The sequence below is a fragment of the Alosa alosa genome, chromosome 2 (assembly GCF_017589495.1).
Source record: "Alosa alosa isolate M-15738 ecotype Scorff River chromosome 2, AALO_Geno_1.1, whole genome shotgun sequence".
NCBI classification, from domain to species: Eukaryota; Metazoa; Chordata; class Actinopteri; order Clupeiformes; family Clupeidae; genus Alosa; species Alosa alosa.
This window is the reverse complement of record NC_063190.1, coordinates 13181472-13253560: the sequence shown is the minus strand read 5'-3', so window position 1 is coordinate 13253560 and position 72089 is coordinate 13181472. Positions and strand designations below refer to the sequence as shown.

At 42.6% G+C, this 72089-nt stretch overlaps 2 long non-coding RNA genes across 2 annotated transcripts; one reads left to right on the top strand and one right to left on the bottom strand.

The window, feature by feature from the left end:
- The first annotated feature begins 36858 nt into the window (after positions 1-36858).
- Positions 36859-55088, top strand: LOC125291414. Its single transcript, XR_007192981.1, has 4 exons — positions 36859-36946; positions 37335-37469; positions 54782-54908; positions 55013-55088. It is a non-coding gene; the product is annotated as an uncharacterized LOC125291414 (long non-coding RNA).
- Positions 55089-58299: 3211 nt separating this feature from the next.
- Positions 58300-58940, bottom strand: LOC125291125. The gene is made up of 2 exons (XR_007192932.1): positions 58764-58940; positions 58300-58658 (listed from the first exon to the last, which is right to left on the bottom strand). It is a non-coding gene; the product is annotated as an uncharacterized LOC125291125 (long non-coding RNA).
- Between the last annotated feature and the right edge of the window lie 13149 nt (positions 58941-72089).

Here is a 72089-nt window from a genome sequence, read left to right as displayed (position 1 = left end):
CACTCTGAACCAAAGACAGATACACTCTGAACCAAACACATAGACACACTCTGAAACAAACACAGAACCGTACGCTATTCTGAATCACATCTTACACACAGAGAGAGAGAGAGAAAGAGAGAGAGAGAGTGAAAGAGATACAATGTAAAAATGGAAATGTAAATCAGGTTTATCAGCCAAGTATACTTGCGTATACAAGGAATTTGGTCTCTGCATTAATCCCATCCGTGAATTAGTGAACACACAGACCACACAGTGAACACACAGTGAGGTGAAGCACACACTAACCCGGAGCAGTGAGCTGCCTTGCTACAGCGGCAGTGAGAGGTTGGGTGCAGGAGCAGTGAGAGGTTAGGTGCCTTGCTCAAGGGCACTTCAACACTTCAAGGCCATTTCTACTGGTCAGGGATCGAACCGGCAACCCTCCGGTTACAAGCCTGAAGCCCTAACCAGTAGGCCACGACTGCCCCTATAGAGATAATTATTACGTTTTCATGCAGTCAATAAACGGTTTTGAATCAGTTTATTGGAAATAAACCGAATATGCGTGTGTCTTTTAAACACCTTATTCTGATTGAAATAAACCGAAAAAGGCCATATTAGGTTTACTAATAAACTTTTTGCACACCCTAGCATATGCCTGTTTTAAATGGAATATTGGGTCATGAAAACACCTTAAAAATGGAATAATGTCGATTGCTATGTAAACAGGAATATGCTCAAAAACATGACATTCTACTTGCTTGTAAACAACAGGTGAAACGGAATATTGACATAAACGGAATTTGTCAATAAACTGAGACAACGTAGTAATAGATAGATAGATAAACAGAGAGACGTAGTAAGAGGGACAGACAGAAAGAAGAAGAAATATCAGGAGAAACAGAAGGATAGAGAGATAAAAAGAAAGAGAGAAAGAGGGATGAAACTATGGTGTTGTTTCTTCCAAAGGAGGTGTGTGTGTGTGTACTGTATGTGTGTGTGACAGAGAGAATGCATGCTGTGTGCATGAGAAGACACGATGTGTGTATACCCTTTAGAGTTCAATCTCTTGATTGCATTTCAAATTTGAAAGGGCCCTGAAATATTTAGCAGCAGTTTAATTTCCAAGGGAAATATACTTGGTGTGAGAAGTGACTGCACACATCAACAGATTCTGAGCATAATGTTCTCCGCGTGTTGCTTTATTAATATCTGCCATGTTTTAATAATATCATGTTTACCAACTGTGTCTAGTGAGAACTCATTTTGGCACCATATTGCTTTCTCCACTAAGTAATACAGGTATTGTTAAGACTTGTTTTCCCTGCCCTCCAAATGCACAGGGTGAGATAGAGTATTATCATTTAAATAACATCACTGGGAAGAAAAAGGTCACGGAATGTAATATTTATCCCAGAAGCGCAACTTATTGATCACTTGCATCCGTTGAAGAAATGCTCTCCTGGGTCAATTGGATATTACATCAAAGATTATAACTAATTAGTTCGGTACATCACCTGTGAGACAGCAGGTGTGCTGTTAAATTGCCACTGAATTCTTAATCAGCCACCGCTGTGTGTGAAGTCCTTCATTATCCGGCATGCTCAGGAAATGCAGAAGGAGGAAGTTGCTAGCCTTGAGAGCTATCAAGTAGGTCAGCCGCGCCCTGTGCTGGTGTAATCAAACGTGCTTCACCAGGGGTTGGAGGGGGAGCACATTAGTGGAATGCGAATTTGTATGAAAAGATGACTTCCTCCAGGATCTCAATGTAGTGCCGGTAGAGAGTGACTAGATTGGGCAGGAAATTGGACAGTTTGGCTGAGGAAGACAGCCCTGGATCATCCCTGTGGTTCACACAAGGGGTCTGATTATGACAAAATCAGAGCTTCATACTGGATTAAAGTACTGTAGACACATCAATGGTCTCACTTTATTGTGTCTACTGTGTACTTAACACTAAAGTAAATTCAGTGTTTAGTGCATGTTACATTATTTACTTGGGATTAAGGTTAGGGTCAGTTTTAGGGTCACATCGTTTGTTATCAGTGACAATTTGTGCTCGATGGTGTTTTAAGCCCCCACCGTCGACTTCAAGGCAGCGCTGCGACCGTCGACTTCAACGCACCTAACCCTTAACACTAACCCTTGCTTAATCCTAGTGCCTTCCATGCAGTGCTGTCTGGAAGATGACGTTGTGGGCTTAAAACACCAAACACCACAATTTGTATTGTATGGGCAGTCGTGGCCTACTGGTTAGGGCTTCACGCTTGAAACCGTGGGTTGCTGGTTCGATCCCCGACCAGTGGGAATGGCTGAAGTGCCCTTGAGCAAGGCACCTAACCCCTCACTGCTCCCCGAGCGCCCGTGTAGCAAGGCAGCTCACTGCTCTGGGTTAGTGTGTGCTTCACCTCACTGTGTGTTCACTGTGTGCTCTAATTCACGGATGGGATAAATGCAGAGACCAAATTCCTTGTATACGCAAGTATACTTGGCCTAGAAACCTGATTTACATTTACATTTTTTACATGAAGAAGATGCACATTAGAGGTATTCATTGAAAGGTATCATTGTAGTACATTGATTATCAGATAGCAGAGAAACAAAGCACAACTGAATCCTTTAGAACAGCCAAGCAGGTGAAACCAGAGTCCTCTTGTGCTTCTCAGCTCAGAGATCAAATGTTAGATCTAAACCACCAGTCTGTGCCGCTGAGCACCACGGCATCGGTGGGTTGGTGTGTGTTTCATTTGCCCACAGCGGGTCCATATGCCCTCTCCCTTGGCAGTCCGGTGCCAGGCCAGAGCAGGTCTGTCCAGGGCCGACACCAAACAGCTCGGCCATATGGGCCTCTGGGCCTCGGCTGGGTCAGTTAGCCTACAGGACAGAGCACCAGGCCTGAGGTTGTGCCATGGTAACCTGTACTGGCAGTGCCACATTACCATACTGCTTCCAAATCACTGTTCCAATCTGTGCTGTTTGTTTCTATGCAGCTATGTCCATGATTACTGCATGCACATGCAACTGAAATGTCAAAAGCACTGCCTCTACAGTCAAATCTTAATTGAAGGCACCAATCTTGACTGGTGAAGTCGGTACAGCCACACAGGATTATTTGCGATTTTGTTTCTTATAGATTATTAGTATTTCACCTGACAGAAAAACTCTATAGCCCAATAACAGAAATATGACTTTGAAATGAGTAGGCTATAGATCGTTCATACAAGACTCATTGAGCTCCTGTTGATATCTGGTGCATGATGGAAAATGATTCAAAAGGAATCTAGTTGCAGTCTTGTAAATAGTGAAATAATCTTGTTAATCGTCTGGTCTATGGGCAGCATAAGATAAGATGAATGAAATGAAATGATCAAATACATCATTGTGGTACTGTCTGGATTTGTATCCATCAATGCACAACTGTACACAACAAGGTCCAATCCAGTATAACATACAACAATTCATGAGATGGTTGTTTTTATTTGTGCATTGTGTCCCCCTCTCTTGCCGGTTAAAGTATCTTAAAATACAAAATATCTAAGTTTTAAATACAAAGTATCTAAGGGGAATTCATTATTACCTGCTAACTTAAAGGAAATACTGAATGTTGTATGCCCCATTTGTAATCAAATAAAGAGTTTGTATTGTTATAAATCATGCTGTTTATTTAATGTAATGGCTAACAGTGCGTAAACAGAGAGCTAACTGTAATTTGTAATTTCCACTGAATTAGCAGTAGTAGCCCTTAAGTAGCCCTTAAGGCCCTTTTCCTCCCAGTCTGTGGTGGTGTTCTCTTTGTGTTCTCGTAGTGGTGTGCTGATAGAGTGAGGAGAGGCAATCATCCCAATGCGGTATAAGATCTTTTAGAACCGTCCGTCTCTGGCGGTACTATATGCTTAAAATCACTCAGCTCCCTCTCTCTGGCAGCAGCAGACGTCTATGTGATGCCGGTCAGTCAAGGTCATTTGCTTTTGGTCTGGTCATCATTTGTCATTCAATGCAGACTTTAGAGGAACATCAGTGCATCTGTAAACCTTGACCAGCCACTGTCTGCTACCCTAAAGGTGAACCCTTTGTATTATTGAACCCACACTCACTATGTGGCCCTCCACATAATTCCAGCTGTAAATCCCTCTCAGTGCTCCACTCCAGTAAGCTCTCAGAGCTGAGTGTGTGCTGCAGCAGACTGGGCTGGAGAGTTGGTGGCAGCCAGGGAGTGACGGTTTAATAGGCACCTCAGGGGGGATCGGGGGACATGCGAGTCTCCTCCATGTGAACTCAGCAGTTCTGCACCGGTCCTCATAATACGAGAGAGAAAGCACAATATGTGGATACAGACACAGAAACACATGACACACACACACACACACACACACACACACACACACACACACACACACACACACATACTTGTTTTTGTCATCTAGTGAGGACACATGACCAGCAAGTGGTTGCTGGGGACAGACCTTTCTGAGTTGATGTCTCAACAGCTTTGATTAATCTAAATACCCATTGCAATAAAAATCACTTGAAGCTTCCAGTAGAATTTAAATCAAGTTTACCCCACATGTTAACTACTCGAAGAGAACCTGTGTAGTGGACTTTATGTGGCCACTACATCATCAGCATGGGGTTTACTTTGTCATACATATGTGCATGTATACACATCCTAATGAGGATGAAAATACATATGAAGGGCACATCTGTTTTCAGTAACTGGAAAACTGACTTGTACAATGACAAATACTGCATTTCCACCATTTGCCACTAGGGGCAGATGTTCTTCTTATACATAGCACACCCACTTTTTTCCTTAAAGTCCAACCCTGTGGGATCATCTGAGATTCTTCACTCAGGCATTCTAGAATTCAATTTCCTACCTATTCCACAGATTGTACGCATGGGGACTTAGCTATAGGTCCCCATCAGGTCACAAATCCCTGTGAGATTGGTGTGCAGTCATGCTGAAGTCCTCAGTGGTTCGGTGAGACAAATGCTCACACTCGCACACACACACACACACACACACACAAACACTTACATGCACACAGAGAATTCTGTTTGTGACCTCTGTTTTCAGTGTTTCTCTGTCTGTTTGTCCGTCTGTCTGTGTCCAGGATTACGCAAACTCTACCGGCCCGATTTCCTTGAAACTTGGTGGAAAGTTGAAGCATGGCCCAAGGACGAACCCATAATATCTTAGATCATATCTGACTCATGAGCCAACTGTAGCGATACAGTTTCACTTTCACTGCTCTCGCTGCCATGGTTTGCCCTCTACTGCCGAGGAAATGCATTTCTTTACAGTCTCACCCAAAACCGTGTATATGAAGTTCATGACATGGCGTGTAGGTGTTCTCATGACATGCATGTTCAGATCAATCTGATTGCCTAGGTAATGCACATCTTATGATTATTATTGGACAATATTTATGTCAACATATGAGAACAGGAAGAGTGTATCTGTGAGAACAGGAAGAGTGTGTCTATGAAGGCTGCGGAAATGGAAACTCAAAACAAATCCCATCTGTGCTTTCAGGGACATGCAGCATGATTGTCCATATTAAAGAATACAGCCCTTGTCATGTATAAGTATATAGTATATATACTTTTTTGATCCCGTGAGGGAAATTTGGTCTCTGCATTTAACCCAATCAGTGAATTAGTGAAACACAAACAGCACACAGTGAACACACAGTGAGGTGAAGCACACACTAATCCCGGCGCAGTGAGCTGCCTGCTACAACGGCGGCGCTCGGGGAGCAGTGAGGGGTTAGGTGCCTTGCTCAAGGGCACTTCAGCCACGGCCCACTGGTCGGGGTTCGAACCGGCAACCCTCCGGTTACAAGTCCAGAGTGCTAACCAGTGGGCCACAGCTGCCCATATGATTATCTTGTTCATATGTAAATGCTTTTAAAACAAAAAAAGCCAATTACACACTGATATCTTGAGTTTGACTTGCATAGACCAGAGCTATATGGTGGAGCTTGGTGGAGGTCTCTAGTTTCACTATGCACCCATGCATTCATGCACACACACACACACACACACACCATACAAATTTCGTTGAATCTGGCCCCCAGAGTTAATGTTATTCCAGAGGTGCTGCTTAATGGCAAGAACAGAGAGCGGGGAAAATGGATATCGTGAATTTTTATTTCCATTGCATGTGTGAGCTCGACCCAGTGAAATAATGGTTAATGCAAGAAGTTCACCACATATGATTATCTTGTTCATTAAACAGAGCATACCGCCCAGCATGAAGACAGCTGCGGGTCATAACTAACTGAGGTAATTGCACTGTGTGTACGATCACACTGGGAATCGTCTGGCTCTTTTGGAAATGGGGAAATTATTTTTAGCTTAAGTATTTGAACTGAACTGGTGGATGAGACTGGATGAGATTTTTTTTTTTTTTTTTTTTGAGGTATTACAAGAAGATTGATCTGAGATGAAGAACAACATTTGGGAAGGGACTCTCTGCCACTCAAATGTCCGTAAGAATATGAAGGCTGCAGAAATGGAAAATCAAAACAAATCCCATCTGTGCTTTCTGGGACATGCAGCATGATTGTCCATATTAAAATATACAGCCCTTGTCATTTAAATGCTTATAAAACAAAATGATAACATGATAATAGACATGATCCTTGACCAAACTGTATCAAGCCTGACATCCTATGAAGATTTTTTTTTTTTTTAAAGGGTATTCAAGCAGGTAAAATATAAACAAATTAAATGATTGTGACTTTATGGAGGTCAGATGAGACAACACACAGTAGTTAAGTAAACAGTAAAGGCATCACACATTGACATAAAAGACATATAATGACTAATTGAGTGCAGCCAACATGATACACCAGTACATATTTCAGGCAGATATTTAAATTTCTTTGGCAATGTGAAATGTCAGTGGATGTGACAAAAGCTCTAACTGATGGAAAGTCAAGTTACCTTCAATTAGTGTCGATGACAAGTGTTAATGAGGAGTTAGCCTTTTTTCTCCATGGCCTCTTTGGGGTCTCTGTGCCTTTGGTGTCAAGTCATCCAAAGTTCAGCAACAATCGCAATTTCTGTCAAATGTCAGTTCATGGTGAGCTGAACCCGGTTTAATTTACTTTTCATGCCCATGTTTCCACACAGGTCTCAGATGTCAAACACACACACACACACACACACACACACACACACACACACACACACACACAAACACACATACACAAACACATACACTCACATTCACACACAGACACACTCTTCCTGTTCTCACATGCCCAGTGGCTCCCCATGGGACTTGTCCTTTTCCCTCTGGCTCGAAGTCACTTTAAGGTCAGCATGTCTGCTGCCGTCTGTGGGCGGGCGAGCAGCCGAGGTGAGGCGAGGCACCTCAGTCGCCTTTAGGAGATGCGTGATGTTGTCGCCCTAGGAGATGCGTGATGTCATCGCCCTAGAAGATGCGTGACGTGGTCGCCTTAGGAGATGCGTGACCCAGATGATGGGGTCATGGTGGCACAGTACAGGTCCGTGACACCAAAGCGTCACTTCACAGAGGTGTGACATCCTGTAGGCCACAGCAGGCAGAGCGCCGCACGACAGGACTTCTCCTCCTACTACTCTCATTAAATTCAACATGAAGTCTCTACGCAATAACTACATGCCAGAGCTTCAGTTCTTTTCAATCCAGGCTTACCTTACCATGTCTTTGTCAACATATGCTATAAGTAATGGAAAATGTATTGTCTGCCAGTAATTATCAGAAAATAAGTCCCGACAGGGAGAACAGAACCCCGACGCGCAGCGGAGGGTTTTTGCTTCGACCTGAAGGAACTTATTTTCTGATAATTACCGGCGGACAATACATTATCCCGCTTATTACACGGCTACTTGCCAAAACGAGAAAAGAAACCTAACACAATGAATCTTTTAAAATGATTTTGCTACCGTTTCGTGTCTTCTGCTGACAAAATAAATAGTTCGCCACACAGATAGAACTTGACAGTTTCAGGTGTTGCGTGGCAACGTCTTACTAGCTTACTTTCCCTTTCAATGAAATTCCATTGCAATAAGCGAACAGAATTCTTGCGGAGTGTTGGATTCTCTGGTTGTTGCGTTGTGTTTTAGTTCTAATGTCTGTATTGAAGATGGTCAATAAAGCTTGACGGCGGGATCAGGATCGGCGATTAGATGATGATTTATTGTAGATGGTACAATAATGAATAACAGAACACAGGCTAAGTCTCAAACAGTAAAACTGTGCAGAGTCTAACAGTTGTGGTGGTTATTAGAAGCGGCTGCTGAGCCTTCTGACAGAAGATGCTCCTCGGGTTGCTTCCTCGATCCGTCTCGGTGTCAAAACCTAAGACAAAGCCTGTTATACTAAAACATACAAACGTCAATCATGCCAACGTGGCAGGTGCCAACCAGTGTACAAAACCCGGCCCTGGCCAGATGGAGATACTAGCCTGAATAGGCAGACATGCTGTCTCCCTCGGCCCATGTTATCACTGATGTTCCTAAACATCGGCCTGTATGACCTTCCTGCTGGTACACAGGCCTAAGGCACAGTTATGTACAATAATATGGACTTCTCCCTGTTGTATACTACACACAGATGTAACATATGAACACATCAGAATACAGTAAGAATACCCCAGAATTCTACAGGAGGGATATGAAAGACGTTAATCAACCCGTTGCCATTGACAGTGGTGATTTATATACCGCATATAAAGCATTTTGCATTGCTTTGCTTTAGATATCTATTTCAATTAGGTCATTACTGAATGGATTAAATTCTGCTGGCTTCATTTCTTAGTTTACCTTAAAACTGGTTACGACACAGAGAGCAAAATTCAATCTGCTGGATCAAAAAAGAATACAGCTGCTCGGCATTTCATTATACATTAGTAATGGTACACAGACAGACAGTTCACCATGTTCGGCGCAGAAGGATGGGAGGGAAAAAAAAGTCATGATTGTCAGTTCAGCAATCTGCTAGAGTGCATTTGAGAGCCGTGCCCTGCTATAGTAAAGCAGAGGGATGAATCAGACGTGGCCGCTTCAGCCCGGCCTGTTTCCTCGGGTTGGAGAGGCAATGCTGTCACAGCTGTACAAGGTCTGTGCACAGTTGGCCATTTGTCTGTGACTGTTTTCTCTCTCTCTCCCCCCCTCTCTCTCTCTCTCTCTTTCTCTCTCTCTCTCTCTCTCTCGCTCTCTGTGCCTGTCTGCTCCTGCTTGCAGTGATGTGCGGTGTAAGAGCCGGGGTCTGATGTGCTGCGTCATAACAAAAGACGCCACTCCTTGTCACTTGCAGGCCTTCAACTCACATTTGTCAGCTGTACGCGGATAGGTTGCACTGAACGCCACACACGTGCACACATACGTGCACACATACATGCCTGTTCCTTCTGCTTTCTAATGCTCACTGTCACTTTCTGCCTGCCACACCCACTCACATACTGGATAAAGACACACAGGAGAGACAGGCAACTCTTAGAAATAATACTAATACTAATATTGCTACTACTACTAAACTTTAATTAAAAGAACAACAAAAATTATATTCATCCCCTACGTCTACCTATCCACTACTATTAATGAGGATAAAATAAAAATGTGTTATTTATGTTAAAGGAAATAAAGCAAAAGTCAAATAATCTTAACTATAAATGAACTATAAATACAGGGGAAGTGAAGGCATGCTGCTGCAGGCAGGGTTGGGGCTCATAGCGCTAACCTGAAAAGGAAATCCAAACAGTAGCTGCAGGCAAGGAGAGGGCAGAGGCTCAGAGACTCGGAGGATGAGAGCCCTGAAAGATTTCCAGTTGTTTGTTAAAAGCTGCACTCCACTCCAGCCCTCTCACCACTTCCCTGGCTTTCTCTCCGGGAGGCCACTCTGGATGGGGAAAAGGGGTCATTTTCTGTCTGGGCTGATAGGTTTCTACACACACACACACCCACACACACACACACACGCACACGCACACACACACACACACACACACACACACACACACACACACACACACACACACTTCACATGGACATAATACTGTGGTAGTACTAATAATAAACACATCAACACACACTATACACAATCACATCACCCATCATTTCATGATGCACATTGTTTAGGATAGGAGAGACAGGGCGCCATACTTGTATGTATAGAATTGAATACCTGCAATCAGGGTGTCACACATATTGCAACTTTAATGGCACAGAAAAAAGCCCAGATGCCATCTTGTCTGGAAAGTGCCTTTTATCTAACGATCCATTAGGGAGGGTTAGTTAAGCAGTCAATAGCACATGCTGAAGGCCCAGTGGACCTGTGTGAGTCCAAACCAAGGAAGACAGGGGGAGATATGCCAGTGGCGATGGCTTTGAGCAGAACACTAGCTTTACTTTGTTTATTACCTCTGGCCTGTTCCAACAGTGGAATATAATATAAACACAACTGTTGGGCTTCTGTGCAGCATAGCGTGGCTTAATGAGATCCATACAGCCGTAATGAAAAAGGCTGTCCAGCGCCTCTGATTCCCTCCGTAGCTCTCCTCTCTGAGCTCGTAAACACCAACAAGCTATTTCATAAACACATCCACGGCTCGGGTGCGGATAATGAGCGAGGCCACTGCTGGTCCCGGTGGCCTCCGCCGCAGCCAGCACTTTTAAGAGCCACCACTAATCACGCTATTTTATGCATTGCAACTTCAATACATCTCACTCATTAGCGTGGCTTGACATTTGGTGTGAGTGAGCGAGTGTGAGTGTGTTTGTGTGTGTGTGTGTGTGTTTGGTGGGGGGGCGAAAGAAAGGTATATACCCAGAGAGAGAAAGAGAGCAAGACACAGAAATAGACAGACCTACAGAGAGAGGGATAGAGTAAAGGTAAAGGAAGCGAGAGAGCACGTCTAAAGGAAAGTGGGAGGTTTTAGTATGCATCACAAATTGAAATGCAAACAGAACATAATTAGGATTCCGATCACAGCGAGGGAGCTGCTGGATGATGAGGCGGTCTGCTGCGGTGGCGACAGCAGCGGCGCTAATGGCAGCAGTGTCCGCGCCAGGCCTCCACTCTGTTCCAGGTACGGCCGTGACTCACCCAAACCTCGGCGGCAAATTGCAGTCCTGGCCTCTGGCGACTGCGAGCGCTGAAAATCAGTCCATTAGTGGCTCTCTGCATGTATTACTCGCCGCGGGACTGTCGGCCGCCTTCCGCCAGCTTGTCCGTTCTTGTTTCCATCTTTCTTTTTGTTGCTTTTTTCTCTACACTTTTTTCCCCAACTGGGTGCATGATTGATTAAAACTCACCGTTATCATGAGATGGGTTGTTACCAGGCTCCTTTTGAAAATGCAGTATTTTCTCTCTTGCTCTTGCACTCACTTATTCTCTTTCTGTCAGACAGTGTTTCTTCTCAACAGATGGAATGGTAAACGGGTAATAAATCTTCCATTACTGATTGACAGTGGTAGACGTCTGTTGAACGTTGAGTCTCTGTAATGCAGTTTGTGAGTGCACATGTGTGTCTTTGTATGTTTCTCTTTATCTGTATGTCTCTCTCTCTCTCTCTCTCTCTCTTTTTTTCTCTCTCTCTGTATTAATGTGTCTGTTTGTCTGTCTGTCTGTCTGTCTGTCCTTTCCCTACCCTACAAGGCTAGAATTAAGGTCATTGTCGTCACAGGGTTGGGTCCTCCTGTGTCATCAAGCCCAGGTGACTTAACTGCTGGAACAGTGATGCTAATGCAAACCTACAATCTGAAAACAAGCTCTTATTAATATCCCCCTTCCTCTGGGGGACACAGGACTCCCATGTCTACTGTCTGCTCAGACTTGGCATTGAAGGAGATGACCAGTGACTATACTGCAAGAATGTACATTTTAAGAGCAGCATCATTTCTTTCCTACGAAACAACATCAGAGCTTCCACCTTCGCGGTCAGTTTAGATTTGTAATGTGTGCCTCAGGGCTGCCCTACTTGTAAGGAAGTAGGACATCTAATACTTTTTTACTGTAGATTTACATTACGGGCCAGATTCCTATGAGGTAAGACCAGTCCTCGACTCTTATATAACTTCAGTGAAATACTCCACTAGACTTAACCTATTTCTTGAAAACAGGCCGCAAGTTTCTGTAATCCTAAATCTCATAGTCTTAACACCATCCTAAACTAGTCATGTGATTATTAACAGTTCTCCTGTCGGCACAAACAAACCAACAAAATATCATTCAAATACTCAGCAATGTTATTCACTTCTAACAGCCCAGGCGGTAACAGACCACATTGCATCCTCTCCAGAGTAGCATGCTGTCCAGGATGACTCCTCGTGACCTTGTGACCTCAGCAAGCACAAAACGTTACGTGCCAAACTGCTACAACACGATGTAATTACAAGTAACCTTTCTGAGAGCGCTGAACAGTATGCACACACACATGCTCACACACACACACACACACACACACACACACACACACACACAACAGTGATAATCAAAAGTGTGAAAAGTGTCTGACATTGAATGAGAAAATGTGGGCCCTTGCCACTAATGATGGCAGAGTCAACACACGGTGAGAAGCAACGCAAACAAGGGAAGCCGCAGGCCAGGTGACATCAGATGTAATGAAACAGAGCGTTGCTCCCAATTAATCTCGCTCATCTTTTAATTTAATCTGTCATCCAGCGAGGCGGAATGATCGCGTAAGGCTTCGGCACTTCGACAGCAGGAGGACACATGCCTTTGGTAATACTAATTTACGCTGCACATTTACCTAATCTTGACTTAAAAGCTGCAATATTTGCCTTTGTCCCTGCTAGTAATGCAGGTGTAGTTCACCTTACAGCTTTCTACAGGGAGCCGATAATTTGTGCAAAAGGGACCGTTCCTTATTTATAAACGGAACACCAGAGGGATTATGAGTGCTTCGATTAAAAGTAGCATGACCCTCCCCTGTCTGCTATGTAATTTCCGACGACCCTCCAGCAGCATTTTCAAAAATGACATGACCATCCCTGACTATTTGTTGATGTCTTCCACCCACGCTCTTACGCGCTCTAACACATCAACTTATGCTACCGCTCTTAAACCAACCTCTGCTTTCTGATCTTACACATCACACTTCACCAAGATGGTGGCCATTTCAGTAGATTTACTCACTAACATTGTTGTGGAAACACAATAAGCATGGAAACTAAATGCACACTTCCTGCAACATGCATTAGCCTAACGAGAAAAGTTACTCCTCTAGTAAGTATTCACATGAAATAAAACAATAAAGCATTGAGACCATTTAACAAAGCACACTGGGTAATAACAAATTCAACACATGAACTTGTTGCTATGGACTCGTCTCTAGGCTTCCTCAGTCATTGTAAAGCTGCCGAAGCGAACATTATCCAAAACTCAATTTCTCAGACGAGCGTCAATTTGGGAGCTTACACTCCTTCCTTCTCAAATGACTTGAAAAGGCCGTTTGCACAATTTCACAAATAATCACAGGGACCGAAAAATACCTAACATGCCAACTTTTTCCAGGTTTATCATTTTAACGTTTCCCCGCTGTCTTGCCGTTTTAATATTTTCCCGTAGAATATCCCATATTACTGTAATACTCTCATAACATTAGTCCTGCATTCTGGCCTGTCTCTGTGTTGTCCTGTTGTTACCCCTTGCCCTTCCAGTGAAACAGATGTATTCAAATCATCGTTTTGCTTGCTTGAATGCGAACTCAGTGTGATGTTAACCTAGGCCTATTTAAGTTAACAACGTGGTTGTCGTGAGAACACCATTCATTAGCGCTTGCAGTGTTCGGCCGTAGGCTATGCCTACGTGCGCACCTGCCAGGCTACTCAGCTAGACAAAGCATCGTATATTCACTCCAAGTTGGCCTACCATAACTTACCAACTACACTGTAGACCATAAACTGGCTATTTATATGACCAAATGTATTTGTTCAACTTTATGAAGCAGAATTACGCACTGCTACTTGGAACGTAACACATTTGTGTTGGCAGGAGAGAGAATGACAGCGATTAACAAATTGCACTTGTTGCTGGTTACCAATAAATAGGCCTACTATATATTTTTTTGCAAACAACAAAAACAGAAAGGATGGAGACAGCAAAGCTAGAGATGGGCAGGAACAAGGTCAACTGGTATTAGAAATGCTTGTCAAAACGTTAGGAGCTGGATGTGTGGATGAATGAAGCACAAGTATGTTAAGCATGCACACTGTTTAAAGTTAGGCTACACGGTAAACTACAAGTAAACCAAAGTTAAATTGAGCTTTTTAGGGCTGGATAAAGTTGACCAAATGGATATAGGCTGTTAGGCGTGAATAAAGTAGGCTACTTTGTGGCTCCACCCTTCCAACGTTAATGGGAACGAATGTTCGCATTTTCCGTATTTTGCGTGAAAAACCCGGGAAATCTCCCTTATTTTCATTGTTCAATGTTGACAGAGCTATGGAACGAAAGAGAACGTTATATGGCGACAGAAATCAACAATCAAACAAGCCACTTTGATTTTTTGCTGTTTTCATTAATACAAAAGATAGGTGACCCTCCCTCCTAGACAAAAAAAAAAGTTAGGTGACCCTCCCCTTAACAAAGAATAAAAAGACATGACCCTCCCCTATTTTCCTCTGGTGACTCCGTTTATAAATAACGAACGGTCCCTAAGCATTCTTTATCACATTTAAAAGATAGCACTGTAGTACTTCTGAGGGCTTAAGAGTGCCCTGAAGGTAATATATTTAAGGACATTAATGATATTGCATATTTTATTCCTTTTGTGTAAATAACACAAAGCCTCTAGGCTAGAAATCTAGACGCACCCTAGCGGCAGCAAATGTAATTTGCTGCCCGGGCTAGTCTAGCAACTCTCCGTTGGCTTGCGAGCTAGAAAAATTAAACTTCGATAGGGCCAATCACAACGTGTATAGACACGTTAGGCGGGCTTAATACAATGATTGATGGCAGAGTTGCAACAGTTCAGCTTGAATTCCCTGCATGCTACTTGAAAACAAAGAAGATGGATGTTGCTGTTGGCAAACAGCGTGACACGAGTTAAGCTTTTTTTAAGTTGGCAAAAGTTTGAACTAGCCAACTAGCTCCGCTGGTGGGAAACGCATGGGACTCATGAGCTGTAGCGCTATCCTATTGCGTGCAGAGGGAATTTGAAAGACAACCGATTATCCCGCCCCTCGGACTGAGCACTGCGAACGGTGAGTCCCCAGACCCTACATTTTAATGTGGGTCTGGCTCGTCAGGCTACAAAGCCTCTGCAGTGGTGTTTCAAAAAATACACATAATACTATCTGTTCATACTCTCTTGGTAAACTTGTAAGGCACGCTATATAAAGAACATACATGTGTTATAAAATCAGAACCTTCAAGTGATGCATCAGCACAACTCCTATCTCATATGTGCACATAATTAGCCATTTTGTCTGTAAACAAACAGCTTCACTCCAATGAGAATTGAACAGATAATTCAACATTGTGTATGAATAACATGCAAGCTTGGCAAAAACAGAAGCACTAGCAATATGTTTAACAGTATGATTAGGGTGTAAGCAATTGGAAACTGGGATCACTGCACCAAAGAAGTGCATATAGTAGTAAAGTTGTTTCATTGTGTAAAAACACAATGTAAGCAAACTAAAATGCAAAGTGACTCAACCAACAACAACAAAAAAAACTCTATTCCAGTATTGTAGCCGTGACTGAAGGCAGTAGTGGATTTAATTGGCTGTTCACTTCAAATACCATCAATATCTCGCCAGGGGAGAGACCCTTCCTCTAAATGATCAACATGGCCAATACTTTGTCTCACATCCACACGGTGAGCACAAGCTTGTTAACCCTCTGGAATCTGTAGCCAGAGGGGTACTTTTGAGGTGATATGTTTTGACAGTTTTGTTTTGAAATGTCATATCTTAATAAAACATTGATGATGTGACATCAGGAATAATAGAAAGGGCTATCTCTTGCATCTATGCAGAACAGACAAACCCAGGATTAACAAATCAGATTAATTCATGTAGAAAACCAACAGATCAAAATGACAACACTAACAGGTGTTTGACATGGGGTTAAGGCTATTTTTACTTTAGAGCCTGATACAAAAAACACCATTTTGACACCTCTTTGTGCAATGATTCATCATCATCTGACATTTGCAAGTATCTAACTTTCCCAAAACAGTCTTGACGTCAATCTGCCACTGTGTCTTTACAGTAGCTGAAATGGCCAGAGTAGTCCATCTCTGAATGCTCTTGATGAGTATGATGAAAATCTGAAACAGCCCTTACATTCAGGACCTTGAATCTACAGGACACTGCACTTACCTGTGTCCTTAACAAGTATGAAGTCGATCAGACAAACGGTTCCAAAGACAAAGAGCAGACAGACAGACAAACAAATATGCAGGCAGATGTTCCTGGAATGAATAGATAGATAATGCGAGTGCCAGCTCATCATAGTCTTTCGCCTCTTATCACAGTCTTTAACAACTGTTTAATTTCTGATTTATGATTATAAAGCAATGTATAAAGCAGAGGTTGGCTCATGAACATTTCCATTGTTTGCGGAAAAGACAATTGCCAAGTTGTTAATGTACTTATAGTTTGCCACACTGTAAATTTGCATATATTTGAATAACAACATAACATGGGAAGTAAACAAAAACAACCTAAAGGGATTAATGCTGCTTTGTACATATGTACTGCCTGATGACTGCAATTAACACATGGATATTCCAAGCATGTGAAATCAGTGATTGTTGTTCCAACCTGATGAAAAATGAGAACATGACCAATTGTTGATTTACCACACTGAAACACACACACACGCACGCGCACACACACACACACACACACATTGAGCATATTTTGGTGACTAATTAAAGGTAACATCATAATCCAGCATGTTATGAACCAATCTAAATGTCAGACAGAGAAAGAATACCAGGAGCTGAATAATGAACATGTGTGGAATTAATACCCCGTATCTCCCACTGTCTCTTTGAGATATAGTCACTTTAAAGGATCAAAGATACATGGAAGGCCCACAATAGGCGTGTAAGATATCTTACATTTATTATACATTTTTAATAAACTGCAACAAAACAGGGCCAAACTCAGAGGTTTTCTTTTTGATCCCAGTAAACAACACAGCACCACACTGACAGCATTGAATAAAAATGTTCATCTATCTCCTCCAAGGCCCAAGCCTGCAGACGCTGACAAAGACGTATAGAGAGGAACCGAGAAGGGGGGAATCTAATCAAAGACTCACATATTCATTTGCTCTGGGATTTGTATTTTAGTTTATTGTATTATTATTTATTTTTTGGCTGTGTCTTTATTTGAGTGTGTGAAGGAGAGGCCCTATGAGGCTCTTGATCTTCGATAAGAGACAGCACATATAAGAGCTATAGTAATCACACCCTGGAGACATACTGTTGCTCGCATTGCCGTTACCTTGTAGGATGTAGCAACAGGCTATAAATAAAGAAGGCAGTGGTTGGCTGAGGACGGGTTTCAGAAGATGCTGGAGCAGAGAGCAGTGGTGTGTGTTCTGATGGCTTGTGGCCGGTGACAGGAATCCTACTGGGCTATCAACACAACAGTGACCTTTATAAACATTACATCACATCTCTCTCTCTCTCTCTCTCTCGATGTGGGTGAAATTAGCTGTGTGAATGCTGAGTCAGTTGATGAGGCGTGAGGCAAATGTGGGCATGTGTAGTTCTCTCTCTTTCTCTCTCTCGCTATCTACCCCCGCCTCCCCCATGCACAATATTTTCACAATTATCCAGACGACTCCCTGAAGAGAAGGCCGACTCCATATTAGTTCTTTTTTCCCCTCTACACTGTTGGGATGCCACGCGGGATGCTTCTCCGGTAAGGGTCAGTCACGCAATCACAACCACTGACACGCACAAGAGAGACAGAAAAAAAAACCCAGAAAGAGACAGAGAGAGATAACTCTCATTCAAACTGTCAGCAAGGTCGAAACATCTCACACCCTGACACGGCACATTTGAAAGAACCTCAGCTGCTGTTCGAACTCTTTTCCACTGATTTGTTTGTAGTGCATCGGCGTGGAAACTGTGTAAACAGAGTAATGATGCTCCTTTACAGTTCATGGGTCCCTCCGAATGGTGCAGTGCCAGGCTTACTTTCAGCCGTCATCATTCCTGATTGCCTGTGACAAACGTTTGCATGAATATTTAAGGCATTGCCACCCTCAAAGTTTTATTTAAATGGCCACAACGTCAGACGTTATAACTGACCGTGCCGAGACAAGTAGATTGCTTTGAAAGTAAGTGTGTGTGTGAGTGTGTGTGTGTGTGTGAGTGTACTGTAAGAGAGAGTGTGTGTGTGTGTGTGAGAGTGAGTGAGTGAATAACAGAGAGAGAGAGAAGGCTTTGAGAGTTGATTTAGTGTGAGTTGAAGACATGCGATCTAGTAGGTTGCACGGCAACTTTCAGTATCAAATGTATTTTGCTTTCTTTTGAGCAGCACATCAGTCCTACAATTCATCGTATTCAACAGTGCTTTTCTGTGAATGTAGGCGGGGGCAGAGTCAGCTTTGTGACCCTGTCTTGCATTAGTTCTTTGTAAGCCAGTTGGGGTTTAGATTAGTGATGAAAACACTGTGATTCATTTAAATCTGGTATGTATGAAAAGCTCACAGATGTACAATTTTTTTCAAATTAAATCCTTTGTGTGGTCCTCTTTTCAGTGCTTCTTCATTCTGTTTTAGCAGGGTGACAGATGCTGCTGTCCTCCTCTGGTACATGACTGTACCCAGATCAGTTTGTTTTTCACAGCAACACAGAGAAATAAACGCATACTACAGAAAGAGAGAGAGAGCAAGACAGAGAGAAACAAAGTTAGAAGAGTCAGTCAGGGGCAACTGGGATGGAATTAAATAGAATGAGGGAGAAACTGAATATAAGACTTCTGGCTTTCTCGGTAATAATGTGTGTACATAACTTCTTTCAGTGTTTGTGTCATCAAGCATTTTAAAATACGGGGAATTAATAAAAAGATATTAATTCCAGGGGATAGGCTGGGAGATTTGTGTGTATGTTTTCCTCACAATGAGATTTTCTCTCCGACGACTTTCTCTGTGTGCTCTGCAGAAGCCTGTGTGTGTCTACAGTCTTATGCCACAGCATTCTAATATACTTTCAGATAGCTTTGAGATTCAGGTAATTAAAGGCCCTAAATCTCTGAAGCCACTTTATTTCTCACCACCTGGCATTGGAATAATTGCTTTCATGAGTAAACTTTGCCCAAGGGTTGTGCTGGCAGAAAGCAGAGGAGGAGGTGCTATGAATAGTTGCTGTAATGATTTCATATTCAGCCAGTTTTTTTTTTTGGCTCAGCACTTGGTTGTGTGAGTCTTGTGGGTAAAAGTGTGTGTTTGTTTGTGTATGTATGTGTAATATATTGGAGAAGGTGGTGTGTCAACTATGCTCTGACATTCTCACAGCTTGAACAGCTTAGATACTGTTGTATCATATGTGACTAATAAAGAAAAAAAACACACCTATTTGAGAACGCAACAAAGAGTTTGTATATTTCAGTAAATGAGCAAATACAATCTAGAGATAAGTACAATGCGCTTTAAATAGAAACTTTTAAACAACGTTTGAGATTATATGCAAGATATGTATAGGCCTATCCAAGATACACACACTATGCACAAGAGACCAACTGATATGAAAGTGATGAATAACTTTGTGTTCGAACTGTGAACCAGCACTGATGTTGTAGTAGAATCCCAGAAGTAAACCGACACGACACTTTTGTTGTGGTATCAAAAAAGTTACATTCTGATTCAGCATGCAGAGAAATTATTCATGAACACTGACGAAAAAAGGAGAGCTTAGTCTCAAAATAAAAACAGGGGGTGGGGATTTGGGGTGGGCCTCATTTGAATAGCAAGCAGACAATTCCTGGGATTCCTAATGTTCACGACAAGTTAGTATAGCCAACACACCATATCAAACCCTGTTGTGTAGGGTAACACACCACACTGGGGAGTTGTGTACTTATGTAGCATTTACATATGGTTATACAACACGGCCAGGATGAGTGCAGTGAGCATGCGGGCCTAAGCCAACTTTAGAACACTCTGAAAAGGCTCGTGCCGTTTGTTGCCATGGTATTTGTGCAGTAGCTCCTTCATGGGAAGATATTCCATGAACAGAACCAACTGTGAATATCAAACCCCCAACAGAGCTCAGAATCAGAATCCGTAACTCAGTTGGCATCAGTATTTAAACTGAACCAAGTTCCAAACATTCACCTCTGTGTGAGTTACTTTCCTCTGAGATTGTTTGTCTGGAGGTGCCACAACAGTGTATTATCACATACTTCTCAAATGCACCAAATACAAACGGATATTACTTTCCACTTTCACACATGGTGCAAGATACATATTTTTACTTCAAACTAAATGTTAAAAAGTAATGTTTTTCAGGATTTGTTTATTATAATTAGGCAGACTAAAATGGAATTTGGTACCGTGGGAAAAAATGAATTAAAACAAAACTGTCTTAGATGATTTCATTGGAAAGATCTCTGTATTACCATCAGTAACATCTTTTCTCTTCTCTTCTCACCACTTTTGGTTATCCTTAAAATGTAAAAAATGCTGGTTTAGATGTGTGAGCGTGCGACTGTCGTATCTAAATTCCGTGAAGCCCAGGTTGGATAAATCCTCCCAGGGGGGGAAGAGAAGCTACCATCAGCTGTGCCTGCCTGCCTGCTGGGCGTCCCATGGGCATCCTGGGGCTCTGCGCCCTGCCTCCCAGGGCTTGCTTTCTGGAAAGTCAGCACAAAGCCAGTCCTCCAGCCGACCATCAGTCCAACAGGAACCCAACATTAAATATCATCACCAAAAAAGAGGCGAGAGTCGGAGAAAACGAATAAGCGAGGGACAGAGAAAGAGAGAGAGCAAGAGAGAGAGAGAGGAAAGGGGGAGATTAATTGGCACCATACTGTTAAATTCATCCGTCACCCCACGGTGAACCCTGTGAGTCGAGTTCGTTTTTTGAAAAGGGGAAAATGCGCTTGCGAGCATGGAGGACAGGGCCGAGAGAGTGAGAAGTGGTCACGACAGATAAATGGCTTAATGGGATTGACAAAAGACCATCAGTTTGCCACTTACAATCTACATTTTTTGCTTTGTCGTCAGCTGGTGCTGCGGACCCGAAGACAACAAAGCGCTCTGATGCATCAACGAAACACCCCCTCCTGTTCTCTCCATCCCCAGCACGCCGTCAAGATAAACTGACCTGCTGACCACCCCGTCATTCACACAATCACACACCATTACACTCCAACGACATACCTGGGGGAATTTTAACACTCAGCAGAAACCACACACACACACACACACACACACACACACAGGTCACCAACACAATAACCATTTCTAGGTCGACAACTCCCATGGGCCGCGGGAATAACTGGTAACTCTGACAAAGCAAGGAAGACCATTGTTAATGAAACAACAAACACGGGCTCCGGCGCAATTGAAGTGGAAGAGGCTCCGCACTCGATCAGAGCGAGATGCTGCTGATACTGCTGAATTTTACATGAGGAAGCGCTAGATGGATGGATGCAAATTCAGACCCCCTCCAAAATATAACAGAGGAATACAAAGACAAATGAAGGGATAGAGAGAAAGATAAAGACCGAGATGTTACAGAAAAACATTATCACACATGTACACATGTAAAGCGCTCTTGATTATGTGAATACTATGCAAAAGGAACCATTGATTTTGTGCTTTTTAAAGGGTATACTGAGTAGATTTATGCATTGTTGTTTCACAGGTACCTGTAATTATGGGCTGTACATGCATCATGTGTCAATAATTGTAATCCATGGAATCAGTCATTTGGTTGTTCTACTATTGCTTGTTGTTGTAGAAAAATCTTGAAGCTCATCAACATTGTTGACTTAAGTACATGAACATTTCATATATGCTATAGGGACACATGTAGGTTCACTAGGGGCCTTTGTGACAACATATAACAAAGAGCCTTTTCCTCCATGGACACCACTGCACATCAGGTATCATTGCAGTGTCTATCGCTGTAGACTGGAAGTAACTCGGAGTGATCACATCTATATTTCACCACTCCACCCTCATGCACCCCCCCCTCTCCTCTGTAACATCTCGCTGACCAGAGAGTCATGAGAAATGTGAGGTGTGACACCGACCACCCTGCACGCATGTGTGCGTCGTGTCCTCAACGGTGGCGGTGGTGGCGACGTAGCGGTGGCAGGAGGCTGAAACCAATCTCGCCGTCACGCCGGCTCAGCCGGCTGTATGCGGCTCGGTGAACCAGAGTCTGATGAGACTGTGATGTGACGAGCCGAGGACGTGCCTCCGACTTACTTACACAAGGCTCACACGATCAATCAGTCTGTGTTTGCTTTTGAAAGGGGGGAACAAGCCTGGAAGCTATTGAAATGCTATGCAGGGTCTGTGTGACAACCTGAGTTATTTGCAGTGAAAGAGAACAGAAGAAAGACAAAAAAAAAACATAGACTTTGTGATATAAACGTACCGCTATGGAGGCATGGTCCAAAATGGTGCATAGATGATAGATGGCATTGATAGGGCTAACAGCAGAATCTGCTGAACATCTGTTATAACAACGGCTAAAGCCACATCAGTTGAAGGCCTTCCAACATCTGATGCTGCTTACAGGAGATGCACTCTGTGCCAGAACTTTAAGGAGGAAAGGAAAACAAAATAAGAGGGCTTGGAAGGAAGAGTACAAATAATAGCTAACAAGGTCTTTACCTTGACGTCTGGCAGGAAAGTGCAAGCAAGCAGATAAAGTAAACTCCATCAGCCTTCAATACCCACAGTAATTTGAATTTATGGACTAAGCTTGTAAAAATGTGCATTCGGTTGCGAGCAACAGCTGCACAGCCTGTTCCCTGAGTTGTGTGAATATTAAGTAGAGACTGTCTCAGTATGCAAGAATACGTTGTTCAAAATGTCATGTAACCTAAATATGTGCTATTAACAGAACCATGTATGTACAGACAATAAACACACTCAGGTGTCACAAACAACTATATATCTAATGTTCTAATTTGATGTGTAACATTGAACATTTCTCAGGGAAAGTGAAAGACAAAATAGGACAATAGGATGCATGACTACATCTGTCCTCAAATTTGCTAAAACTACCATGTGGACTGTGAATGTGCCAGAGTGTCTCCTGACTAATCCTAATTAATCAGAGCGTTTAGGATGAGAATGTTGACCATGAGGAATGATGTCTTAATAAATTCTTTTGAAACTCCAGAGAAGGTCAGCTTCTGAAATAGCACAGTTTTATTTAACTCCTGGTGTTGACATAAACATCAACAAAATAACAAAATCAGCCAACAGAATAACAACAATAAATTGGACATGGGAGAAGGATGCCACACTTCTTCTCCCCCACAACCTAAATATAACTGATACCTCATGTAAATACCTAAACAATGCCTGCACTGAGGCAGGTGGCATGCATCTAATGACAACCCAAAGTTGGTGGAACTAATTGCAAATTCCCACTGGCATCCTCTAATCTCCAATTAAACATGATGCCCTTTTAATCTCCCAAGATCTCAGACAAACTTTAATCCCCTCTCCCCGAAGACAGGCCGCACCCTCAAAAAAAGGAAAGAAACGGGTAAAAAGCCTTTCACAAAGTTTGCAAAGAAATGCCAGTCTTTTGCATAACAAAGTAATCACGTTACATTTTCCTGTTATGCATTACTGTAAATCACATTACATTTGTTTGTAATGCAGTGATGCAATGTGTTACTGTTCTGAATTCAGTAATCACATAACAGTTCCTAACAGTGGATGCAAAGATGACTGTATTCTCTGGCTCATTCCTCTCAAGTCAACTTTTTTACATCTTGCAATGACAATGGTGCTGCTTTTAGAGATATTTTGAAAAGTACATTTCATTGTAGAAGTTAGTCCTCTACTCTTGATCTCCGTTAGCCTTATTACTCGGCCATATGTTTTCCCCACACTCTCTTTTCTCTTCCATAAGATTCCCACATTTGGCCTGGCACAGTTACGCCTGGCACAGTTACGCCTGGCACAGTTACGCCTGGCACAGTTCTCTAACTCCATTCAGTCTATTCCATATCACTCATCTGGAGAATCAATACATCTAACAACATATCCGCTTCAAGGCAAACTGCTGGGACCAGGTGTTCTGTATGGGGTGTAAGAGATTCATGCATGTAGAGGTAATGTTACCAATATATGATAACGTAAAGGCACTGCTGGGCTTCACTATGAAATCAGTTCACAAACATGCTATTTGGTTACATTTCACTTCTTATAACATGTTATTAAAGACATAGGCATGTCATAAACATGCAATAGCAAAGGCAAGAAACCAGTTGTCAGTAGTTGCCTGTGCTGAGTCCATGTAGACTTATATACCAGTGTCATCTGATGATATTTGGAATATGAATAACCACAACTGGAAATACTCAGTCATAAGAGGTAAGACAGTCACAACTTGTTTATAATGTATCGTTATACCAGTCTTATGACAGCATGCACAACAACAGGCTTCTCTACTTAGGGAGGACTCAAAGCACATTTTCTTTGAAATGGTGGACGGGCCTGTTTCAGACAGAGTGGGGTTTTGGGACACAAGTTTGGGAAATAAGTTTTGGCCAATGTGCTAGTAATCCAAAAGGGAGGCACTCAGTTCCCATACGTTGTTGTCCTCTGAGTTAAAGCGAATGTGGGAACAGCAATGCAATGTAAACACAGCTTTTGCTTCCTGTTGTGTTTGTAGACATTGTAGTCAGATGTAGTCATTTATTTATTCTCAGCCAGAGTTTAACAGTGGAACCCTTTCAGTGGAACCCTTTTAGTCTCTCTGAATTAAGCCGTAGACACACTATTAATAAATACCTCTCTGTGTCAACGTCAAGTGCTCAATTATGTCTTTATTTGCCCAACAGTATCAATGGCGCTCCATCACACTAATGTTTCGTGGTTCTGAAGCACAGTAAAATTATAAGATCAAGTTTCACAAACTACAACTTCTAATTAAAAAAGAGTGGCCTCACTGCACAGGCATTTAAGGAAACAATTAACTACCACACATTTATAAAATGCTTCGATGTAAGTGCACGTAATGGTTGTAGAATGACATATGAATGCGCTTGTGCAATGCAGCTCATCTCATTGATGACATGTCAATCACATGCTAACGCCCCCACCCCACCCCATGTTCAAATCTCAAGTTGCTGTACCTCTACTGTATGTATTTGTTTGCAGTAAGGCAACCCTGAGCCATCTCTTGGCAGTGATCTGGATTGTGCACTTGTGTGCACCGACATAATTTTTTTTCTCTCTCCAGATGAGCAAATGTGATGATGCTTGAGAGATGACGGTGCTGGGAGTTGGCAGCATACACATGTTCTCACACCGAAGTCCCACTGGGAGAAGTAATTGAGGCATTCATCATCGTGACGAGGCCACTTTACCTGTTGACTCCAGGTCCTCGACGAGGTGCCACCCTCTCATTCATGGATGCGTGCCCCCATGAGGAACTCACACTAGAGAAGAGAGAGGGATGGATAGGGAGAAGAGAGAGGGATGGATAGAGAGAGACAGAGAATGAAGAGGGAGACAGCTGATTAAAACACTGTTGATAGAATGCCAAGCTGTCTCCTTAATTTCCAATCCAATTATCTCAAGATTTATGCCTCAGCTGTTTTAAAGTGTTCATCAGTCACTTACCTTGTGCAATAACCAATGTCCTGCCAAAACAATCAAGACTGAATTCTGTGTTGCGGCAAACTACGCTCTCCGCTCCTCTGTCATCATGGGGGCTTATAATTACATTGTAATGCTGATTGCTGATTTAAAATATTCTGGAGAGACATGGTCTGATTGTGAACCAGAGAGAGAAAATAAAATTGTTGAGGCTCCTTCTCTGGCATGGCATTGACAGAAAGCTAAGCTTAATTCTCTCCTGATTTTATTGTGATAACTGTCAGCTTAACCCATGTGAACTTGATGTATAGATCAACAGGTGTGTGAAAACATTTATTTGGTTAAATAGTTTTCAGTGAACTACAATATTTAGAGATACTTGTTTCTCTCACTTTTTGGAATTCTATATTAAAATTCTATTGTCATATGCAAAACATAAACTTGAGCCATTTAACATTGTGCAGCGGCCTAGAAAATCGCTCATTATATATTGACTTGGTAGTTTCTTTTTTGGTGGGGCAGAAATAGTTGGTGTTTTCTTAACACTTTCCATTCACCTCATTACAAAAGCCTGGTTAGATGTCAATAATTCATCTTTTTAAGTCTTAATTTATCAATAAATCATCATCAAGTTTAAAGCGGTAGTGAATTGAGTAGTACCTTAATAATTGTAGTTTATTTGAATCAGCTGATTGACACTTGCACAACATGCAGCTTTGGGTCTTTTAGCACCTGAGTGATCAGACAGAGTTTACCCAAGCCTATGAGGGTGACACTGAACAAGCCTAAAGGTGCCTAAAGGAGCTCAATGCTTTCCCACTTCAGTGATGTTGAAGTGATGTCTTCCTTCCTCTCCTCTCGTTCCCAAAGACTCCAGCTGGAGGTACTGTGGGGAGACCGGTCAAGCCAAAGCCCTGACAGCACATCTGCACTGGCATACACAGTGTCTTCCTCTTCAGGCCATGCTGCTCTCTGTCTCCCTCTCTCTCTCTCTCTCTCTCCCCTCTCTGTCTCCATCTCTCTCTCTCTCACTGATGCTGCTGAGAGCTACTTGAACTTGGCGAGCTGGCCATTTGATTTGGGCATTTCCAAACCAGCTCCAGCTTCCCAAAGACATGTTTCCTTTAGCAGGAACCCACAGTTTGGTGCTGTCCCAGACATAGATGATGTAAGAATGATGTCATGTCTCAGACTGGGTTTCACAACACCTTGGGGGATTCTGCTTTAAGATGAGTTGTCTACTTGTCTGGTTTCTTGGATGTTCTGGTGTACAGACTTTTAGGCCTTTTAGTCTCAGATAAATTCTCAGCAATGTGGAATGAATATCTGCACGATTATTAGATTCTGAGATATCTGAATCCACACATACTGAAGAGGATAGATACCATATTGTATTCGGACAGCATTGACTGTATCCAGAATATGCACATTTGTGTCATTCTCACTGAAATAAAAGATTTTTTTTCATTAGGCACAACATGTCCACATCCATTCACCCAGAAACTCCCTTGAAAGTTTTTGGAGTGACCTTGAAATTTATCTCTAATTAAGGTGGCAAGGCCTTCCATTCCATTTCGATTTTTTTTAATCAACCAATTAAGAATCAAGTTGCACAAGGTAAAATAGACTCCCTGGAGATGCAGATGGCCACAGTGAATGGCAATCAGCTCTTGTTAGTGAATGTCAGAAGAATACTCCAAATACTAGGGACACGACAGGTGTTGGCTTATGAGTTGTGTGTTCGTGAGATACAACCAAATGTATAAGTATTCGTGGATCTCTCAAAATATACCTTGATGGAAAGCCAAAACAAAAGAGGGGTGTTTTAATCATGTTGTTACGGAAATATAAAAAAGAAAGCTTTTGCTTTTTGAAACAAATAGAGTAGATTTATGTGATGAATGTGCAAGAACTGTCAAAGGTATATCCCATTTCATTTTCTGAAGATTTTGTTGTAATAGCCAGAAATAAATTAAAAATACTTCTTGTCATCTTTGTGGTTCTATTGAGCTGTAGCACACGTGAATGTTTCCTCATATGTACTTCAGCTTTAGGGGCGAGTTTCTTTCTAAAGTGAACATCTCTCTGTATGAATCTCATCATCTATCCACCAAGAAGTCCGTGGTGACCTGTGCCTGATTGAGAGATACGGTCTGGGTCCGTTTTGCCTCTTGAATACAAAATTATGAATATTGTCTGTTGCATGATAACAGGCCCTATATTAAAATAGGACAAAAACATGTGACTCATAGATATCTGAAATAAATATATGAAATGGCCCTTGTTAGTGTCTCGGCAAGGACTATTTGGAATGAAATAAGCAATTGTTCATGACTGAACTGGAAGACACTGTCACTTTTATTTGTAAATTGACATACTACTATCGCAGTGAAGAGGAGAAAGGAGAATTGGCAATCATGTTTGCTCAGGCAACGCAGATTCTGGAACCTATGGACCCTGTTGGACATCCTGCTGGAAAGGTCTGTAAAATGTGCGTACACACAAACACACACACACACACACATGGATGGAAAGAAAGAAAGAAAGTAAGAAAGAAAGAAAGAGAAGAGAGAGAGAGAGAGAGAGAGAGAGAGAGAGAGAGAGAGAGACTGCACTGTTCAGGCTGCAATGCAGATATGAAATTCATATTCTGCAGGAGAAAGAGGCTTGTTTCCACACAAGAGCCTGAAGAGAATACACTAATGAGAATACAGGACTTTGCATCAGAATGGGTGTACACAGTGTAACCAAGGTAAGGGAGGTAAATGAGATGATTCAAATTCAGACGTTAGGTTATAGAATTAGATGTCACTGCATTGGATTAGGGCTCGTAATTTATTCAGGTGCTCGTAGAGATATAGTGATCAGACTATTGTATATCTTACCAAATATATCTAAAGAATGTTGTACTGATCAATGGAGTACATCCGTATGCCAGAATAGTTACAGAACACTTCTGATACTTGCAAGATATGGTGTTTGATCCTTGAAGAGAATAAACACATTTGTAAAGCTTACAGAAATATATTTAGGAATAGCCTGAGCTGTAGTAGCTTTCACACGTCAGACCAACAAGGTGCTGCAGGGGTCAAATGCCAGCTCCCTACTGCATATACATATATTTGAGAAGTGTGGGGGAAAGAATGTTGGTGACAGTTGTGTATCAGCAACATTCAAACCACTGTGAATAAGTTACAAGAACAATAAGTTGCAGACCTGGGATACTTTTATGTCACATGAGGAATTAAGGATCGCTCTCCTTTTTGTCCTTGAAATCATCTCCTTCACCCCTCTACTCTCCCTGTGCCTCTTTGGTCTATGTATGATTTATTCATCCTATTGTCCCATCCCATTGTGCTGTGTAGAACATTTTCATGATTCCGATTTTCATGATTATCAGGTTTTAATGCACCGACCCTATGCTAATTACAAGCACTACAGTCTGCATTACTTCCATAATGCTATATAGCATTCACTAGTGTACGATAGCTTTTTATGTTCTTCCAGTAATACAACTGTTAAAACAAATAACTCAATTCAGCTGGGATGCTGTCTTTTTTTTCTTGCATTTATTTTGTTTGTAAAATTGGAATGCAGTGATGCACTGTTGTGATTAAATGCTGCCAGCCACCATGCATGTGCAGCCCACTGTTGCCCTTAAGACACAATAGAGTTAGTGGTGAGTGGTAAGTGGTAAATTGCTCTTCTTCATCTGGATAAGTAGAGACCCGCATCGACTAAATTACCAAATATCCATATAAAGAAGACTGAGTCATATTGGGATATTATGCTACAATGCAAACAACAATAATAAACATGTCGTGCAAATATGCACCTACATGCAAACTGGTGAAAGACAATTATGAAAAGGTTATGGCAATCATAGTATGGACTGACAGGATTCCCTTTACAGAAGTATGTTTGTTTGGGTCTAAAGGTGTTATTACAGAGAAACTGAAAGAGAGAGAGAGAAAGAAAGAGAGATAGAGAGAGACAGAGAGAGAGCGAGAGAGAGGTCACTTCGGCAGAAAGAATACAAAGATGACCAGCAGGGGGAAGTGCTGGACTCTGCTGGGACACGTGGGGAGACTGACTCTCACCTGCACACCAACGTGAGCCCAACAGGACCGACCGTGACAGCAGAACCACGAGCTGGAACACCACTATATAGAACAGTCTTTTTTTAAATGGTGATGTCAATAAGAGAAATGTAAAAGGTGATATTGTCCTTAACATTGATACACACAAACCATACTCTCAGAGTCACTCAGAAGCTAAGAATGCTGTCGATGAGCTATACTACATCCCACTGTATGAGCAAACTCTGACAGATGTGGATGTATGGAAAGGTTTGACCTTGAAATGACCCCTCTCCCTCAACACATCTTGCCAAAGCAAAATGAACTTAACATCAACCCATACATCAACACGTGCCTTCTCCCACTGCATGTCTGTAATGGCATTTTCCCTGTCACATGACCTGAACTGAGGGGCCAAGCCATGCATTTAAATATCACTGGTCCCCCCGTTTTGCACACATAACTAGTCATCCATCCTAAGTTGTGACACAGATTAAATAACTGCAGAAGTGATGATGCTTGATGATCTTTTTCTCCCTCTCTGAAAACTATTCATTAAAAGGTGGCAGGGTAGGTGATAGCGGTGCGTGGTGTCTTGGCAAGGCACTCATCTCCCTGACATCGACCAGATGTCCACAGACTGTGATAATGAAAGAAAAAGGCAAACAGAGGTGTGGAGTCTGAACACCAGGGGTATGCTGTCTAAACCAAATTAAATTAAATCACAGTGTGCCATCAAACTCATGCCCATAAACAAACCCACACAGATGTGTATGCAATATCTGAAAAAAAAAAACATTGATTTTAATAAGCGAGTTAAAGTTATGGAACTCATGGGTAATACTTTGCTTGAATCCTGAGGCTAGCATAACTAAACAAGCCATGGCATAGGCCATATTTGCAATATTAACATTTTCAGGACTTGTTATGATAGGCCATAAAATGTATGATGCCACGGTAGTGGCATATCATATAAGTTAGGGTGAGTCTATTTGCACCCCTGGTACAATTAGCAGTATGCTATTTGCACCATGGTGCAATTAGAAGTGAATGCTATTCGGTGCACACAGCAATGTGTTCTATTTGTACCCCGTCTGGTACAAATATCAATGTATGTTATTCATACCCCTGTGCACACAGCAATGTGTTCTATTGATACCCCATCTGGTACAAATATCAATGTATGGTATTCATATCCTGGTGCACACAGCAATGTGTTCAATTAATACCTGCTATTTGTACCCCTGTGCATTTACCCTGGCATATTGATCAAACAATGTAATTAAAACATTTTTTTTAAAAATGAGCAACGTGTTTTTGTTGTTACATCACAGGGTGTGAATAACTCAGCTGTGTGGCCTAGGCTATTCGTACCGGGGGTGCAAATGGACGCTCCTAATAAGGTATGCTATTTGCATCACTGTATAATTAGAAGTGGATGCTATTCGTACCCAGGTGTATATAAGTAATGTGTGCTATTTACACCCTAGTGCAGGAACTAGCTAATTGTTGCAATCAAAACTTTCGTTTGAGAACTGATTCTTTTTCAAATTGGGCGCCTTCTCATGTGTAGGCCCCCCTGCATTCCTTGATTTATGTTGTTAAAGAGGGAGATGCCAGGTTCCCCTCAGGGATCTCAGGAATGCCTAAAGATCCGTTCTTTAGCAGGGAAATTAAATGCTCCGTGCCACTTCGTTTTAATGGCTAGACACATCAGTGCTTAAGTGCTTCACTTATATCGGGGCATAGGGAACGGGGTGGCAGGCCTCGTTGGATAAGAGTCATTAGGAAACAAACCATCTGATGCTACCTGTGTCGATGCCGGGCTCCTTCTCCCATGGATAAATGATTGCGGGTTTAATTGGTGGTTGCTGCTAACCGTGAAAGATATACACGTGGAGAATGGTAGTGGGGATGATGTGAAGAATGGTAGTGGGATTGTTGTGTAGCAATGGCTGCAACTCGGGTGTAGATTAGTCATGTATGGCCTCCTTCACATCTGCCAGAGCCATCTAATTTATAATCATGTCTGTGCTCCTGTGGATCATGATGCATTGCTCTCCAAATGCACAGTCCTCCTCACAGGTAAGGGGGGCTGGGACACTTCATGAATCTAAATGACACCTCAACACATCATGGGCATGTTTCCTGTACATGGATTAAGTCTATAGTCCTAGACTAAAACAAAGCTTCTATGGAGATTTTTGTTTTTGCCACAACAATCAGACATGCTGCTTTCTAGCATATGTCTCATGTATTCACATAAAACCCAGGACACCTGTCATCCTGTCTGCCCCACTGGCATCTCTTACATATGCCAAGATGCCATGTCCATCTCTTTACGTCATATTCTCATTAAAGATATTTGGACATCATTTGAGTCATTCTGGCATTTTACCATGATGACCATTTTCTCCAAGTTGTCCAAGTCAAGGCTGATGTACACCAAGGACCAAAACCTGGTTCCTGAAAGATCAATGGACCAATTCAGGTCCGACCCTCAAAACAAACAGCCGTTCCTTTCTTGGCACTGTTAATACCTTAATTGTCACCATATGTATGTACAAAAAGAATCAGTGTGCAGCACCAAATTCCCCTGTCTCCCCTGTGAGGACACTGAGTACTTAGTGCAAAATTTTAGCCCCTCACATCTCAAAGACAATTTCAGTTTAAATGGGGGAACAACACCACAATATAATCTATCAAACACAAAGCTTCCCGTCATCCAGGTCGGGTCCTCTAATTCGCTATGGCAACATTGTCCAGCTTGGCTCGTCCCCCTTATTGCCATCACAGACCAGCAGGAGCTTTGGAGGTATGATTGATGGCCAGCTCGCCGTCAGCCACCGCATTATGGTAATCTCCCAAACATGCAGATTTGATTCATGCGGTATGACATCAGGAGGATCAAATCGTCGCTGTTGGACCGAGCAGGATGACCCCTTCCTCAGGGCACTTGTTCGCTCATTACTCCACACATACAGTGTCCTCTAGGCAGGCCTACAGGCAGCGACCGACTGCTGATGACTCTAAACACACTATGAGTTACAGCTCCTCCACTGAAATGTATTTCCATGGCATTGGATTTCAGAGCAGCTAGTGAAATACTGCCTGACTCGTTCATCACAGCTTACAGCCTGTCCCGTGGACTGTGACTGTGGTCTACACATGAAAACTAACTGTGTCGACCGAGGATAAAGTCTTCTGGAAGTGGAATCTTTCTCCCCTAATGATTGTTTGTTGGTGAAATGAGATTCTCAGCTCCATCTGAGCAGTAAAGTGCTTCTGAAACTAACTGGCGTGGTCTTTGTGCTGTGATTCTCAGAAAAAACATTGACATTTCTTAAATTATAGTGGTCTTTCTCTAAAAGTTTAGCTGTGCAATGACTAGGTAGAGTGAAGGAAATAAGGAAAGTTTACTTGAACAGGCTATTGGATAAAGTAATACATTCTATCTCCTTCTCCATCTCTTGGTCTCAAAAAAGTTAATTTGTCAAAACATAGGTAGCTTTGAATTAACATAATGCCATTAGGTTGCTCCTGAATGAATGAGATCATCCATATACTATGTATTTCTATGTTGATTGGCTCAATCAGACAATGGTATGGACAACATAATCATGGTCCCTCACGTGAAACCAAAGGCGGAACAATGATGGATAGCCTTTTCCATTCAGCAGAAGTGATTCTTCAAAAGAGCAAAGCCTTTGGCAAGCAGTGATCGAGCTGAGCACAACTCATCAGAACAGACCCTCAATGGTCCTTCGGATCTGTTCCGCCTCAGATAAGACCCATTAATGAATGTCCTATTGGATGGAATATTGAGATGAGGCATTTTGATACTGGTTAATGGGCTGGAATTTTCCTTAGGGTTGGAGGGGGGTACGAGTGTCTCAACTAAAAACGGGCCAGGGGTAAGTTGGTCACAGTTACAACATTCAGAGAGATATGCTGCCTTTGCCTAGATGGTGGAGTTTCAGGCATAGACTGCATATTAAGAGGGTATTGCATGTCAACAGTGCAGATACCACTTCTGAGATACAATGGTAGGTGAACAGAAGACTTTCCCCAGGCACTCACATTGGTCAGTTGGATGGTGTGTCCAGTCTGAGAGTGAGTAACTAAAGTAGCCTACATTTTTGCCACTTTTGGCCTTTATTTGTACCGGACAGTAAAAAGTGACAAGAAGAAAGTTAGAGAGAGAGACGGGTTCAAAATAAAAATAAACGCACCCTATGGCACTTGACCTATATGTGGTCGGGATGTTACTGTTTGCTCAACACCTCCCTGCTGAGTGTGAGTAACAAACAACCGAACAGGTTCTGTGGCAGAACATGGCCAGACTGTTCCTGAAATTAAGATGACAGAACTGTACACTGAAGCTGATGACCACAGTGCCTAAATTACAATGCCTCAGTTTTCATGCATAATTTATAGAAAATGAAAATAAGCTCACAACATAATAAATGTGTGCTTTTACTGTGTAAAAAATACACTACAATATTCCAAAGCCACATACTGTAGTATACAGTATGTAATATCACTGAGAATTACCAAAATATCATGGATTTTGATAACACAGCAGAACAAATAACATCCCTTGTAAGTAGCACTTAACCTTTCAAAGCGGTGCTCCCTAAAGAGAATGCATAAGGTGAAACGGAATAGACTGCTGAAATAGGGATCTACAGAGATACACCGTGAACCATGGACAAACAAAAACGTGGCTCCTCCAAAGGTCACACATACTATCGAAGTGCCTACTCAGAAATACCTGAAAACATATTTACAAGAGCCGCGCTGCGATATGACCTTTGATTTTAAAGTTTGAAATTTGGGGTCATAACTCGAAGCCTGGGATGGGAATAGAGAAAGGGCAGACTTTACATCGGGATCTGTGTGTGACACCAGCCCCATGATGAAGTACTTTCAAGGCGACTCGTGTAGTACATGAAGTAGCATACAGGGAAAAACATTTAAAATGTAATGTCAAAGGTCTGAGAAGTCACACCTTATAAAACATGTTTACATCTGATTAACAGCTATATCATTACCAAAAACTTCAGCATTGTGTATCACATACTCCGTGTGGTGAATGTGTGTATGGAGAAAGTGTGAGACAGATCCTGTTGCCCTTTCTGACTCTTAGCTCTTACACAGATATGGGCAAGAGTGCCCACTTAGTGAAAAATTGAATAATATCTGTGAAATGATATGAAATGGCGTGTCATTGTAATCGCAACACGTTCCTAGGTTATGAACTCTCTTAATCTCACAAGATTAAAGCTCACACACTTTAAACAAAACTCCCTTATTAACGAAAGATTAAAAGCTCACAGCTGTGTTCCCATTTTACCCCTTCTCGTCATTTTTCCCTCCTTTTCTTCTTTAAAAGAAAGCAAGTGAGAGACTTGCATACACTCTCCAAAAAGCCCTAGGCGAAAATACTCATGTTGCAAGCCCATTCGTATAGTGCCGACACTCAGTGGCCACCACTAATTATTAATGTGACATGATGTATGCACGCCCACTCTGCCTGTTCCCCGACAGCCTGACAAGGATGTTCTGCTTCCATTGACGTGGAAGAAATCACAAATTCCATTACTTTTTTCAGCTTCTATAGGCAGTTACATTTTATACATTTTGGAGGCAGTTATGTAAGACACATTTGCATAATTGGTGAATCAGTGTGCAAAAAAAAGAAAAGAAAAACTGAAGACGGCCTAAACTCACCATATGTGACAGCAGTTTGTCTACCGTAAGGACAGAAGAGATGGAAAAGGCAGAACAAAAAATCAATAGCTCTTTCATGTCCGGTAACCATGGTTACAGCATTATCAAATGTATGATGAAGAAAAAAAAATATGCTGAACTTTTTGGTCTCAGGAGAAGAAGTCAGAGGAAAGTTAACAAGAAACAAATTACTTCGTATGTGATCTGTATATATTTCATGTTGAAGGCATTTGGATGATCAGAAGACGTGTGTGGACACAGTGCCAATCAAGAAAAACATGTACAACTTTTATCACAGACAGTGGTGAGAAAAGCAACCATAGCCTGTTTCTGAAAGGCTACTGATTTTTTGTTTTTCATGAGCTGTAAGCCGTAATCATCAAAATCAAAACAGAAAATGGCTTGAAATATTTTACTTTATATCTAATAAATCTACAATATATTAAAGATTCACTTTTGAAATAAATTAGGGGGAGAAAATTAAATTGTCCACGGTATTCTAATTTTTTGAGACCCACCTGTATACTAATGATTATAATTTATGAATGGTTTATAACCCTTTATGAAAGTATTTATAATGCTTTACTGGGTTCATAGAAGGTCTTACCCTGTTTTCACATTGTCAGGCACAATCATAATAATCTGACAAAACTAACCCAATTTTTGTCTGAATGCATGTGGTTGGTTTTGGAAAGCATTGAGGGGTAGACAAGTTTACAGTAGCGATCAATCTCATGTCAGATTGAGTCTGATGATAAATACATACATTCATGCTCAAAGGAAAGAGTGAGGTGGAAAAATAAGCTCCTTAGTGTCAGATGCTTTTATCAGGCCCAGGAACAGTAACCGCCTCTGGGAATTCAGACAAGCGGCAAGATCTTAATTGCACAGTGAGTGTCTACTGATAATGTTTCCTCTTTCTTTCCAATGTCACAATTAATTAAAGATGACAGAAATCCTCTTTTACCTGGACAAAATGTATAGCGACACTTTCATTAGTCTTGAGAAGTCATTCAGTCTCAATTCTGTTGGCTAAAATGATCTTTGAGTACGACTGCTAGTGAAACGGAGCAGAGTGTGAGTAAAAGGGGTGTGGTCATATAGACCCTTTCAACAAGGTAAACAAAAACAATGCTTGAACGTTCTATTTGGGCCCAAATCTACTTCCTCTGCATTAAGATAACATATGGAATGTTAAAAAGGAAGTCTTGTGGGGCCAACTATGATGCTGATAATGGAACACTCTTGAAAGGGTCCATAGGACTTTAGTTTTGTTCTCATCCAGGCAGTGGTTTGCAGTGGCAAATAGCAAAATGCACACAACTTTGTTCACAAATGTCATGATTTAGCAGATGTCTGCAGTTAAGTAAGTATAAGTATATATATATTCTTTTGATCCCATGAGGGAAATTTGGTCTCTGCATTTATCCCAATCCGTGAATTAGTTAAACACACTCAGCACACGGTGAACACACAGTGAGGTGAAGCATACACTAATCCCAACGCACTGAGCTGCCTGCTACAGCTGCACTCGGGGAGCAGTGAGGGGTTAGGCCCTACTGGTCGGGGATCGAACCGGCAACCATTCGAATAAGACCATGACATTTAACAAACTTCAAAAAAAGTGTATGATCCTTGTGTAGAGATATCATTTTTGCATCTAAATTCCTATTTTCTTTTGAGACTAAAGTTTCATAGATTGCATAGCATTCTGAAGAGCAAGGATACGATAATTGTGACATTTGTTTCTATAGAATAGTACAGAGATAAGAGACAAGTTCTAGCCTGGACGCCAGCCTGAATTTACCCCCAGACTCCATATGCCTCCATATGCCCTGTTAAGATGTGTACGGAGCAATTGCTTTGGTGGGCTACATACAGGCGAACAGGTGAGCAACAGTGTCGTCCACGTCACCTGAGTGCACTTGAGTTGAGTATTGATAGGGCAAAAAAAAAAAAAATTAACAGAAAACAGCAACTAAGGCGTTTGACATCCTAAAATTTTGAAACACGCCCCATCATCAAATCCAAATGGTGTTACAAGACTGACATGCCAGGCTAAACAAGTGTAAGAGGAATAGCAATACACCAGGTGCATCACTGAATCATACACAGGGCCGGTTTCACAAAGCCATTTTAGACTGGTCTGTAATGTTAAAATGATATTTATTAAAAATGAAGATTAAGGGCCCTATCTTGGCGATCTAAAATGCATTGTTGGTAGCGAAAAGCTTAGATACATTTAGGGGGTGTGTCCAGTCCACATTCAGGGTGGTTTTGTTATCAAACGTCGGGCACTTGGCGCAAAAAGGTTGGTCTTATGTTTCTTAATCAATCATGGGAGTGTTTTGGGTGTAACATCCTTTAAACCAATGAAAATGACATCTGTCATTCCCTTTAACAGCAAGCAGCACAACTTCAAACAGCGCATCGGTATTTTGATAGTCAGCGGCGCATTTGAAGAAATCTGCTTGCACACGAGACAGTATGGAATAGGTATTCCACTGCTTTACTAAAACCTAGCAGAGTATAGCCTACACGCATCTGCACTCGTTTATTATTTGAACTCATAGGCAAAGTGAAACTAACTTCACCGTGGTGTCTTAGTCAACGACAAAACGGTTATACACAGTTAATTACTTTTTACCATTAACTGACAATGGGTTACCATCGAAAACATAGCCTGAAAAAACAACACCAACCCCAATAATGTTCCAATGACTGAATAAAAAACCCAAGGACATTTATTCTGCAGAGGAGTTGCTGTTTACATCTCATGACAGTAGGGGTGGGCGATATGGACAAAAAATAATATCTCGATATTTTTTGTGATTTTGACGATAACGATAATTAGTCGATATCGTTTAAAAAATTGTTTTTGTTAAAGTCTGAGTTACTTTACAGCTCATTATTTATGAATAGCATCATTAGGCCTACAATAATAACCAATAACCTAACCTGTGACTTTTTAACTTAATCAACCAATGCATTGTCACTCTATGACACATTTCCAATTCTGCCCCCACTTGTGTGTGTGGCAATGACATGGTCTAGCCAGCTACATTAGAGAAGATGAATAGGCCTAACAGTTTCCCAAGAGAAAGTCTGAAGCTGAAGTCCCTTTCAAACCTTTACATAGGATTCACTGTAAAACTAAGAGCAGACCAACAGAGTAGCTTACATCTCAGTTATTTCCTTTGTTTTAGAGCAATCACAGGCTAGCATTCCAAGTTACAGAGTAGAAACTAATGCGTTAGCTTATGGCTAATGTATATGAGAAATCCCATAGAGATGCTAGCGGTTGGCATAATCGGTAAACGTAGATATTTAGAGCAAACTTCAGTCCATTTACAAAAGAGTTACATGAGAATAGTTATTTGTTTACAACTGACTATTAAAATACTCAAAGGCTAATGTTTTCTCTCCATATAATACCGTGTAGGAAAAAAACGTGACTGTCTCATCAATGCTACTTGAACAGAAGTAGCCGCATAAAATCCCAAGTAGGCTACTCAAAATAAACATTAGGCTGCGTGGGACAACGTTGTGACCCACTAGTGATCACGTGACACTTGCTCTGCTGCACTTCTCCCGCAGCCTACCTCCTGGGAATGTATGAGTCTTCCGTGTGTGATTTCGAGTGTTTTTCCCCCATAAGTAATTTAAATACTCGATAATGTCAATTTGCACATTGTTAAAACAACAATCACGATCTTATCGCAGACGATATATATCGCCCACCCCTACATGACAGTGCGTCTTCAGCTGTGCTTCATATGAACCTTTCGCTATAGACCAGGATTTTCTTTGTCAGTGGTGTAATGCTTTTTAGATGGTGTAAGATAGCGATTTTTAGGTAATGCACTAGACCACACCTTAGGTTTTTAACTGCCACATGGGCGCATTAATTAATAGAAGAGAAATGCATGGCGAAAAATTTGAGTGTAAGATAGGAATACGCTGTGCGCTGCATTTTAGATTGCCAAGATAGAGCCCTGATTCATTTTGGACTACCGTAAAACTTCAAATAATAGCCGAGTCCCAAAGAGACGCCGGCCTCTTTCAAACAACTGGCGTGGCTACAGGTTTGGGTTAAAGGCCGGTCTCCAGTAGAGGCCTGGTCTTTTTTTTAGTTTCGGGTTGTGTTTAATCTTCTAAAACCCATCAGATCGTCTGTTTAAAGCCCAATTCACACCAAAGATTCACAATGACACGAAACCGTTACAGAAAGGAGTTTACACCGGTGTGAATTAGATGTTGCACGTCGTTGCAAGCTGTCGCAAAGCATTCATCATGTCTGGTCACAGTTGCAAGGTTTTAGAACTTGAACCAAGTGGGCTTTCTCTAAGAGTTTTAATGGCGATGAAATGGAAGATTACACGATAGACGAAGATGATGACTTCGACTACCAAGATCCAAGACCCTACCTTTTCGAACCTGAGTTCACTGAAGAGGAGTTGCGAGCAATTGGATCTGGGAAGAGAGGACATTGCGACTAGTCAAGGCGAGTCGGATGAGAGAACGAGAGCAAACACGAACTGGTGGTGTGAGTGTGGAGTGTGCCAACCCATGCTGGCTGAAATGGAGTGTTTGTGCTGTGCAGAGTGGGGGGCAGTTCCAGCGTTATGGATGTGACAATTGGACTCATATTGGTAAACAAAATGCCTTAAAGTGGGGGCAAAATTAGTATCAGTGAATTCATTTGCAACCTCTGTCCTCTGAATACTGAGAAATCCTCAAATTGCATATAATCAATTTCATCCTAAGAATACAAGCCATTTTATCAGCGTTATGGATGTGACATGAAATGGACACACTTTTGTGAGATATTACAGGTTTTCTACAAACTCTGTGAATTTTGAAGAAAACTGCCGAAACTATGATATATGTAGCATGAAGGAGACCTGAATGAACACAAAAAGTATGTTTTTGAAACTATGCGTCATTTTCGTAATGCATTATGTAGGAAAAACTGGCGTTATGGATGTGATGGTTTCACGTTATGGATGTGACGTGTCTGAACCAGTCCTCGACAAACTACATAAAACACATAATTAAGTAGTGAATTTTGATATGAAACAATTGAAATAGTAATCATGAAAAACTAGCAATGAAAGTATTGCTTCCTCAGTGCCCACTAAGATCCACAGGAAGAATCAGGACAAGTGATTTAAAATATAAAAAAATAATATTTTTTTTTATTTTACCGTCATCAATTTTGGTCAGTGATTCCCGGGTTACTGAAACACCAGGGAACATGATACTTGGTGGCCACTCCCCTAAATAACTAGCCCTACCTGAACCGTTGCACCCAAGAAGATAAAATATTTATGGTATGTTAGTCTCAAGAGCCCGCATTAACCTAACCCATACCCACTCATTTGTGATTTGCACACATAAAGTACATGCACGCACACGTGCTCACATGCACACACAAGCACGCACAGTCACACACATACAGACAGGCAAGCACACACACATAAACACATACAGACAGGCAAGCACACACACACACACACACACACACATATGAATGCAGACACATAAACACACACACACAGGCACGCATACGCATGTGCGCATGCAAACACATGCACACACACACACACAGACACACTCTTATAAACAAAAGCAAACTCACATATACACACACTCATTTACATGCACATGAGTTGCAGGAGTAGGAGATGGAGACAAATTGACAAGCGTGATTTATTTTTGCGAAGAGAATATGCAGGACTGAGAGGCGGTCATATTTTGCACCGCTATGTGGTACATCTAGTTTATTGCTGCCGTTACTCATGTTACTCTGTGGGTATTAGCTACAGAGGACCTGACACTTCAAATGCAAAATGAAACTGTGTTAAGCAGACATGAACGGCAGGCTGAACAGATCTGCAACAGAAGGAGGTTGCTATGTTAACTCCAGCTGCAAAGTCAGCCATCTTCACCAGCTAACACGATAATCCAGTTACTGTACAACAACAGTATGACAGTTACGGGAAGATAATCGCTCAGATTTTCAGATTTTTACTAGGCCACTTGAAAATAGGCTATGGCTAGGCTAATCACTGGAGGTATTTTAATATTATGTTTGTTTTGCTAATGCGTAGGCGAGGCCTCCCTGTGGTTTTCATCAACCTAATAATCTTTGAAATCTCAATTGTAAACACTAAGGTGAAATACATTGAAACTGACATGCCACCAGAACAGATATTTTATCGGCTTTGAGGTATAATAAAGTCTCCAGTCTTGTAAATTTACATAATGTAACATCCATAACGTCACATTCATAACGCACCATTAAAGGTTTTAAAAGTAAGAAAGGGGCACAATTTGGTCATCACACTTTACATTGATATAAATCAGCTTTGCACAGACACTATGGACATTGTCACATCAACACTGTATGTGTAGCATAAACTTTTCCTATAAAACGTTATGGATGTGACATGGCCATGGAACTTGCTGACTTAAAAACAAAAGCCTTACAAATGTAAGGAGTTGCGCTCTTAAAGGCAAGCTGAGCATAGACATTGCTCTACCATTCCCTTGTCAATGTGGAATTTGTCAAATTACACAATTTGTTTGAACCTTAGGTCCATTTATCCACTTTTTTAAATATGTATAATATAACATTGTGAAAAATGTTGTTTCTGGTATGGTTGCACACCATATTTATGATGTGAAAAGAGTGTCATTCTCCATCAAATTCAATCAGATCAGTTACAAACAATAAAATATAGACCTAAATGAAGATTTTAACAACAGTTCTATTTGCGTATGCACAACTTTTTTTTTCCATGGTAAGAATGACCTTCGCATGGAATTGCCCTGGGATAAAAATACTGCCATCGATGGTGGGCAACGCTCCCGAAGAGATGCTGCGTGATGTCTTTGCGCCTGGCAGAGGTGCTTTGCCGGTGCTATGCCCACACTTGCTATGCTTACTTCACAGCACAAACACTCCATTTCAGTCGGCATGGGTTGGCACACTCCACACTCACACCACCAGTTTGTGTTTGCTCTCGTTCTCTCATCCGACTCACCTTGACTAGTCGCAACGTCCTCTCTTCCCAGATCCAAAGCTGTAGAACTCCTCTTCAGTGAACTCAGGTTCGAAAAGGTAGGGTCTTGGATCTTGGTAGTCGAAGTCATCATCTTCGTCTATCGTGTAATCTTCCATATTCATCGCCATTAGAACTCTTAGAGAAAGCCCACTTGTCAGTGTCAGCCTAGTAGCAGAGAACTTGGTAGTTACGCTGGTGTATTGCCGGAAGTTGAGGGTTTTCGCCTTTGCGCCTGGCAGCGGTGCTTTGCCAGTGCTATGCCCGAAAATAGTTCCAAATCTAAATTGGTCTAGTAAATCCCTTCGTGTTAATTTGCGAGTTATTTCACTTTTGCAACGACATGCTAGTTGATATCGCCGGATTTCAGCGACTACGCTAAAATAAAGCTAACTGGGCTGTTTCTAGGACAATGGCTGGGTTCGCTATAAAACGCTTTGGCTCACTCCTCCAACTCTAGGGACTGCGGGGAGTGACCCAATTTCACCTAGGGGTGGCGTATTCCTTTAACGAACTCATAAAAGCTCCAATTTCAGCAGCCCCTTTCGTTCAGAAATTCTAAAATAAAGATGTTTTTTAATACTTCAAAATAACATTTGATAAATTAACCTTACATTTTCCAGTAGCCATAGATGTGCATATTTGAGCGTCTGGTTTGGTTCTTAGCAGGAGCATCTACTGCCTTCAAAATCCTATTTTCTTTACTGTGCGCTTGGAGTTTGGTGCTGGGCTGGGTGGCCACTCACGCGGCACATCTTCGTGAAATCAAAATTCCACCGGAGCTCCAAGCGGATTTGTAACGTTACACACACCCTTACAACAGTGTTTACAGCTCTTTGATTCACGGTAAAATGTAATTTATGGTACATAGCTCTTTTAGATATATAGCTAATTTAGATACAAGTATGCTGTGTGTGCTTGCGTTTCTTTAGGAATCCGCCGTCTTGGTTTGTATAGAAATGAATAGGCATAGTTGCTAACCCGTTAGTTATGTTAGTTAGTTAGGTTGGCAATGGGAAATTGCATTGCAACCAACAAAGTGCTATGGCTTTGGGAATCGCACCCCATTATAGGAAAGAGATACGCGACTTTCTGCTTATCCTGTTTGAAAATGGGTGGTATTGGTGACGTTTTTTTTTTTGCGGGTGCACGAGGTGTAATGTGGAGAGGCTAATGGCCTTGACAGTCTGAACACAAACGTGTCAGGTTCATGAGGCTTGTAGCCTGGGCTACTATCACCAGGTGGCCCCTCAAATGATCCTAGCCTGACCTGGCTCGACGGTCTGAAGCCGGCTAATGAGTGCACCATCTGGGGACTAGCAGTGAACCTTGTGTCATTAGAATTCTCAGTGTGAAATACACTCAAATTAAGAATTGTAAGTGCAGAAGTACACCATATGAGATGCAGCGCTGGCCTTTGGAGTTCATGAAATAGTGTGTAGGTATTCTCATTAATGCAGCATTGAAACATTTTCAGATCAAACTGATTACCTAAAGGTGATGTACATCTTATGTTTACATATTGTAGCGTGGCTCGGACATGCTGACAGGGAAATGTGTTACTGTTATACTTACCTTCATGCAGTGGATTATGGGAGAAATGTACAGCTTAGATACTGGGTAAGCTTCCTAATGTTATGCGTTAATCACCGGTGAGTGACTTGTCATGTATGTTTGTAAATTAGCTGGCGGTTGTATTGTCGGGATGAAAGGTTATTACGGGATGCCACTCAGGTTGTGTAGTATAGCCACTGGGGTATAAGCCGAGCCAGTCCAAGTTGTGTGTATTGTTCTCTGTAAATGCTGGTAATAAACTGCCAAGAAAGCAAGTATTCTTTGCCTCGTCACATTGGTGTCAGAAAGGTCTAGAAGAGGAGAAGGATGTATACACCTACGTGGACAACATCTGGAAGATCCATCGAACCCACGACTTACGTGAAAGGCAAGATTCCCACCTTCGGGATGGAAGAATCACCAATGCGAAATTCATCACGCTTTACCACGGCAGATGGCGCCAGCGACCCACGACAGAGAAGCGACCCAACTGCACTTGTCCCAAGCAAGCCGACGGCCTTGGGCGGGATGCCGGGCTTAGAAACCGAGCCCGCTGCCAGAGATACCTGCACTGAGCATGCCAACTCGCCCACTGCCAGAGATCCCTGTGCTGAACATGGCAACTCGTCCACCAGAGAACACGCCTAAGAGAGCCACAATGAAACTGCCAAAGTACAACGGTGAAGGGCATTTGGAAACCTATCTCGTACAAGTACAGCTGGCAGCCGACTTTAATGGCTGGTCGAGCAAAGAGACAGACGTGCAAGTTGCACTTGCCCTGGAGGGAAAGGCACTTCAGGCATTAATGGACTTAACGCCGGGTCAACACGCTAACTGGCCGGCGATCAAATGAGCCCTGCAGCGCTGCTTCGGCCAGCGTATCTTTGTAGACGATGCACGGGAGAAACTAGCTACTCATTACAGAAAGGAAGGGGAGAGCCTGGGGGCATTCGCGGTGGACCTGAGGCTCTATGCGCGAAGAGGATACGCAAGTTTTGCCGGTGTTGAACAAGAGGAGCTAGCGTTACAGGCATTTGTCTTGAGGGCCTGCGCCCAGAACGCCGAGAGCACATCCGCCTAAGCTTCCCCGCTCTCTGACTACAGCTGGGACGAGCGGGAGTGTTGAGCATGTCCTATGCGCCAATAGGCAGCATGTACGGCAGGTGGAGGTGAACATGGAGCCCGGCAAGCAGGAGCTTATGGAGACGTGCCAGGTGGCGACGATCAACGTCCGACGATATCCACGGCGAAGTTCCGGACAGCAGAGGAAACGGGATGAGGGCTGCTACCGTTGCGGGGAGCTCGGGCTCATAGCCCGGGAATGCCCAGCGCCCGCCCCGCAGACAGCACCTCGACAGCCAGCGTCAAACCAATAGAGGGTGGCCCAGTGGGAGGACCACTGCCCTCGACAATCAACTTTCCTCCTGACCGACAAAGACTGGGACGCCTTGGCCACGCGCAGGGACTATATGTGGACTGTGACGTTGATGGAGTACTCGTGCGGGCATTAGTGGACACTGGCTCGACCATTTCAATCATCCGACCGGGTGTGTTACCCGGCACCGAACTGTCAACACCACCTGGCTGGGTAGCCACACAGACACAGATTGCCACAGTGACGGGAGAACGGGCACCCATGAAAGGAAGAAAAGCCATGACCGTTGCCATCGCTGGTCGCACTGTCCAACACCCATTCTGGTTGGCTGATATACAAGATGATAGCATCATCGGCCTGGACTTACTGACTCGGTGGGGGGCCACAGTGAATGTGAAGGACGCTCAACTTCGCATAAGCAGAGCCTTCCTCGGGCACATCGTGGGCGAGGCCGGCGTGTCAACCGATCAGGGCAAAGTGGCCGCCGTGAGAGACTGGCCAAAACCCCGCGATGTTGCCGAGCTTCGGAGCTTCTTAGGGCTGGCGTCCTACTACAGGCGCTTCGTCAAAGACTTCGCTCACAAAGCCAGCCCACTGTACCGGCTGACCGAGAAGTCACATCCTTTCAACTGGAGTGAGGACTACGAACACATTCGACAGACTCCGAGCAGCGCTAGTGGAGGCACCCGTGCTGGCATTCCCTGACCCCACCATTTATTCTTGACACTGATGCAAGTGATGTGGGTGTTGGGGCGGTGCTTTCCCAAGAGGGGGAACATGGGGAGCAGGTTATTGCCTACTTTAGCCAGGCTCTCAGTCGACCAGAGAGAAATTACTGTGTCACGAGAAGGGAACTGCTAGCGGTGGTTCTGGGGATAAGAAACTTCAGAACTTATCTCTATGGAAACAAGTTTCTACTACACACATACCATGCCTCACTCACTTGGTTGCTAAGTTTCCGTGAGCCGGAGGGACAGTTGGCCCGATGGCTGGAAGCACTACAAGACTATGACTTCGAAATACGACACAGGGCTGGCAGGCTGCACGCGAATGCAGACGCGCTGTCACGGCGCCCGTGTTTGGAAACAAAATGCCGCCACTGTGAGCGGAACGAGATGAGGAGCACGACAGCAGTGGAGGCAATGCACAACGAGCATTCGAGAGAGATGGGAGACTGCATCTCCAGGAGTGCGGCCACTTTGCCGCCCGCAGACACCAGCGGGTGGGAAGTATTCGACCATCATAGCAGCTGCGGCGGATGCAAGAGCAAGACGCCGTCCTCTCAAGGCTCCGTTCTTGGGTGGAAGAGGGACAGCGTCCACAGTGATCCGCTGTGTCTGCCATCTACTCACAGTGGCCCAACTTCACCATCCGGGATGGGTTGCTGTATCACCGCTGGCAGACACCGTCAGGACAGCGAGAGACACTGCAGCTGCTGGTGCCACCCTGTGTCCGCGGCCAGGTGCTCCAAATGAAACATGGCGCGGTGGGGACTGGCCATTTCGGTGTCACGAAAACACTACGCCGGCTCCGGTCACGGTTCTATTGGCCTGGCTGCCGCCTCGATACAGAGCAATACGTCCATTTCTGTGACACCTGCACGGCGAGGAAAGGACCCGGACGGCGCTCCCATGCCCCACTACAGCGGTACCAGGTCGGAGCACCCATGGGCAGGTTGCCGTGGATGTCCTGGGACCGAGTGGAATAACCAGTACATCTTGGTAGCAATGGACTACTTTACCAAGTGGCCTGAAGCATGCGCGGATCTACGGGGTAGCAAAGGGTGGCAGCTGCCACCCCTTAGAGACAGTCTTGCCACCCCTGTTGCCACCCCATTTATAAATCAGATTAAAAAAAATATATAAGTATATTTTATGTTCATAGCCTAGTCGTTGACGGCCAAGGAGACCCGCACCAAACTCCTCTCAAACAGAAATCGCCGATTTAGAATCCCTTCCCCCTTACAATGGTTTCGCCCATCACCAGCATGGCAGCGACCCCCGCGAAATTTCACCATTGGTAGCAGGGCAGTCTGGCAGTGTCTCAGAGCACGCAGTGAGACTGGAGCAGCAGGAGAGACTGGAGCAGACAGGGCCAGAAGCAGCACGAGAGGCAGGATCAGTATGAGGGTCATGAGCAGCATGCGGTGCTGGAGCAGCCCACTGAAGAAGAGGGAAATGTAGGACGAGAGAGAGGGCAAATCAGTGAAGAATGTGAAAGTGAAGCTGGAGAGATGTAGCCTGACGAGCCAGACCCACATTAAAATGTAGGGTCTGGGCACTCACCGTTCGCAGTGCTCAGTCCGAGGGGCGGGATAATCAGTTGTCTTTCAAATTCCCTCTGCACGCAATAGGACAGCGGCAGCGCTATAAGTCCCATGCGTTTCCACTAGCGGAGCTAGTTGGCTAGTTCAAACGTTTGCCAACTTAATAAAAGCTTAACTCGTGTCACACTGTTCGCCCGCAGCAACATCCATCTTATTTGTTTTCAAGTCACAGGGAATTCAAGCCAAACCGTTGCATCTCTGCCATCAATCATTATGTTAAGCCCACCTAACGACTCTATACACGATTTCATTGGCCTGATTAAGTTTCGATTTCTGGAGCTCACAAGCCAACGGAAAGTTGCTAGACTAGCCTGGCAGCAAATGTAATTTGTTGCCGCTAGGGGGCGTCTAGATTTCTAGGCTAGGAGAGATGGCTAGGAGCAGCGGATGTCAAGCTGGCCCTCATGGTGCATTGAATCACTGCTGTAAAGACATGTCCAACTCTAGGCAGCAAAATTAAAACTGATCTTGTTTAGATAAATGCAACAAAAATTGTAACATGTTGTCAGTGCTGTGATTGTGATTTGTGTTTTTTTGTTTCAAGGAGTTAACCAGGAGTTTATTTAAATAAGACTTGCCTGATTACCTGCTACTATACCACTGCATCGACGTTTCTTCCGTGATTTGGGAAAAGTGTAAAAGGGGCTCTGGACACAGCAGCGATGCGGCAGAAGCGTGACACTTGCTCTGCGGGACAGGACTTCACTAGCGGAGACCAAGTATGGATTTACTCTCCGCAGCGTAAAAAAGGGGTTTCCCCTAAACTGTGTAGCCAATTGATAGGACCATGTGTGGTGTTAGCGAAGCTATCTGAGGGTAATGTACCGTGTGCAGCTTACGGGACGTAGGAGATTAGTGGTCCTTCTCCGTGATCGATTGGCGCCCTACCAGCCCTAAGCACGTCCTGGTGGGAAAACAGAGACTGTGGGTGAAACGGAGACTGTTGGGGGGTCGGACATTGGAACAGCCCGGTCTGTTACGCAGACGCTACTGAGCCACTCGGGACATACCCGCAGGCCACCCACTCATCTTCGGGACTTTGTAATGTAAGCTGGGGTCATGGGACCCGCTTAAGGGGGGCTATGTAGCGTGGCTCGGACATGCTGACAGGGAAATGTGTTACTGTTATACTTACCTTCATGCAGTGGATTATGGGAGAAATGTACAGCTTAGATACTGGGTAAGCTTCCTAATGTTATGCGTTAATCACCGGTGAGTGACTTGTCATTTATGTGTGTAAACTAGCCGGCTGTTGTGTTGTCGGGATGAAAGGGTTTATGTTACGGGATGCCACCCAGGTTGTGTAGTATAGCCACTGGGGTATAAGCTGACCCAGTCCAAGTTATGTGTATTGTTCTCTGTAAATGCTGCTAATAAACTGCCAAGAAAGCAAGTATTCTTTGCCTCGTCACAATATATAAGCCAATTACATACTGATATCTCAAGTTTGACTTGCATAGACTAGAGTCTTGGTGGAGGTCTGTGCTCTCTGAGTGTCCTTCTAGTTTCTAGATGTTACTTTAATTGTGAATCCATACATTTACATTACATTACATTTGGCTGACGCATTTTTAGCCAAAGCGACTAACAACATGGTAAACAGTTGAAGTTTTATAGCAATTCTCAACAATTTTAGGACAATTTAAAAAACATTAGAGTACAGTAAGAATAAGTGCATCAGCGAGTGCTGTTTTTAACAGTTACGTGTCAGTTTAAGACGGCTGGAGAGTGCTAGGATCAGCAAGACTTGTTGTAAGTGTTGCTATGAGAGGAGATGTTCTCTAAAGAGCTGGGTCTTCAGGAGTTTTTTGAAAATGGAGAGGGATGTCCCTGCCTTTGTAGGAACTGGCAGTGTGTTCCACCAACGAGGAACAACAGATGAGAAAAGTTTGGATTGGCCTGAGCGTACCGGTGGTAGAGCTAGAAGTCGTTCGTCTGAGAAGCGCAGTGGTCTGGAGGTAGCGTATGTCTGTATGAGGGCATTCAAGTAGGTGGGAGCAGAACCGGAGACTACTTTGTAGGCAAGCGTTAGAGCCTTGAATTTGATGCGGGCCGCCATAGGTAGCCAATGTAGCTGGATGAGCAGCGGGGTAACATGTGCTCTTTTGGGTTGGTTGTAGACCAGGCGCGCCGCCGAGTTCTGGATCATCTGAAGGGGTTTCACTGCGCAGGCTGGGAGACCTGTCAGGAAGGCGTTGCAGTAGTCGAGTCGTGAGATGACTATTGCCTGAACCAGAAGTTGGGTAGCATCTTGAGTCAAGTAAGTCCTGATTTTCCGTATGTTGTAGAGTGCGAAACGGCATGACCGGGCGACTGAGGCAACATGATCTGAGAAGTTTAGTTGGTTGTCGAGAATAACTCCTAGATTTCTTGCAGTCCTTGTAGGTGAAACAGACAGGGAGTCAAATTTGGTCCAGTTCAGCTGGAGGTGGTGTGCCTTCATCCATGTAGCTATGTCTGAGAGGCAATCCGAGATCCGTGCTGAAACCAAGGGGTCATCAGGTGGAAAGGACAGATAGAGCTGTGTGTCGTCTACATAGCAGTGGTATGAGAAGCCATGCAAACGGATAATCTGTCCCAAGGAGGTGGTGTAGACAACAAAGAGAAGGGGGCCCAGCACTGGGCCCTGGGGGACCCCTGTGGTGAGATGGTGAGGTGCAGATAGCTGACCAAGCCATGATACTTTAAACGAGCGTCCTGTGAGGTAGGATTCAAACCAGGAGAGAGCAGAACCGGAGATTCCCATGTTAGCCAGTATAGAGAGAAGGATGCGGTGATTAACCGTGTCAAAGGCAGCCGATAAGTCAAGCAGAATGAGTACTGATGACCGAGTGGTCACAGTATTTATGTATACTGTCTGAAGGGCGGATTGGGAAATAAGGCGTGCAAACTTGCTTATCATTCCATCATATAGGCCTACATTTTTACTCACCATTACCATTGTGTAACTCAGCATAACCTCCAGTGATTTGAAGAAGTTTCATTTAGCATAGCTTGGGAAAAAATGTCAGTCGCCCACAAGGTGTGATACATAAGATAAAGGTGAGAATCTGTTCATTAAAACCTATTTAAAGCAATTACTGTCAAGCTCACAGTCTCTATGATGGTCCAAGACTGTGATTATATCTTACATCACGTTTTTTCCCCCTCTCTGAGATGTTACTGAGAAAGAGTTTCTGTTCTAAACGTCCCAAAATAGATGCATTTCTCTAACTACACAGAGAGACACCATCTCCCAAGTGTAAATAAGTTGTGGAGACCTAGTACATGGACATATTCAAGCTTTTCCTGCTGTAATATTGGTGAACATGGGGAGCAAGAGTTCATAAAAGGCTGCTTTGATTTTCAAGCATGTTCATTATGGGAGGCTTTATTTATTTTGTGCTTCTAATTATTTATTGGGAATAGAGAGGCACATTTTTACAGATAATAGACTTTTCAAAGATGTTTTCTTGAAGCTTACTAAATGTCCACTCCAGTTTAATCAAATTGTACAGTGTAACATTGTCAGACACCAAACAGGACGAGGACCACAAAAGCGTCACGTTAGAATGTTTATTTAAGGGTTGGGGGTTACGGGGGTTTCAGGGGTTCAGGAGTTCAAAGAGTCTGCGTGTGTGTGTTCCCCAATAGCCGAGCAGCAATGGCAGGAGCTGGATGATCCGGGAAGTCCTGGGGAAACACACACACAAACAGCAATTGAAACGAAGCAGCAGTACAGTCAAGGGCTAGGCTGTATTCAGAGAAGAGAGACGGAAGGCAGGTCAAGATTACCGGGGCTGGAGATCAAAGAAGTAGTCGAGCGGGTCTGGGTTCACAGGCAAAGAGTCAGAGTTGTTTTCCAAGACAGGCAGGTAACTGGTGCGGGTTTGCAGACGATCTGACAAGTGTGGACTGAAAAGCAAGGCTTTATATACCGGGCATGATGAGTGGTGAATGCAGTGCAGCTGGTAGGTAAACGAGGGTGAGGCAGAGCAGAGCAGGAACAGGTGGAGGTCATCAGACTTTAATCAGCGCGTGTTACCAGGCAGAGAGAGAGCTCATGACAAACATTGGGAAGCTAAAAAAAAAAACATTTATTTTTCCATCAAGAAATAATTAGTTTGTGAATTTGAGGAAAAAAACTCCTTGAAAGTTTATGAATATAGACATAGATAGACATACATCACTGAAAGTGCTACATTTATGTACTGTATTTTGTGTTAGAAAAAGCAAGAAACCACATTATCTGCCATCAGTGTAAAACAGCACAATTAAAAAGTGTTGAGAAGTGTTTACACATTCAAGTCTCTCTTTTTCATTGTTGTCTGAGCTATAGTAAAGTCTGCTGGTATTCGTTATAAGTAATTAAACTTGATCAGTGTCTCAAACTATCCTGTGTAGGGAGTAGTATCATTGACTTTCTGTCAAAATAGGTCCCAGACCCTCATGTGTGTTTTGTTGTTATGATGTGTCAGATAAACTTTGTATGAAATGTATATGGGTAGTGATAGGTGAAAATAAACACATAGTATGCTACTAGGATGGCCAACTGGTAATGGCGTTGGACTTAAAATCCAGTGGACGTATGTCCTTGTTGGTTTGTTCCCTACTCCTGGTAACCCAACCCGATCTCACAAGCAATGCGTATGAAGTCGTACGCAACACTAATACCGAATTGCGTATGAATTCATACGCAAAATCAGCTAGTGACACATGCGCAGTAGCCTACATATCCGCTCACTCAAGCAACATGGCCACATACGCCACCTGTCAAAAATCATTTTTTATTTCATAAAACATGGGTCTAAACAAAAAAAAAAACGATTTTTTTTTTATGTATTACAAACGTAAACCTTTAGCATCGTGACCAAAAGGTTACCTAATTATCAAATTTTAAGTACTGCTATCAAACGGAATTTTCATTAATTAGCCTACACCAAACCATTATTTATTGTAACGAAACTTATTTATGAAATAAAAAAATGATTTTGACAGGTGGCCGTGCGTGGCCATGTTGCTTGAGTGAGCGGATATGTAGGCTACTGCGCATGTGTCACTAGCTGATTTTGCGTATGAATTCATACGCAATTCGGTATTAGTGTTGCGTACGACTTCATACGCATTGCTTGTGAGATCGGGTTGGGTAACCATATTAATGGCTAAGAGTAGTATGTAGTTTTTCTTTTTTTAATTTTGTCCTAGAAATGTTGAGAGAGTTGCATTTAAAAAAGAAGCTTAAACTGTTTACTATGTTGTTAGTGCTTTTGATTAAAAATGTGTCAGCCAAATGCAATGTAATATAATGTAACATTTATAACTGAATTCATGGTGGGTGTAGGTGACCAAATGGAGGTCTATGATCCCCCCACTTCTAGGAGAGGTGTTTGGTCCGGGCATGTCTCTGAGTGTATTGTTTGAAACCCCTTTCATGTAGGGGTTGGCCTATTAGCTGCGTACACTTGTGCTGATAACATTGTACAGAAATGTTTATGAGTAGTGACGACTGTATGCAGACACCATTATAATGAGACGTTATGGGGGTGGTAGGTGAACAGATGGCTGTCCTGATGCCACTAACAGCTCTGTATTATGTAATGTAAATGGTGTGTGTTTTGGTTGCATGTTCAAACAATTAAATACGTGTATTGGTTAGGTTGGTGGTTGTCTGGGTGGAAATTGTAATAACAACTGTGCATGGGGGTAGGTGTCGAGGGTCGTTGTCAATGCTTTGTTTTCCGCTGGTCTAGGGCCTGTGTGGTTTGAATCCTAACATGAGCAATTGAAAGACACGCCTCATACTATTGTGACGTTAGGCTATATTACCCTCCTACATTTTTGACTTGCCCACCCCCTAAGGTTTAAAAACCCCTGATAGAATAGCTTGGCCTAAGGGCCCGTCCACACGGAGACGCTTTTTAGGTTAAACGCAGAGGTTTTGCTTCGTCTTGGCCGAGCGTCCAAACGAATCCTGTAAACGGACTGCCCGAAACCGCACTTTTCTGAAACCTGGTCCCAGAGTGGAGAAATCTGAAACCGTAGCCCGTTTGAATTCGTTTAGACAGCGAAACCGCACATCCTGCTTGCGTATCGATGATGTCATCGCCACACCTCAGCTGCCCTGGACTTGCCCTGAACTGGTGCTGCGCAGCGCCGATAGCTTATGACGTGGTGACTGAACACTGCTTTTTCCCGGTGTTTTTTAATGCATTCTAGCTACTGTCAGTGACGCGAGAGAACTTAAGTTATTAGGAAAGTGCGGTGTAAGTTTAGGCTACATTAATTTGTGCGTAGTGCCAGTGTCATTCATTTATTTTACATGTCTTACAACATATATACATGCATTCACAGTCGAGTGAAATCAGATATAAGCATACAAAGACGCTTAGAACTCACGTTAAGCCGATGGTAGCACACTGAATGCAAATGCGCCGATTTGATTTGATGCAGGCACGCAGTATTGACTGTTACTAAAGGTTTATAGCAATATTATAAATGTGGCGACAGAATAGCCTAGAACTTGGGTAAGCCTTGCGTTTAGTAGCCTAATTGCGGTGATAGCCAAAACTAATGTGAATCACGGACTATCCTACAACCAAAGAAAGTAAATTATTAGTAGGCCTACCTCGTTAGCCAAATAAAGGGACGGGACTGCATCCTTCACAAACCGTAAAAAAAAGTTTATTAGTTTTACAGTTGACTACAGTTGACAGTTCACCATCAGTCCACACAAACAATTCTGGTTTCCTTGCACTAGCCATTTTGTCATAGCCTATTCTGTCTGTTTGTAAAGCACAAACTTTGGTCAATTTCTGTAAAGAAACAGTGCCACCTATAGGCCTGGGGTATGAAGTAACGTGTTGAGATGGATCCGTTTGGACGCAAATATTCTTGATGCAGTTTCAGGGAAGACGGAGGAAAAAAAGATCGGTTTCGTACGTGTGGACTAGCCCTAAATTTACCAGTTTTTTCATTCTTAACCTGGTTGGTGTCAGAAGGAAGAGCAGCGGCATGGACCCCAATGCATGTGAGTTTGTGTCTATGTTAAGAAATATTTACTCTTACTGACACTGCTAGGCTATGGCCCACATGAAATATTTCATTGACATTAACACTTTTATTTTAAAACAGTATATTGTTCCTGAGTGGTTCTAATCCATTGGATACATCTGGTACAGGATCTAACGACAGACCCAGAGGTGTAAAACAACCTTCAAAGTCAAAGTCTGCTTTATTGTCAATTTCTTCACATGTCAAGACATACAAAGAGATCGAAATTAAGTTTCCCACTATCCCACGGTGGAGACAAGACATATTTTAACCAATTAGGTCCACAGACAAACATAATATTCAAGTAAACAATATAAAAAGTAAATAAGAAGGCACATACAATGAAGAAATAAGAGCAGCAAAATTTTGTTGCAAATGTGCATACAGTAGACAGTCAATATAATAGTGCAAAAGTCAGGCCAATAAATGGCTGAGGTAGTTCTGTTTGACCTAAGTATGCAAGTGGCATAGTGGTGCAAGTTATGTAAGAGCAGCAGAAGTGTGTTCAGAAGTGTTTTCAGGACAACAGGACAACAACAACAAGTTGCAAAGTGTGCAAGTGTACAAGTGGAGTAGTACAAGTGGAGTAGTGCAAGGCAGCCATTGTGGGTCCAAAAGTCCAGGATGTTATGTGGCTGAGGGTGGAGGGGGGAGAGAGTTCAGCATCCTAACAGCCTGGTGTATGAAGCTGTTGGTGAGTCTGGTGGTGTGGGAGTGCAGGCTTCTGTACCTCTTCCCAGAGGGCAGTGGATCAAACAAATTGTGAGCGGGGTGACTTGCATCACTCACAATTGTGGTCGCCTTGCGTGTGAGGTGGGAGGTGTAAATGTCCTTCAGGGAGGGGAGTGAAGCACCAATAATCCTTCCAGCTGTGTTCACTATGCGCTGCAGGGCTTTCCTGTTGTATTCAGAGCAGCTTCCGCCTCACACAGCGATACAGCTGGAGAGGATGCTCTCAATGGTGCCTCGGTAGAATGTGGTCATAATGGCTGGTGGAGCACTTGCTCCGCCTGAGTTTCCAAGGGAAGTACAGAAGGCGCAGAGCTTTCTTAAGCCAGTGATGCAGTGTTGGTGGTCCAGGAGAGGTCTTCACTGATGTGTACCCCCAGGAATTTGGTGCTGCTCACTCTCTCCACCACAGCACCGTCCGATGGTCAGTGGCAGGTGTTGGGTGTGACCTCTCCGGAAGTCAACAACAATCTCCTTGGTCTTGCTGACGTTCAGCAGGAGGTTGTTGTCCCTGCACCACGTGGCCAGAAGGTCGACCTCCATCCTGTATTGAGTCTCGTCGCCCTTGGTGATGAGACCCACCAGAGTTGTGTTGTCAGCAAATTTCACTACTGTATGTGGTTGATGCTGTAGGTTGCAGTGCAGTCATGCGTCAGCAGGGTGAAGAGCAGCGGACTGAGCATGCAGCCTTGGGGGGCCCCTGTGCTCAGTGTGATGCTGCTTGAGATATTGTTGCCAACACGTACTACTTGAGGCCTCTGACAGAGGAAGTCCAGTAGCCAGTTCCAGAGGTAGGTACTGAGTCCCAGTTTGTCAAGTTTGCAGATGAGTTGTTGTGGTATTATGGTGTTGAATGCAGAACTGAAGTCTATAAACAGCAATCTCACATACAGTATGAGTCTCTTTTTTCCAGGTGGGTGAGGGCTGGGTGGAGGGCAGAGCAGATTGCATCCTCTGTGGACCGTTTGGCTCGGTATGCAAACTGGAAGGGGTCCAGGGTGGGGGGGAGAATGGATTTGATGTGTGACATGACAAGCCGCTCAAAGCACTTCATGATGATGGGTGTCAGTGCCATGGGGCGGTAGTCATTGAAGCAGGATGGAGCAGTTTTCTTCGGCACAGGTATAACGGTGGCAGCTTTGAAACATGATGGGACGATGGCTTGCTTCAGGGAAGTGTTAAAGATGTCTGTGAAGACATCCTTAAAGGGGTGATAGAATGATTATATAGGGTATTTGGTGCTGGTCCTTAAGGTCTCTGAATAGGGTGTGTAACATTGGTTGGGCTGAAAATGGCATATGTGCTGTTCTATGCGCCCTAATGCAAGCCTAGTTAAAAGCCCTAGAATGAAACGAGAGGTTTCTCCCTTTATGGTATGCTCATGAATATTTAGATGAGCTGTCGCTGATTGGTTGGTTTACAACGAGCGAAGCTAAGGAGCAAACGCCATGGCCACAAGCACTCACTCACTGAAACATCGAAATTGTTGATATGGACACATTAGGTGTTGAACCATATATGTATGAGCCAGAATCAGAGGAAGAATCTGATGTAGAGGAGCAACCAGTCGCCCATAGATTACAAATGACTACTTCAGAATGGTAAGTTTTTTCATTTATCATTTACACGTAGCACTACACGTTAGCTGTAATACTAATGTAATAGCCTACTCACACTTCGTTTTAGTCAGTATATTGTTACCGTTCTCTCCTGCTGAATGGGTTATCTGATTAGGAGTTACCTACATTATTTGCCACGTAACGTTAGTAGTAATATGTGATCTATTAACAGGACGCCCAGTTAGCTGGGCAAGAGACTATTTCCGTAGTACCAGTTCAGTATGTTATGGCCGTAATGAAATGAGTAGCCTACTGCTCACTCGCTTCAACAAAAATATTACCACTGTCATGTCACGAGAGGTAATATTTTTGTTGACGCGAGCAGTAGGCTACTCATTTCACAAACACCATAACCTACGAACTGCCACTACAGAAATAGTAGGCTCTTGCCTAACTAACTGGACATCGTCCTGTTGTATATATTATTACATGTAACGAAGATAATAATCTCATAACCAGATGACCTAATCAGCAGTAGGCTAACTTCTATCCTGCTGATTATATCATCTGATTATAAGATTATTACCCTCGTTCCATGTAGTGATATGTGAACTTACAATTACATCCATCTCCCCTTGCCAGGTGTACGTGTGGAAACTGTGACCGCATGCCCCAGGAGAGAGAAAATATATGTTGCCGGGAAGTACCCCAGGTAACTAAAACTGGAGATATTTACTCAAGCTAATTTGTGCTTTCTGCTCATTCAAAGTGACAAAATAACAGCATGGTCTTTATATTTGTTTTTACAGGTCATGAGAAGAATGACCCAGGTTCCGGAGGAGATAACCTGTATGATTGACCATCCTGGCCTTGAACCGGTGTGCCTCAACATATATTCTTTACAAAATGCAATGAACATCTACAGAGCTGACCATGGGCAGTTGAGAATAAGAGGGATGGAAAGGTGAGGACAATCTGATACAAGTGTTACCAGCTATATAATATAAATCAAATGTTTTTAGCCAATATGCATTCATTATTAGTTCAGCAGGTCACGAAAACACAGTTTGATGCAAACAGTAAAATGACAAACTTTATTTTGTTTCAACACAATCATACAGTGCTATACTCAAAAATATAAAATATTCAAAAAATAAATAGTAAAAAAGTGTGCCTTTCCACTCTGATTTCTCTGAAGGCAATGCAGACACTTGGCCTACAGATCTTTCGTGAGCTGGTGCTGGGGTTTCCTTGGGTGAAGTGTCCGTGTTGTGATCCCCTCTTGTGTGGTGCTGCGCATACGGAGGGAGTTTCCGGAAACATCAGGGCAGTATGTCGGGTTCAGACCCCCCTCGACTGAACCGTGACACATGCTCAGCGACAGCATCCTCCCTGGAAGGTCTGGGAAGCTGAGCACACAAGTCTTGGGGCACAGGAATCTGCTGGAATCTTTGTGAATTAATAAGTTATTGTTAGTGTCTATACCGTTGCACATTTGTTGCACAATCGTTTGTATAAAAAATATATATACATTTTAAACTTACAAATCGTTGGCTCTGTCTTCACTTTTTTGACCGTGTAACCTCCCCTTTTGGCCTTTGGAAACACAAGCCTGTACATTAGTTTCCCCTTGGCTGTCTTCCGTTGTGGGCGCTGAGCATTCTCATTGAAATGCATAGCTGCAAGGTACAACCTAAATGAAACAGCAGAAATGTTGTAACAATTGTCACTTGTGTAAGCACACACCAAGCAAAATACTACTATTAACTCACAGCAAAAGCATTGGCTAAACCTGTAGGCTGTGCCAAAGCTGTACTCTAACCGGTGTTGTTACAAGTGCCTTTCAGTTAGAGCAGCCTAAAACTGTAATGATTTGCATTTTGATGGCTGGCAATTAGGCCTGATCTCACACTTTCACTAAACAAAACCCATTTCTGTACACAACGTCTTCTGAAGGCATCATACGTGTGTGTTCTCAGCTGCATTGCATCAAATATCTATAAAATAATTAAAACTTTTGTGGGGGGCCTTCCCCACAAAAGTAAATGCAGGTCATTCAGTGAGATGAATAGTATGAATAGGTCTATTCATACTATGAATACTTCTTTAATTTGTTGTGAATGGCTCACTAATGTACTCAGTCATCAAGGTAAGTAATTGGGCAACACTGCTCTACTAAATGCTACCCAGTAATAATGCTACACATGTTTGGAACACACAAACACCATAACACGTCTGATAATATTCATGATAACATAAGAATAATTAGAACGTTTACCTTTGCTTCGTTGGTGAGGTCTCAATGTAGTAAAAGAAAGCTGCGTCCCGCGAGATGCCACACAAGGAGGATCTGTTTGGCATGCTGCAACTTTTGTTCGTGGTTGTTCTTGTTGTTCTTGTGATGTGCTCTGAAATCATTTTACACGATAATGTTAATGTTACTCCTAGTTTCCACTTCTAAAAGTGGTAACAGGATCGACTTAGGTGGGTAACATTACAGCTTAGTGCTAGCTTCTAGCAACCAAACTATCGTGATTCTACTCAGCTTTAGCTATCTTGCTGGAATAGAATAACAAAATAACCTGACGAAGACCTGGACAAACGTGCATCGTAGATTTGTGCAAGTGTAGGTTTACATGTCAACATGTTATTTATTCGAATGAAATACAGTCAGGGAAATGAAATAATGTTACCCCCATTGCTAACAAACTGAATCGTAACACATTCTACGTGTACATGTATGTTGCTATACACGATATGCTAGCATTGCTATCAACTGCTTAGCGACAAAATAATACTTACAGCTTGCGGTTGTGATGACCTTACGGTCGGAACAGCCCCTCGTTTCAGTAAAAGAAGTTTGGCAAATCCTGCTTTAAACTGTCCAAGATTTTGAAAGCTGTCTTCGGTAAAATGTTCAGAGCAAATGAACAGCTGAGCGTCGAACTTTGCAGGGATCTTCTGATAGACAAACATTATCCATGCCTGCCGAGTCTTCGGATCCTTGGGAAGACTGTGACAAACTTCCCCTTTCTCTGTGCAGCCTGGAACACTGCATTTACCTCTCTGGCTCATTTTCGATAGAGAAACTGCCTGCTTTGTAATTCTTGTAGAAGTAAACCCAACAGTAGGCTAGCTAAACTAGTGTCTGACATCTTCACGACCTCCATTCATGTTCTTGGGCCAGCGAACCAGTGGGCTGGTCTGTATGTAAATTTTGGGGCGCGGGACAAATGTACAGGCCAGAGCCAAATAAGGCACCACTTCAGAGTTTGCGTAAACTCTGAGCTTCTTTTTGGATTCGCCCGCTTTATGGCGGGAGTTTCAATGTGAGATTTGGGTACAGAAAGGAGGCGTGGATGGGGTTTTGAACTTCTCTGTATCTCCATTTCACCCACTGAACTATCGTTATTCATCTATGACAAGGTAAACTCGGTTTTGCATTCTATGACCCCTTTAAGCTCCTCAGCGCAGTCCTTCAGCGCACGACCTGGGATGTTGTCTGGGCCTGCTGCTTTACGGGTGTTGATAGCAGCAAGTGTCCTCTTCATGCTGTCGGCAGAGAGGCACAGGGGCTGTTCGTGTGGAGGGGGAGGGGTCTTCTGTGGGCAAGTGCTGTTTTGTGCTTCAAAGCGAGCAAAGAAGCGGTTCAGATTGTTGAGCAGAGGGATGTTGCTCTCACAGCTCTGTGGCGCGGGCTTGTAGTCCGTGATGGCCTGAATGCCCTGCCATAGGCTTTGTGCGTTCCTGCTGTCTTTGAAGTGGGTGGTGATCTTGTGAGTGTATTCCTTTTTTGCTTCCTTGATGCCACGGGACAGGTTGGCTCTCGCTGTTCTCATGCCAGCTTCATCCCCAGCTCTGTAGGCTTTGTCTCTGGCCCTCAGCAGCCTGAGGACATCCCCTGTCAGCCATGGCTTCCAGTTAGCCCGAGTGAAGATGTCTTTTGTGTAAGTATCCTCCCAATCCAAATGTTATAACAGGTAGAGTGAAATTGCATTTGTTTATGCATGTACCCTTTTCTTTTTTTGTTAGTAGGCCTATTTGTAAACTTTGTATTCTGATTGCTTCTTTGCATGCTGTTATAGGCGACCTCAACAGTGGTGGAGGTCGCCTATTTTGAAGGTAGGTTTGTCAGTTTCTGTTTGATTTTATGTATGAATCTAAAACGTAATTTACACACGTATTAATTTATCTATTTATACTTTGTAGTGCCATCCCAGGATCTAGCTGGTCATTGTGTTATAAGCCTCGAAACATCTGGTCTCTTGTGCGCTGATGAAGACGAGTTGGATGTGGCTGATGGGGTATTTGAAGACAGTACAGCGACAGGGTGTGAATTGACCGATCCCAAGCCCCGCCCCCTTTTGCTTTGTCACAATGAGGACTTCGGAGGACCTCGGTCAATTTTGAATTTTCTAGTGGCCATTCGGTATGACAATACGCCAGTTATGCCCTTCTTTTGCGAGTAGCTTAAGTAACTAAATAACTAAAGAGCTCAAAAAGGTTCAAAGATAAGCCTGGGATACTTGTAGAAGTAACATCCGATATCCTGACCGTGTGAAACGTTAACACACATAGGCCTAACTTTGCATAACTTTGGATAGGCTGCTACTTTTCAGTAAAGAAATCTGAGTGTGTACGAAAATGTTCCCTTTATTTGTGTTCATAACTAGACTACACACAAAAACATAACTAAATCTGGTTTCCACTGATGAAACGCCAACATAAGCCTACGCAAAATATTTTGACCTACCTTGCAGGAACTGAACTCGCATATTCATACGATTGGAAGACGCGCAAAAGAATACACCTTCAATCACGTATCGCCTTACACACAACAAGAATACTTTCAGCTTTGCTACCTTGACATGTTTAACTTGGGATAGAAGACTGTTCACAGAAATAAGCTAATGATCATTTTTTCAACAAACGCAATAATATCCTATACTGCGATGCATTATTGATGGCTGAACGAGAGATAGCCAATGTCTTCTAAAGATCGAATCATGTGCAGATTCAAAATTAGCGGGCAAGTCTAGTGCAAGACAAATCACGTCTGCAAACTGCAGATATGTCAAACGTGATAGGCATGGGTTTGAACTCGGAGTGGTTTCTTTTCAATACACTTGTATCATGTTTATTTGAACTCTTCCTTCTAAAGCAGCCATTAAAAATAATAAGTAGGCTATCGGCCTACCGAAGAGAAGCTATCTCTCCACCTCCCCAACATGAGCTGCTTGGCTAGTCACTCTCCCAAGTTGCGTGGGAACTTGGATCTGCAGCACTTGGTCCCGTCTTCTATTAATCCTCGAAATATGGTTAGATTTTGTTATGGACACGTCAACACCATATTTTTGCACAGACCTGTTTATTGAATCAGTCACATCTGCAGCAAATAAGGTAAACTACCTGCTCGTGATAACGTGCTAATTGTTTATCCCCAGTTAAAATGCATCCCATTAAGATCCACGACAATCGATTTGTTTGTCCTCAATTTGTGGTGTTCCACCTCGTTGATAACAGCAGACATTGTGAATGTGTCCATCTGCATACTGAAGGCCTTTCTGGCCTCTGTCTTTTGAATATATCAAGATTACTTGACGCCCAGAAATCCAGCATACACTGTTGCACTTTCGGCTAAATGGGGGTGCTATGCTCCCCCCGCTCTCGCACACTTTCCTGCAAACTTGTCCGACTTAGCAACAGTAACTATGGGACTGACAATGGGAGGAGGGGCTTGGGATCGGTCAATTAGATTAGGGATGGGCAGAACGAGGCTTTGTGAAACAACGAAACGTTCGAAGCAATTATACCGAATGTGTCGAGGTTTCAAAACAATCCGACACAATGCAACTCCATGGTGACATCTAGTGGCCAGTTTTGCTAACATCACATTTTGACCGTGAAGCACAACTGCTTCAGACGAAGAATATAAATAGCCAACATGGAACGCAATATTTCGTCCACAGCCACGTGGTTCAGTGGTTAACACACTTGCATTCGGCCGGAGTGGCCGGTGTTCGACTCCTGCTGGTGCTTAGAAATTTCAGACTAGTATATGCTCAGTAACTAGAACATTTTTATATCTGCCAGTTAGATGTTTTGTTATTTCAGTTTCATAGTACATTATCCTTTGGAATATGCTGGAGAGGAAAATGCTACAATGGTTTTAAAATGTAGGCTATGCTTATGGCCCAGGGTTTTTTTTGGGAACATGTTGTAGGGCAATAAAGGATACATGTGAAGCAGGTTAGACTAATCAGGTACAACATGGGAAAAATAAACAACAAATTTTTTGTATGTCAACATACATTTTTATTTAGGAATAACAGTTGTTCTGCCGTCTTGGCATTTAATCTGTTTCTTGTTTTTGAATAAACCTCCCCAGCCTTGGAAAAAATTATTTCACAAGGCACACTTGTTGCTGGCATGCACAAATATTTTTTTTGTCATCACAGTTAGGTTTGGATAAACCACTCTCCTCTCCTGCCAGTATTTCAAAGGGTCAGCTGTTCTTGAAATAAAGGCATCAGTCATATATTTTTTTTACTTCTGCTACTATCTAAATATTAACGTCACTAGACTATATCTATCTAAACTATGCTTACTGTCTGTCTCTAGCCTGTCAATTAATCTATATCACTAACCTATCAATCACAAGAATGCACTATAAATCGCTATATCTCTATATGTCTCTATGTCGCTATATCTCTTAAAATCTCTCTCCTCACAAAAAAAACACAAAGATAGGATGTGTTTGAATGACTTTTAAGCATTCTGGGACTTTGTAATTTAGATCGAACAGGTGTTTACTTTCGGTAATTGGCTCGCGGCAAGTGTGCCACCTGTCCAAACCAAATTGAAACACCACGAAGCCTCACTAAGCCATGGTCACATGACATGGGCGTTTTGAACCACACTTCGAAACACTTGCGTTTCGGAAGCTCGACACTGTTTCGAAACGTCAGCTTCGAGCGTCACATCCCTAAATTAGATACAGCAGTCCTCTTGGACCCTGATGAAGACGAGTTGGGTGCGACGGTCGGTGGATCTGAATTAGACGCTGTGACAAGCAACGAATCTGCAGAGGCCTCACCATCTGACGACCATCTTAAAGCATACCTGTACCCTTATTTGGTAGGTAGTGTAGCACTACCTCTATTGCTAAGCTTGCCTAGGCTTCTCTAGTCTACATGTATTAATTGCACCTAAATTCAATCTAAAATGATTCCTTAAGACTGCTTGGCCTATTATTTCATCCACTCAACTCATATGGCTACTGTGAAAATGACATAAGGAAACTTTGATTCTGAATTGACTTTGATTGACACATCACATTTTTTTCTGGCTTTGCAATTTGCGTAGGCTATCTAGTTGATTAACGCACCTGACTTCTGATGGCTCAGCTATCCTAGGCAACGGCATGACATCTCTGCAATTGCAAAGTGCATCTATTCATGGGTTTCAAATGCGAATGTACGAAGACTGACTTGAACGTGAGAATGCGCGGTCCTCCACGCAAACTTCATGTCTGGCGTACGTACATTTCCAATGTGTATCGTCAGTTGGCGACACTTAGAGGCAATGAAGGCAACAACATTGATCGCGAGTCTAGGCCTTTATTTGCACAGTATATTGTGAAACGTGGGTTATTAAAAATGATAACACTTCGAAAGTAGGCCTGTTTCTATGGACCCTTTCAAGAGAGTTCCATTATCAGCATCATAGTTGGCCCCACAAGACTTCCTTTTTAACATTCCATATGTTATCTTAATGCAGAGGAAGTAGATTGGGGCCCAAATAGAACGTTCAAGCATTGTTTTTGTTTACCTTGTTGAAAGGGTCTATATAAATGGACATGCAACATGCTCAAATTCTACTAAGTTATGCAACAACCTATCTAATGACAACTGTAGACTTATTAGAGGATACGAATTAAAAGGGAATGTGAAACCTATAGCCTACACATATAGATAGAATAGATAGGCTGACTAATAAGTGCGGATATAAGCTATATTTCCATTAGTGTGATTGACTGCATAGGATACTTTGACTTTCCTCGAGTAAGCATTCGCATTATTGTTCTCACACTTGTGTGCAAATATAGGGATATGATCCAGAAATCGTAATGTTGTGGCGATGTGGCCTGGATCAACTTTTATTCCACCTCGAGTGCACGATGCATGGTAGCCTACTTGGACACGATTGATTTAATGTTTTTTTTTTATTAATTGTGTTGTAATGGTTCAAATGCATCAAACCCAGTTATGCGAACCCTGTCACCTACTTGCAGACTGCCCAATAATTCTGCCACGGTCTCTGACCCTATAGCTAGCCACTGCTACACTCTGCCTACACTCTGTAGCTACCACTACTGTTTTTTTGTTTGTTATTAATTACAGATGATAAAGACGTAAGATTCTTGCCATTTCGTCGGATAAACACTTCTACCTCGCATTCACTGGAGATAAACTTTTTTTTATTAATTTGATGATTTCAATTATTAAACTTTGGAGCAGGTTCGAGTGTGAATGGATCCACAAATGAGTTTTCATTGTTATTAATATTGCGGGATAGGCCATTTTGTCTTTGCGGAGGTCTGTGCTCTCGAGTGGCCTTCTAGTGAGCATATTAAAATGAGTGTGATTGAGGGAGAGAGGGTGGAGTGTAATGCTTGTGCATGTATGCTTAATTTCACGTTAATTTGGATGTACAAAGAAAGGCTGCGTGGAATGCTGCGTCCGCACAGTTTCATACATCAGGATTTTTTTGTGCGTACACTACTTTTCAGGTTTGCATGTACGCAATGTTTTAGTATAAAATCCACGCAAGTCTTTGTACATGAGGCCCCAGGTCCCTTTCCACAGGTGTATAAAAAAGCACCATGATTATGAATGTAGACTGCATGGTGCTTGATTAATACACCTGTGGAAAGGGACCTGATGAAACCCATGAATAGTTTTATTGTAATATTGTTGAAAATTGGTGGTAAGCATTGGTTTGATTCTATTGGCCCTTTATGTCTGCAGATTCATTCTCACGATTAATCCTGAAGGCTCCAAGTGTCAGGCCAAATCCCAAATCAGCCACCAGACAGGGAAGGTTCAAAGGAAGACGGTCGCCCTCAACCCAGTCGTGGCGTCTTTTATTAGAGAGTTGGTGGATTTTGAGTGACTGAATTACTGTAATTATCAGTAGGCTAATTCTGCCATATTATGAACTCTGTTACACATCACAGGCGGCTGGCTGTCTGGCGGCTGATTTGGGATTTGGCCTGACACTTGGGATTCAGGATTAATCCTGAGAATGAATCTGCAGACATAAAGGGCCAATAGAATCAAACCAATGCTTACCACCAATTTTCAACATAATATTACAATAAAACTATTCATGGGTTTCATCAGGTCCCTTTTCACAGGTGTATTAATCAAGTTCCATGCAGGCCTCAAAGGACATCACATTTTAGGGAAAATAGATTGCCCTTCCCTGTGTGTGCAGAACTTGTTGGCTTATACCATAAAGACAGTCATGTTGTTTTACAGTTAGTTTGTCTATGGTTGCCATTATATTTGTATTGATGAGTTTTTTTAATAAAATTATATTATTTTCACATACATACTGGTTAATGTGTGTTTTTTAATATATAAAATAATACTGTAAGAATAAATGCAGTAGCATAGCATTACTGCAAATTATAAAAAAGTAGTAGTAAGTACTGTAAATAAAGATACAGTAGTATGTGTACTACTGTAAATATGCTAATACAGTAATAGGATAACTACTGTAAATCATTATACAGTAATGCTACTGTAAATTACAGTTGCAGTAAATTACTGCCATCCAGCTGCCAGTAAATTACTGTAAAATTACAATTTTTTTTTTACAGTGTAGCACTTTGACACACATTGACAGTGAAATATCGCCGAAGTTTGTAAGATCAGATCAAACTAGATGTACCGCATAGCGGTACAAAATATGACCGCCGCTCAGTCCTGTACATCCGTTCCGCGAAAATAAATCACACTTCAATTTGTCTCCATATTTTACTCCATCCCCCACTCTTGAAACTTTTGTGTATGCTTGTTTGGCATGCCTGAGTGTGTGCAGCGGCTGCACAGAAAGTAGCCTACTGGTGCTGAAAAGGTGAATAGATTGTAGAATAGCCAAAGAAGATGTAGCATTGTTATAAAACCTTTAAAATCTCTAAACAATCACAAGTAGGGCAGTTCAACACAGTTCATCCATTGCAACTGCAACACCTGTAGGCTACATTGTATTTGGGAAAAGCAAAAGGTATCAGCATAATGTTATTTATTTATTTATTTTTTATGTATTTATAAACAAAAACATCTCTGTCAGTTCCATGCCGTTTTCAACAGCTATCAAAACAAAGGTCATTTTGGATGGATGGATTTTTTGTGAATGTTTCTTCTTCTACATAAGATTTTAGTCATCTTTAGTTCATGTAATACTTTATTGTCAATGCACAAATTAAGTAACAGTAGTCTGAAACGTTATTGTTAATGCAGAAATTAAGTAACAGTAGCCTAGTCTGAAACGAAATGCTGTTTTACATCTAACCAGTGGTGCAAATAACTGACATGTCCAAATGGGCCTTGATGAAATGCGTCGCTAGACTGTTCATACACATTTTAACGGGCCAAAGTTGAAGAGCTTTTGTCCGTTATTGTTCGTGCAAATATAGGCTGATTCATGTTCCCTTGCATTGTGTAACTGAGGTCCATGGCTAGTCTGGCTTTCATCAGACCAAGCTCAATCTTTTAAGAAATCAAAAAATAAATAGCTGCCAGATCAGGCTGGGTTCACCAGCCTAGTCCATAGGCACCGATATTGTTTAATTTTCCGATTGAGATATACACGCTCTGGCTATTCTAAATGCAAAAATTCATCAGGGAGTTATGACAAAACGGTAATAGAAAGCTGTTAGCTTCCCTAAGCTACAGGTAGGATTATAAGGTAGGCCTATTTACAACATAAATTGTCAATAGGCTATGCTGGCATTAACAAAATAAAATCTCCTTTGAAACCAATGGCTTACGCCTTTACAGTATCAAGCGGACTTAAACTGTCATATCGCGGGCTTAAAAGTTGTAATAACATTCAAGCAGCTCCATGAGTCAAGGAAAGCGCCAATGAAGTAGCCACTTCTAAATGGGACCCACTACACAGTAGCTTAAGGTGTGTTGCTAAAGCAGCCATAATGAAATGAAGGTGTCATTGTTTGATACTTCACACACATCGCTTTTTAATTTCACAAGACTACAACTACCAAGCTGTAATCAAAGCACATCGACCCTCTCACACCATGCACGCACTTTATAACAAAATAAAAAGGCGCCTCAGTCTCACGATGTATAGGCAAAACTGTATCAGACCGGGTGTAACGTTGGTAAATCTTCCATTGCACAGAATGATTTTGTAGCACGCGTAATAAAAATGACAGTCGAAATATGCAAACAGTGCTGCTATCAATTTGCTTGGTATAACTGCATTTATAGTTTTCTACAAATGCAATCAATCAAATGCCTCCATCACTCAACCAACGCTAATGGTAACATTACCTAGGTCCTTATTGATATTACAAGATTAACGTACCTGCAGTAAAAACCAAGCATGTCCGATAAACATCCTCAGATTTATTTCGGCTTCAAGAAGAAATGGGAATTACACTTCATGTGAACATCGCCCTATCCTTATTAGATGTCCGCCATGGTAAATTACAGTCCTTGAAGGAAGCGTCCATTGTTTTTTCCAACCCACTTTTAACTTCCAACAAAATTACGTCTCACTGCAACGATGCGCCATCTAGTGGACAAACGACTACTTATTGCCAATACTGAAAATGCAGCCATGATGATGATGATGAATATTTATTATGATCCTACACTTTTAATTTCGTGCAGTTTCGACCTTGTCAGCCAGAGATATTGTGATGAAAACACCTAATTTTTTGCTTTTAATTTTTAACTAGGTGGCTTATACATGAAATAAGTGTTAATGGGATGGGTTGACATGCCCCTTAAGACCAACATACATAAAAAGGTGGACCTCCTAGGCCCTACGGTTCTCGAGATATTCACAGAAAACTGTCTCCGCCACCTACAGGCCAGTTGGTGTATAGTAACATAAATTAATTTATTGTGTGGCCCCCCCTGAACGGAATTCCACAAAACTTTGTTAGCGTGCATACAGAGGGTGTCAAAATGATCCTACACTTCCAATTTCGTGCAGTTTTGACTATGTTAGGTCACAGATACCTTCAATTACAACACCTCATTTTTACTTTTTTGTGTTTAACTAGGTGGCGCTATACATGAAATGATTGGTTATGGAATAGGTTGACATGGCCCCTTGAGATCAACATACAAAAAAAAAATAGTCCTCCTAAACCCTACGGTTTTCGAGATTATCACAGAAAACTGTGTCTGCCCTACCCTCTTTTCGGGGGGTCCAGTCCAGCGGGGGGGCTACAAATCAAAACGAAAAACGTTGGTTCCATGTTATCCATGTGGGGTTACATGCCCACCAAGTTTCGTGTACCCCGGTCTTTCAGTGTCCCAGGAATCATTGACAGAAATTTGTGACAAAAACAGTCACAATGTAGAAGTCAGTCAGACAGGGAATTTTGGTTTACTAAATTAGCATAATACGGTAACAATTATCATTTCAATTCTACCTGAAATCTGCTCACTGCAGACGTTATAATGCAGACCTAAGCAGCAGCACAGCCTTGAAAGACGCACACTTTTGATGTGGTTTCAGAGTGGCTCTGGTTCTTCACTGGCTAACTTGATATGATTGGCTGGATGACCGTTCAATCAAATCAACAGACCTATGTCTCTCTGTGTGTGTGTTATGGTAGATATGGTTCCAACTCTTTACGGGAGCGTTTATTTCCATATTTTACTTTCATTTTAATCTGACAAAAAGTGTGGGGGATAGAATCGTGTTCCAGCAAAAGTGTGTACGTTATAACACCCACATCCCCCACGCTTGCTACGCGCCTGGTCGACACCTAGCCTCAGAGCGCCCATACGCTCTCTGAACATTAGCTTACTCCCTTGGGAAGAAACAATACATGGCAGGACTTTTACTTCCTGAAGCCAGACTTTTACATATCTGGCCAATACATAATTGTCATAATATATTCTTACAAAGTGCTTTCTTTCTTTAAACCCAATGCATTATCTGATTATTTACTGTCTAAAATGCTAAAACCAAAACATTTACTGCGAGGCCGTATTACAGAAATTTCCTAACTCACAAATCCTATCCTATCTGTTTGGTAACTATAGTAAGTAACTATGTTTAAGTCAAGTCATTACAGAACAGCCACTCCTAACTTCAGATAGGGAAGGTGTATCACAGAAATGTCATTAGTCACCAAAATCCAAAATAAACGTTCCTAACTTCAGGATGGCCTATAACATGCCAGTCATATTAATAGAACTCTGCTATCTCAATGTATTGCAATGGATGTAGGCCTACTGCTCAACGGAAAGTTCAGACACAAAGTGGACAAAGATGACGCCCCACATTTGAATAATAAGGTGAATAACCCGTTTAAAAAGCCTTATAGAATGTTAACTCTCAAAATGAGTAAAAAGTAATTGGCAGAGGAAAAGTAATTGGCAGAGGTTTATAATTAAATGTCAACGAGCCCAAAGGATGTGATTCCTGAAATCATTTTTGCAGAATGACCATCATTAATGACATAAAGAAACACAAATTGAACACTTTGACTTTGTCACCATGGCTACGGCACAACATCCAGAAATCATCCAGGCTCTCCTGCTATAAGTGATGGTTCAACGGCATAGCAGTTTATCAACCTCATTTGTTTGTTGTTTTTATTTTCCACCACCTAAAGCCATGGCTTTAAGGAAATCACAATGTGTCAAGAGTGACAAAGTCTTACATAGGATCTTAAGTCATCAAAGTCTGACATTTTTCCCCCTGCCTTTAAAGTAAACAAACCCCCAGAAACAATACCACACTAAACAAAAGGAGATTGTTGTTGCAGGCAGAGTGTTGGGACATCCTCTTTGTTGGCTGGGCTTGAGGCCTGCCGCCTCTGCATTGTTTCGGAGCACCAGAGGAGACGGCGGGGGCATTGTTCAGAGCAAGGTGGGATTTCACGCCGTTCTCCGCAGTCGGATCAGCGTGGCCCACACCGGCGCATCGAGCCTGGCACGCTCGGGGGCACCATGGAAATTGGGATTTGGTGACTCCGACCGCTCTGGCTCCGGCTCTGAAACGCGAGCTAGCGCTTGCTCTGTGATTCCATCCAGCAGCATGCAGCCTTCTCAGCACAGCACACACATGCTGACTGGCATGGTATGGTGGAATTTAATCATCCTTAGACACTTTGGCGTCTGTAGTGTGAGTTGAGAGGTCAGGATGAGGACAGTAATGAGTTTGCCATTTCCATGTATTCATCAATTGATTTGCTATTTCCATGTATTCATCAATTGAGTGCTTTTAGCTGAGGGACTTTACACACAATGGTTGTTCCCTGGGATTGAACCCCTGACCCTGGATCTTGTTCTGTTAAGGAGGATGTCCATTTACCATGCATTTACCTCCATGCTGTCTCAGAATCATTTCAGAACTCAAAGAGTATTCTCTTAACATATTCGTTTTTTAAACTTGCTGACAGGCTATACATTTTGGGTGATGACAGTCACTTGTGTTCTTTTTTCTATTTAACTAATTGTCCCATTGCGTGTGAGCTTTGGCAGTCATCTGCCGCGCATACAGAGGGGGCAATTGTGACGGGACAGAAGTCATTTCTGTGTTTTGACAGCGACCAGATGTTCACAGATCTAACTTGTGAAAGTGAGTATGAG